At 34.8% G+C, this 67,556-nt stretch overlaps 8 protein-coding genes across 15 annotated transcripts in view; 6 read left to right on the top strand and 2 right to left on the bottom strand.

Moving 5' to 3' along the window:
• The first annotated feature begins 5,229 nt into the window (after positions 1-5,229).
• Positions 5,230-6,285, top strand: LOC112497314 (ethylene-responsive transcription factor LEP). Its single transcript, XM_025095567.2, has one exon. It carries the CDS (start codon positions 5,346-5,348, stop codon positions 6,192-6,194), a length of 849 nt encoding a protein of 282 aa, XP_024951335.2. The 5' UTR covers positions 5,230-5,345; the 3' UTR covers positions 6,195-6,285.
• Positions 6,286-13,975: 7,690 nt separating this feature from the next.
• LOC102609532 (potassium transporter 4) lies at positions 13,976-20,449 on the top strand. Of its 3 annotated transcripts, none has more exons than XR_369558.4 (10): positions 13,976-14,257; positions 15,908-16,148; positions 16,228-16,473; positions 17,298-17,348; positions 17,488-17,748; positions 17,962-18,014; positions 18,097-18,211; positions 18,304-18,558; positions 18,717-19,952; positions 20,176-20,449. XR_369558.4 is itself a non-coding variant. In XM_006468870.4 (9 exons), the coding sequence occupies exons 1-9, from the start codon at positions 14,213-14,215 to the stop codon at positions 19,799-19,801; spliced, it is 2,352 nt and encodes a 783-aa protein (XP_006468933.2). In that variant the 5' UTR covers positions 13,976-14,212; the 3' UTR covers positions 19,802-20,132. The 3 variants fall into 3 exon arrangements, 1 of the variants encoding a protein (XP_006468933.2); XR_008052236.1 differs by lacking the exon at positions 20,176-20,449 and adding an exon at positions 20,061-20,132; XM_006468870.4 differs by lacking the exon at positions 20,176-20,449 and having other exon boundaries at positions 18,717-20,132.
• Positions 20,450-20,515: 66 nt separating this feature from the next.
• LOC102611926 (retinoblastoma-related protein-like) lies at positions 20,516-24,734 on the bottom strand. The gene is made up of 10 exons (XM_015527291.3): positions 24,281-24,734; positions 22,802-23,669; positions 22,557-22,713; positions 22,370-22,442; positions 22,016-22,192; positions 21,810-21,926; positions 21,579-21,705; positions 21,360-21,475; positions 21,159-21,274; positions 20,516-20,940 (listed from the first exon to the last, which is right to left on the bottom strand). Exons 2-10 carry the CDS (start codon positions 23,652-23,654, stop codon positions 20,778-20,780), a joined length of 1,899 nt encoding a protein of 632 aa, XP_015382777.2. The 5' UTR covers positions 23,655-23,669; positions 24,281-24,734; the 3' UTR covers positions 20,516-20,777.
• Positions 24,735-26,330: 1,596 nt separating this feature from the next.
• LOC102612224 (non-specific lipid transfer protein GPI-anchored 30) lies at positions 26,331-27,430 on the top strand. Its single transcript, XM_015527232.3, has 2 exons — positions 26,331-27,030; positions 27,124-27,430. Exons 1-2 carry the CDS (start codon positions 26,706-26,708, stop codon positions 27,243-27,245), a joined length of 447 nt encoding a protein of 148 aa, XP_015382718.2. The 5' UTR covers positions 26,331-26,705; the 3' UTR covers positions 27,246-27,430.
• Positions 27,431-31,782: 4,352 nt separating this feature from the next.
• On the bottom strand, positions 31,783-33,498 carry LOC107177138 (uncharacterized). The gene has a single exon (XM_015530480.2). The coding sequence runs from the start codon at positions 33,496-33,498 to the stop codon at positions 31,783-31,785; it is 1,716 nt and encodes a 571-aa protein (XP_015385966.2).
• A 317-nt stretch (positions 33,499-33,815) lies between these two features.
• LOC102609921 (ATP-dependent DNA helicase At3g02060, chloroplastic) lies at positions 33,816-44,034 on the top strand. 6 transcript variants are annotated; one of them, XM_052435172.1, is made up of 16 exons: positions 33,816-34,633; positions 35,246-35,471; positions 35,640-35,885; positions 36,045-36,179; positions 36,359-36,483; positions 37,051-37,190; positions 37,546-37,616; positions 37,900-38,061; positions 38,687-38,773; positions 38,893-39,066; positions 39,404-39,448; positions 40,289-40,645; positions 41,063-41,446; positions 41,514-41,732; positions 42,281-42,413; positions 43,401-44,034. In XM_052435172.1, exons 1-13 carry the CDS (start codon positions 33,996-33,998, stop codon positions 41,162-41,164), a joined length of 2,508 nt encoding a protein of 835 aa, XP_052291132.1. In that variant the 5' UTR covers positions 33,816-33,995; the 3' UTR covers positions 41,165-41,446; positions 41,514-41,732; positions 42,281-42,413; positions 43,401-44,034. The 6 variants fall into 6 exon arrangements, with proteins under 6 accessions (XP_052291132.1, XP_052291134.1, XP_052291133.1 ...); XM_052435174.1 differs by having other exon boundaries at positions 43,370-44,034; XM_052435173.1 differs by having other exon boundaries at positions 42,281-42,418.
• Positions 44,035-61,928: 17,894 nt separating this feature from the next.
• Positions 61,929-64,813, top strand: LOC102610222 (syntaxin-22-like). Its single transcript, XM_006468872.4, has 7 exons — positions 61,929-62,211; positions 62,327-62,420; positions 62,528-62,673; positions 62,763-62,828; positions 63,296-63,453; positions 63,565-63,665; positions 64,431-64,813. Exons 1-7 carry the CDS (start codon positions 62,036-62,038, stop codon positions 64,494-64,496), a joined length of 807 nt encoding a protein of 268 aa, XP_006468935.2. The 5' UTR covers positions 61,929-62,035; the 3' UTR covers positions 64,497-64,813.
• A 1,773-nt stretch (positions 64,814-66,586) lies between these two features.
• The window catches only part of LOC102610526 (uncharacterized), a 1,475-nt gene continuing 505 nt past the window's right edge, over positions 66,587-67,556 (top strand). Inside the window, exon 1 of the mRNA XM_006468873.4 lies at positions 66,587-67,556. This exon is cut by the window's right edge and continues 505 nt beyond it. Within this exon, the coding sequence (XP_006468936.2) occupies positions 66,829-67,556 (728 nt within the window). The 5' untranslated portion in view covers positions 66,587-66,828.

Below are 67,556 nucleotides of genomic sequence, written 5' to 3'. Positions count from 1 at the left end.
CAGTCAATTTGGGGACACGGATCACAAATGAAGCTCTATTACATCATTAACAAAAATAACTTAAAATGGAGAATCCGAAGGAAGCATTACATGAGATTGTGTGTTTATGGAAGATTAAACAGGCTAAGAACTTAGAGAATCAAGACATGTACGGAGATAAATTTAGGTCACTTGAATTTATAAATAGGATAGGTTATTTCATCCAATAATTTAGTTTTTTAGGATGAATACCTAAAAATTCTTGGTTAAAACTCCTCTCAACAAGTAGTATTAGAACCAGATCTTAATAGTCGAATATGATGGTGTGCCGAACAAAAGAAATGTGGTAGTAGAACAATTCATGTGTGTCGGATAAAAGACTTGACTGATAAAAAAGAAAGTTACTTAGAGCCAGAATGTGGTGACAAAAGGTTTGGCTAGTAAAAGGAGTTATTAAGATTTATAAGTAGGTAGAATTTGGTGATAGAGCAATTCTGGTATGTCGGATAAAAAATTTGACTAATAAAAGGAGTTACTCGAATTTATAAATATGATAGGTCATTGCACTCAATAAGTTACTTTTTTTAACGCGAATACCTATAAATCCGAGTTATAAGAAATTACCATACATGAGATTGCTTAACTAGGGTGTTGTTAAGTTATATTATAATGTAACTTACATTAACCCAAAAAATATAATTAATGACCTAAAAGTAGTTTAGTTGATTCAACTTTTAGGCAACTTAATGGTTGATGTAAGTACATCGTAATATAACTTAACAAGGTCCACTTAACCAGTGGGACCTACACATGGGCTAGATTGGGTTGTAGCTCGGTCTAGTCCAGGCAAAATCGTTTATACCCCTTAGTTTTTCATGAAGTAGTAAAATAATAGAGAGTTTTAATTTTATTTTCATATATGTCCCTAACTCAATTACCCTTATATTTTCATCAATTTAGTATAACAATATAGTTTTTATTTTATATTCAAATATATCCCTAACCCAATTACCCTTATGTTTTCATCAATTTTATATAACAATATAGTTTTTATTTTATTTACAAATATGTCCCTTATTCAATTATATTATTTTCAATTGAAATTAGTGACTTATTTTATAAAATATTAAATCATATATTTATTGAATAGATTGAAAACATTACGGAGCTAAAATTTTATTATTGCTTTAATTTATTTTAAAAAACTTCTAATTGAAAAAAAAAATGTCAATGTAGTATAACATCGTCACTAGTATTAAAAGTATTTACAGAAACAACATATAATAACAATTATCAATATTTTTATAAATTTTTTATGTAAATTTTCAGATTTTATTTATTAGTTATATTAACTAAGAGGACAAGTTAGAAAATAAAATCTGAGTATTTTAAGAAGTTTTTATAGAAGAATCATCAACATCTAGTTCTTTAAAGAGAGATAGAGTGTCTGACAAAGAAACAACTGTACCAAAATATATTTTTGCTGAATTGAGTTTAGTTTATTATTGAAACTTTTGACTAATAATACCTTTACAATTTGAAAGGATGAATAAATTTTAATTGTTTAATTTATTAAGTTTGGTAATTTACTACTTCGTTTTAAATATAAAAGTTTTACTTGCAATTTTTAACTGATTGTAATTACATGTATTGATCTATTTTAATTTGAAATTCTTAATTGATTTTTTAATCCTTATAGAATTATATATTATTATAGGCTGTAATGTCAAATTTTATAATTGAAAAATAGTATTTTCATATTCGAGTTGCTTTTTGTTTTTTACTCTTTTTTATAATTATTTTTGTTTAAAGTCTATATTTAGAGAGATAAGGTTTTTGTTGTTCCTCCTTATTTAATGTACTTATTTTTATATGTAAATTTTTATGTTTGCTTTAAAATATAAATTTTAAAATTTAATCCGGGGTAATATTAAGTTCTGGATCTGCCCTTGCACTTAACTAATAACTATTTATGTGAAATTATAAATATTAGAAAGTGTGAACTGGAGTTATTTTAAGTGATTTGAATTAAATCTTGAAATCATCTCTAGAAAAATTGGAAATAGAAAAGGGACATTCCAATTTGGTGACTCTTGGATGACAAATGAAGCTCTATTACATCACCGTCAAAGTTAACTTAAAATGGAGAATCCGAAGGAAGCACTACATGAGATTATGTAAAAATATATATAATAAAAGTGCTGCCCACTTTGGCTGCACATGGGAGAAAAGAAGGAAGTTTCATATTTGAACAAACCCCACAAATGAACACAGCATCATGTTCTTGGGTTTTGGTATTTCAAAACTATTTGATTTATTATTATATTTAACCTCTTTCTATTTTGTCTTTAGCATTTATGCTCATAATTTTGCTTCTCTTTTGTGTCAAGTAATCTATATGATTAAATTCCCTTTGCCCTGCAAGGTTCATCCAAAATTAAATCAAAAAATTAAAAAAAATTGTGAGGATTCTTAATTATATTTTCTTCATTTTTTGTCCATATTTTGATTTTGAGGAACCAAGGTAATTTCATGTAAAAGCAATTAGTTTGCAAATTATGGTTATGATTATAATTTTTTTTAACTTAATTTGACAAAGTAGACAATATTGTGTTGCTTCTAATCTTTTTGATAATTTCATTACATTTTAGCATTTTATGCGTAATAAAGTAGCATTACCCTATAATTATTGTATTAAGTTGCTATGTGCGTGTGTGAATTCTATATTATATCTATAATGTCATATAATTAAACTAGGCTCGCATATGCTAACCCTCTTAGGAATCATTGACTAGGATGCATTTGGACACCCAAATTAATAAATATAATTAATAGTAATCGAAGAAGACAAATGTGTGAATAATCACAAATAAATGTTTAAAAAATTAAAGAAAAAAGGTACAGTATCAGGCTCCCAAATCCAAATCCCAATGAAACTTTCACAAATCCTTTTTACCAACTTGAGCCTGCATTGCATGAAAAAAAAAATTTTAATATATGTCTCCTTGCACAACCCGTAGGTTTTTTGACCTATTGTGTTTTGGCTTTGAATGAAATTTCTTACTAGATAATAGCACCACTTTTTTGAGAAATATGAAACAAATTTCTCAATTTTTGGGATTTTTGTTTCTTCTATCTAGAATAATACAAATAGAATATATGATTTCAAGATGCCGGTAAAATTTAAACAAATTTTTTGCAGATGATATATAATCAGGTTCCTAATATTGAGAAAACACTCCATCAAGCTCTAAATTTATTTAGTAATTGGAAGATAATACTATGATTTATTCATTATTATACTATAATCCAAATGTATAATGGAGCATATTGTGGGACATTTGGTCAAAGGCCATTAGAGTTTTGCATTTTGGTCTCGATAATTAAGATAATGCCTAGCAATTGTTCTCTTCAAAGAAAAGGCAGCCTACGTGTTTCTATCACATGCTCCCCAACAAAGTTCCCCTTCATTTCAATTCCTTATATTGCCAATCATAACTGCTTAAAATTCTGCAAGAAGAAAAAAAATTAAATGAAAATACCCAGAAAGCCAAGTAAATTAAACAAAAGGGAGCTTGGGGTTTTGAAAAAGATGGAAGGCTGTGGAACTTATCATTGATTTTTTGGTTCAAATTGGGTGCACATGGCTGAGGCAATGATATTCCTTCAATACCCACTTTTAAAAAACCTCATAAAAATAGGATTAAATTAGTTAATATAATATGAAAATTTATTAATTAACCAGCCCTTTTTAGAAAATGTACTCACTATCATAACTATTTGTTTTGTTTTTTATGACTATCCTTGCAAAATCACAAGGTAATGAGTCCAAAATAAGGTGCTTTTTAATTAGACAGTATACTATTTACCCACATCATCTCTACGACCCCTTTCAACTTTAGAGGATTAAATCTAATGGATAAAAAGACCACATAGATACTCTGACATGAGAAGGGGAAATGTATTTGCAGGCCTAGAATTATGAAATCATTATTGAAAAGATTATCTTAAGTTGAAATGTACTTAATTTGCATCAATTAGATATTATTGAACTGCATATGGGAAAATCTTCAGAGATTTTCTCAAATTAACAACCCCAAATGATTCTTGTTTCATTAGTGTTGATAAAAATTAATGGTAATAGATGTTTGAATAGATTTGGTATCTGGTCAAAGTATGAATAATGCATGTATATGCGTTTTTAGAGCATCCATAGATAAATTAAATTAAGTCTCTAGAGACACGATTGTTTAGGATCAAATGTTAATAATCCGAATTAGCAAAAAGAGATTGGTTAAAATCCGATGTTTAGATCAAACTAACAATAGAGTTTGCAAGCTTAAAAAGATGCATCATAGGACAATCATGGGATCATTTTTTTTTTCAACACTTCTTCCTTTGGTTGATGTGATTATAGTGATATGATGGACCTCATTATCTAAAAATTAATTGAAAGGCATGGAAGCCTCCACCCATTAGCAATGATCATTGTAATGTGCATGCAATTGATGCTTTAATCTTTTGTGATTTGATGAAACTGAGATATATTATGTAATTAATGATTTGATTTCTTATTAGATTGTGTATGTGGTATCTATGATTAGCTCCCCATTCATGTAACTCTATGATTGATTGGAAAGCTCACATGTTAGATTTTTGGACTATGCACCATATCCACAAACGAACAATATATATGGTGTGTGTGTTTCTTTTTTTTTTTTAAATCAAATTATAAAAACCAAATTTATTAAGAAAAGAAAACTTGATTGGACAATAATCATGAAGCAAAATTATCTAAAGAGAACATGCTCATCAAGTTATCATTGTTACTGACGGAGCTCTAATCATGCCAACCCACTCCTTATTTTATTGATCATATTTCTTTGAGATTTTACATATTTCTTTTCTGTTATTGATGGGACCTTGAAGAGAGATTCATAAATAGATTCTTTCAGCTTTCACTTTGTATTGCTGAAATTGATAACCAAAATAATTTCATGAACAGTGATGTGTTATAATTACAACAAAAGATAATCTGAATCCCCTTTTTTTTTTTTTTTGAATAATATCACATTCTGATAAAACATTTTTTAAGTCAAGAACATGGAAAGGCTTGAGATTTGATTGAAACCTCCACATGAAATCATTAGGGAAGAAAAAATATTTATAATTAAAGGACAAACTGGTAAAAGAACATAACAAACAGAAGATAAACTACCTCTCTACTATATAAATATGTGTATGCGTAACGACTAACATTCACCCACTCACATTCACATGCACACACCAACATAAAACTAAGCAAAAATTGGCCAAAAGTATTAAGAAAATTTCATTTTCTCTTAATATTCGTATCATTAATCAACATGAATTCATCGTCGTCGACGAAAATCAAGAAGAAGCAAACACAACAAGGACAAGACACTACAGGAGGAAGCAACGGCAACAGGTTCTTGGGAGTGAGGAGGAGGCCGTGGGGGAGATATGCAGCTGAAATAAGAGACCCTTCAACGAAAGAGAGGCATTGGCTCGGGACTTTCGACACGGCGGAGGAGGCAGCCCTGGCTTACGACAGAGCCGCCCGTTCAATGCGCGGCCCTCGTGCCCGCACCAACTTTGTTTACTCTGACATGCCCCCTGGCTCCTCCGTCACCTCCATCATCTCCCCTGACGAACCCCAACAACAACATCAATATTCCTTCCATATCCCTAGCCCTAACTCCCACCCTCGCTCAGAACCAAATCTTCAGCATCAGCCCTTTCTCAACCAAGATTTCTCTTCTGGGTTCTCATCAACATTTCCCAATGTTAACGATGATCACAACAGTCATAACAATAATGCCTTGTCTTACTCTTACACTTACGATGACAATAACTCAAATTCAACCGAGCTGCCTCCGTTGCCCAGTGACTTGTCAGCTTATGCTGGGTACTCTACTGACTCGAATGTTATGTCGCATTCGAGTTACAATGAGTTGGGTCAAGGAGCTTGGAGTACTAGTGAATCGTCAGCGAATTTGATGGGATTTTGTGAACCAAGCTCAGTGACAAGTAATAATGGGTTTGATACAATGGGGAGTGGTAGCGGAGGCTCATATTTTGGTTTTGATTCAAGTGATTATGTGCAGCACAGTCCACTATTCAGCAGCATGCCACCGGTTTCAGATACGGTGCCTGATGGGTTTCATTTGGGTTCCTCTTCTTATTTCTTTTGATTATTACCTATTGTTGATATGTTAATGTCAATGTTTGTTTTCTCATGTATGTTATGTGTCTCTGTTTTTGGTTTCCTTTTTTATTAATGGCTTCCTTTGATGAGAGTGAAGACTAAAAAAATTTCAGTTTTAAGCATATGTTTATAGTATGGAGATGAAATGAATCGACTTAATTACTAATGTTTCTTCTTGATTAAGTCTCCCCCCCAACAAAAACAAAATTATCTTCATGGTATATTATTATTATTTTATACCAAGCACGTAAGTTTTGGGCGGGCCTCCGAAATTGGATAGAGGAAATACTAGAGCTATCCAATGGGCCAATTACGAAGGCCCATTAGGCCTACTTTAAGTTGAATCCAGTGATTTTGTTCTGGGTATTTTTATCCAAAGCTAGTGGTGACTTTTTCAAAAAAAAAAAAAAAAGCTAGTGGTGATATTTGACTCCTTTTATATACCCCATTTCTAATTTACTCCATTTTTTTTTTCTAAAATTACCCTCATTAAAATTAAAAATATATTTAACCATTGAGGCTTGGCTTAGTAGTTAGAGCTACTCCCTCACAAGTGTGAGGGAAGTGATTCGAGTCCCTGCAGACGCATTGCAGGAGTTTAATTTAAATTTTATATCTCAAAACTTGAGTGAAGATAATCTTTATCTCAGTAGGGGAGTTGACGTCTCTCGAATATTTGAGAGGGTTAAAAATCTGAGCAGTACCACATTAGAATTGATGTAAATCGGTCTCAGTAATTGTTTGATTATAAATATCATAAGTAATAGCCTCCTTAAAAAATAAAATAAAATAAAAATATATTTACTTTCTTTTAACTTTTTCTTTTCTATCTTATTCGTACTCTCTCTTTCTAGAATCACTACCATACCCATTTTAGGTGCGTTTGGAATTGAGGTGTTGTACATTTTAAGCTACAGCTGCTATGAAAAAAAAATTGTAACTATGAAACAAAAATTAGTAACATGTAGTAAATATAAATTTTGTCAAAATTATTAAAGATATAATAGATTTCTATCATATAAGTAAAAAATCATATCAACATAACTTGTAAATTACAGTAGTTAGTGTTTACCAAACGCTTTAGTGTTTTAACTTTTAAGTTACAGCTGTCCAACTTCAATCTCAAACGCACCATTTATCACAAGAAAAATCCATTACTGACATTGAACAACATTTAATTTTAATTATTTTTAATTTTTCTTTGTAAAACATAGGGAACAAATGGTTTATTGAATAAAAAGCTAACAAATCCTCAAATCGACGATGGCTAACAAAAAATAAAAGAGAAACCAGTTAAATCGCAATTGAGATTTTTCAATCATGTATTGAGATTATTTTTTTTCTTAATCACAAATAAGTCACAACCCCTTTAGCAAAGCCTCCGCCATCAGACATGTACAGTTTAATTGTTTCAAACCATCGGAGGAGCACAATGACACCTTATGGTTCATTTTTCAATCTTTTTCAGAACAAAGCAAAGTTCAGTTTCACGGACACATTTAAGCTATGGCTATGCTTTATAGTAAGGACATGTAAAACTCTTGCTACTTTGATTCACATTCACAAAGCAAAATAGGGATTTTAATGGCACACAAGGTAGATTTTGGATTCAGCGCCGAATTCTTGTTTTTGGTTTCGTTGCACAAAGGTTTTTTTTTTTTTTTTTGAGACTGATTAATCATCAGATTACTGCATTACACAGATATTTACAACAACTGCTTATTGTAGCAGAGGTATTACACTGATATTTACAATCAGATATACATGATTGGGACTTACATTATTACAATGAATTCTATGAAGTACATGCCCAATACAAATAACCCCTCACAGGAGAGGATGTCCATATTCCACTTGCATTTCGCAAGAGAGAAGGATATAAAGAACATTTAGCCCCCACAATGCTTTTGTGGGGGCTAGAACCGTTGCCCTCACAATGCTTGTGAGGGCAGCAGCCCACCACTTCGGCCAAGGCCGAAGTGGCCTTTGCACAAAGGTTACATTCAAATCAATGCTCTCATAAATATTCTTCAATATCCACGGTGAGTTTTGTAGTTATGAAAATGGGTACGATGGTGAATGTTGGAAAAGAGATAGAAACAGTGCAAATGAGAGAGAGAGAGAGAGAAAAAAATTACTTCTTTAATTTTTAATGAGAGTAGCTTTGGAAGTAGATGAAATAAATTAGCTAGGAAGTGGGGCTTTATTATTTTAAGTGACGGGTATAAATTGTCTAATTGGTCCAGTTGAAGCAGGTGACGTGAGATTTTAGCATAATTTATCTATATTGACTTTATTATCTTAAGTACTTAAAATCTTAGATTACGATGATCCCATCTACATCAATCCCCCACCCCGTTTATTATATATAGTTGATATACAATGTATTGATGATGAAGTGGTAGCTTTTCAAACCTGAGAGTCTGGTAGGACTTTTTCTTGATAGTGCATGAACTATTTGTATTTTGAAATTAAAATTATAAAGTTACTCAGACTTGTTTCCGTACAAGTACCTTATTAATGCAACTTCACTTACTTTATTAACATAGATAATGAGATCATGATAGCGGACATGAAGATTAAATACTCCAGAAGATAATGAGATCATGATAATGGACGTGAGGATTAAGTACTCCCAATCGAAAATGACATGAGCAAGTGTATCAACCTTTGTTGTGATGAAAGAGTCAAGGGCAATAAACTTCTTACGTTTGAGGAAATCGTTTATCCCGTAATATAAAATCTGTGATCATCAAATGGATTTTTACTAAAAATATTTTTTTTCGTAAGATTCAAATTAATTTTTCAATCTCTACCATTTTATGATTTTAAAAATTCGAGTGATTAATTAAATTGAAACTTCAACCAAAAAAAAAAAAAAAATGACGAGAATGAAAGAAAACAAGAAACTATTCTCAAAGATAAAATTTTAATAATGTTGTTGTTGTTGTTGTTGCTATAGCTATATAATAGTTATGCAATTTCTTTCTCACAATACGATCGAAATTTGATCCTCTGGTTTTTTTGTATCATAAGAACACCTCTAAAATTTTCTAATAGACGTGAACCCAAAATTAAGCAAAATGTAAGTATATATTATAGTAATTTATATTTGAGTAATAGAGTAGTTAAGTTAAGCAAACTGTAGGAATATTATCATTTTTCTACCAAATATTTTTTACTTGTTACTTTGCCACTAAATTTTTTTGAAAATTATTCTTTCTTATTTAATATTTCAGTTTTTATTTTACCACCAAACCATTAAAGTTAACAGAAATTATAATAAAAGTCTATTTTATCCTTAAACTATACATACATTGTGGACAATGAGGACAGTTGTTTGCAGAAACAAGAAGTAGCTCTACAAAAATAAAGTTTGGGAACGATACATTCAAACAAATTTAATTAACTAAGCTCTGAAATGAGCTTGAACGAGAAAGGAAATGAACATTATTATAAAAATTAAAACTAAATTTCAAATAATTTTAAAACCAAACTTTTTTTTGCAAGTTTGGATTTTTATTTGTCTCAGGACACCAACACCGTAATTGAAATGACAAGCTACCGTTTTGACATATTGCGGAATGTCAACAGTACCCCCAACTAGCCAAATGGTAATCAAATGGAACTAGGGGTAGGCACGGTTCGGTTCGGTTCGAAATTAAGTAGAACCGATTTAAATCGGTTATTTTATAAAAAGAATCGAATAAGAACCGAACTCAATAAGAACCGAACTCAAACGGTTCTTTTCGGATCGGTTCGGTTCGGTTCGGTTTTTTCGGTTCTGGGCCTATTGGGCCTATTTTAAATTTTTAAAATTTTAGCCCATTGGGCCTCATGAATGTAATAATTTTTTTCAATAATTAATTTATCCTAATTTTATTACAAATATTAACAATAAATACAAAATATTCAAAACACATTTTATCACTAATATCTTACTAACTATTAATAAGATACTCCCAAAATATGAAATATTAAAATTTCAAAATACATAACCAAACTCCAATACTCTATCTATATAAACATAATCATAATGTTATAAAGAGAAATAACACATGTTTGATTTGAATAAAATTAAAAAATAATTCGATTTTTCGATTCAGCTAAGTGAACCGAATACCGAACCGACATTTCGATTTTTTTTACAAATAGTATATTCAGTTTTTTTAAAAAATAAAAACCGAACTGAATTAGAAAAAACTGTCGGTTCGGTTCGATTTTTTTAACACTACGGTTTTTTTGCCCACCCCTAAATGGAGCAAAAACTTAGAGGTTTGTTTACAAATAAAATAATTTTAACTATCTCCTTGCAACAGCCTCGAACCTTAGGGAAGTTAGGTAATTTTTAATAATATTCCTAAGTTGTACTACGTCATCCCGGGGGAAAAAAATGGTTGTATAACGTAAGGCATCAGCAGATCGGCTCACTCTCTCGTGAAATTGAACATCCAAGGAACGTGCCAGGAACTTGCACAACGAATCGCATTCTTTGATCGTTAGTTTGGCTTTAGACTTGTAAAATAAATAAATAAATAAAATTAAAAATTTGTTTCTATTCGCCCCCCATCACCCCAGTCAAACCTGACTGGCCACACCGCCGCACACGTCAGCAACCTCTTTGTTATGCCGGCTCCACTGTATCATGTGTTGCTGGCTGCTTGGTACTAGTAAAGTGGGTCCCAGTACGCGGGTCTCAAAACAGGGGATAAGCATCATGTTAAGACTAGGGATGATAAAAATTTCTATAGAGGCGGGTATTCTTAGAGATTTTTCCAATTCAAGGAGGGTATGCGGATAATTTCATATTTAATTTCTTATTTGGGGAGGAGATGAGAAATTTTTTTTACCCAATTTCTTATTCGGGAAGGGGACGGAGATGAGGTGGAATTCCCATCCCCTATCCATTTTCTCATTTTAATTTTTAATTTTAATTTTATTTTTTAAAATTACTAGTAAATAAATAATAAATTTTGAATTATAAAATTATAAATATTGGTAAAAATAACAAATATCAAAATATTTATATTATTAAACTTTTAGGTCTAATTAACTAATTAAAATTCTAAATTTTTATTTAGGATATTAAAAAAACCGGGTACATTCTATTAGCCCAAAATTTTGTTTTAATTTTAATATTCATTAAATGTTTTAAATTTAAATCTATTTTTTATTTATTTTTAAATATTATAATTACCCACAACGAATCACAATTTTAATATCTAATATAATTTAATATAATATTTGCTCTTGATTTACTCCGACTTTAACTATTGTGCTGTAAAGGGAATAGTCCACATTTATAAAGTGCCACGCCACCATTGAAAAAGTTAATTTTGAATCTAAATTCGATTTTATTTGTAACAATTTTGTATTAGACTATTAATTTATTCACGATAGTTTGTAAAAGAAGTTTGTATCTCTTACGTGTTGCGTTACTTACTAATTTAATGTATCTGACTTTTGTAATGGATATTAATGTAAGATATATTTCAAACTTTACTTTTATTTGAATTTTTTATTTTAATATGATTAACTCAAAATCGAAAACAAAAAATGTATTAGTTATTCGGGGATCGGGGATTCTTGGGGATCCCCTGTTATTATTCAGAGAGGGGATGAAGATTCTCTCAAATAATTCTGACGGGAATGGGGAGGGGACGGGGACATACGTAAAATATGGGAATGGGTACGGGGAGATTGGTCCCCTCCCCTCCCCTCCCCTCCCCATTGCTATCCCTAGTTGAGACTGAAGTCCACGCACTCACGTAGCCGTTGGAATTCACGCGCTGAGCGTCACTTCACTTGTCTTGTCATCTCAGCCACCAGTTTCCCGCGTCCAAAACGTGGGGCAATATAGAAGAAGGGGCATAATTAACGTCACCCGGAATAATGGAAATAACTCATCTCTGCGCATTACGTGGAGGCAAAAAAAAAAAAAAAGAGATAAGAATTTGTTTTTTGCACGTATTGAAGACGTCCGTTAACAATATTATTATTTTTTAATATTCAAACGAAATAGAATTATAAAAAAAAAGTAAATGAAAATGTTGCTGAATTATTGTAGGAAAAAAGAAAACTGCGATGGCCCATGATATAATACTCGTTACGTCTAAAATTTGCTCACACGCTCATGCAAGAACAAAAACAACACCTCATTTTGATTTTTGATTTCTGAATGTGTAATGCTTCGGTTTAAATAAACATCAATAATTACATACTTTCTGTAGGATATATTAAGAAATTTTTATTAAAAATAATTTACTATTTATTTATTAGATAATAAATCGTCATAAGACATAAAATGACTTATTTAATTATGTTATTATCCAAGATAAAACTATGTTGCAACCAGCCATTGAATTTGTAGTTGTACAATTGCATTAGTTGGATTTAATGGTTGAAAGTAATTGTAGTACTGTGCTACAGTTGTAATATAGCTGGACTCCATTATCCAATAGATAATTGATATCAGTATTATTACTCAAATTAACATGTAAATCCCTTATATAACCACCTTCTCAAAATCATGTGATAAACTTGATATTTTCATATTCCCATTCAAACATTTGATAATACAAGCCGCTCCTTGAAAACAAAAGGCTTTATCTTTTTCACGTCAAGCAAGCAAACAAATTACGTGCACGAACTTCGGATTGAAAGGCACCACCGAAAAAAGTTTAACAGTGGTGTCATAATTGATATTGTTGATAAATGGAAGAGAATATGGAATTAGTCTTTGCCGGAACATTATTACTGTCGGGCCATTATAAGTCTTGACTTATTGCCATCGTGTCCATTATCCAATTACGCATAATCTTATCGCATCTTATAGTAATTTGATACTCACTACACCAACACCGTATTTAGCACATTTTATTAAACATATACTTCGATATTATTTTTTTGGAAGAGCTCCGCGTGTGCAACAACACTCTCCTTTGAGTTTATTTGTGATTGAGTTGATGTAACTTTTAAATTATAATTGTTGTGAAAAAAAAAACTATAAGTATAAAATAAAAGTTAATAATTTGAAATAAATATAAATTTACTTCAAATCATTTCAACATTATTAAAGATATTTGCATAATAATAAATTTTTCACGATACAACAGTTAGTGTTTACCAAACACTTTAATGTTGTAATTTTTAATTTACAACTTTCCAATTTTAATCTTAAACGCACCCTTACTTGATTAAAACCCCCACGTAATACAAATGATAAAAGAGTAAAGGTCAATGTTACATGCTAAGTATGAATTATAATATTAAATATTAAAAAGGTTTAAGTATTTCAATAATTTATTATAAAAATCTTTGAAATTTTTATATGGTAGGACAACTTGTAATATCTTGTAAATTGTAATTAAGAGAATAATAAAAAAATAAAAAATTATTATTTTAAACATAAAGTGGGTTTCTAATAAAGAATCCTTAGTTATATTAGAGATTTTTATAAGGTAAGATAACTTGTAATATTTTGGAATTAAGAGAATAATCAAAAAATAAGAAATTACCATTTTAAAAATAAAATAGATTCCTAATAACGAATCCTTAATTATATTAGAGTCCGTACTTTTTTTTATTAATCGTTGATTTTAATATGATTATGGATTCTGATTGAAAATTTTCTATTTAAAAAATGTATATTATATATATATATATATATATATATATAGATATTTCCAAATCTAGTCCTTGTCTAAACTCATTTGAAAACGAGTCCCAGGCGCGTGGAGTCGCGTGAGTTTGAAAGGCGCAAAGAGCAATAATGGATTCGATTATATAAGTAAAAGAGGTCCGTTTGGAGAGAGGGAGCTGGGGAGACGACACGAGACGATACCAGATGCCCGATTGTGAGTCGAACCGGTTGCTCTTTATAAATTGAACGGACTGATTTAGATTTTGCAGTGATAATTACGGAATTAATCATCATTTAATTAAACACAGTAATCCGTTTTTAGTTTCTTGAGAGACAGAGAGTGTGAGAATATTTCTCTCCCTATGGAGCCGGAATCTGGCCTTTCCCCTCCTCGTAACCCCTCTCAGGTTAGCCCTTTTCTTTCTTTATTTATATACCTTTTATTTTATTTAATTGTTACTTAACATTTTCCCTTTTATTGTTTCCTTTTCATTTCATGTTTTTGTTGCTATGAGTTTGGTTCGTTTATTAACTTTTTTCTTTAGCTTAATTCTTTGATTTTATCTGTTTTCTTAGTGAATTGAACTGTTTTTTTTTTTTTTTTTTTTGGGGTATGTTTATTGATGAACTATGATTTGGGGGAGTGATTGATTGGAATATATATATATTTTTTTGGCTTTAATAGTTTGTATTTCAGCTACTACTGATTGAGTTAGTGAAATTTGATTCATTAAAGTAAATGTTTTACTGTTTGATATAATGAACTTGTGTTTTTAATAGTGATTCTCTTGTGTTACTCAACTTATTAATTGTTTAGTTTGAATACTTGAACTAACTCGGTTTGATTTGGAGTGTGTGTCCATGCATGTTTCAAAATCTTGGATATTTATGTTTTCGGTCAAGACCTGAGCTTTACTTTTATTTTTGATAGAATCTTTTGAGTGCATGTATATCAACAAGGGAAATGAGTTTCGATGAATTTTTTTTTTTTTTTCCTGATAATGATTAGGACACAAGGCTTTGAGTTTGAAGCCCTAATTCATACTTGAGTTATAATTCAACCAACTAATTGTATTGTGTCATGTGGGGCATGTTGTTGTTTGCCGGTTTTCATTTTTATTTGATGCTTCATGGGTTCTTGTGGGGTTATGCTCTATACCATAAAGTGGAACATATCTATTTGTTTTGGCATGTGTAGGGTGTGGAATTATTGTAGAATTCATATAGCTCAGGTGATACATGACTAAAGTGAAAAATAATATGGAAGCTGCTAGTCTCTCTTGCTAAATCTTCTCGGAAACTAATCTATTCATATGCATTAAAGACAGCTCACAACACTGGAGGTTATTATCTCCCATTAACAATGATGTTATGGGTGGCCAATCACTATGGAATAAGAAAAAATTAATGCAGATCCAATTCCTTTCCTATATCAAGTCTCAGAATTTGGGGATATCCTAGTTAATAATTATGTTTGAATTCTCAGTTTTTCTTTCTCCGGAGGTCAATGTCTCAAAATTTGAGGATGTAGGTGCTATACTGTTTTTGTAATCTGTTTTCTGCTTTACAATTCTAGTAAAATTGAAAAAACACTTGGTATGAATTTAGGACACTATTACTTAGAATCATGAAAGTCATTCTCTAAAAATTAGTATTAAACTCGGAAGGCAATTTGAATAAGTTTACGTGTATTTGAAGAAAGGCTTCCCTATTTTAGGTACTTTTCTTGCATCTAAATAAGTTTGACCATGCTTTGTATGTGCTTTTCTTTAAATATTTTACTTACATTGGGAAAAACATATTAACGTGTGCTGTTGTTTCCACTAATTTTTTAGACAATGTTGCTCTTTTTTTTATTTGTAAATTATTATATTTATTCTCTGTCAAATGTTTATAGCATTGGTGATCAGCTGCACTTTGAGATAATATGATTTGAACTTGATGCATAGCATGACTTTTTGATATTATGATCATTACAATTTTCCTGGAAATTGCATTCTATTAAGACTTAAGTTCCTGATTAGTTGAAGGTTAACTGTGATTCTGTTGCATTGCAGCTTTCATGGCCAAATCTCTCGAGGAATCTACTATTAGCATACCAAAGTCTAGGAGTAGTTTATGGAGATCTGAGCACTTCACCTCTCTATGTTTATTCCAGCGCATTTTCAGGGAGGCTGGATGAAAAGGAGAGTGAGGAAACAATACTTGGTGCATTTTCCTTGATTTTTTGGACGCTTACGTTAATACCCTTGCTCAAGTATATCTTTATTGTCCTGAGTGCAGATGATAACGGTGAAGGTGTGGTGAGACTTAGATTTTGTATTTGGATGGTTTATTCTCCATGCCTTAGAGCTTATGCATATCTAATTCATGTCAGGTGGCACATTTGCTCTTTACTCATTGCTGTGTAGGCATGCAAAGTTTAGCCTACTTCCAAATCAACAAGCAGCTGATGAGGAGCTCTCAACCTACAAGTATGGCAATGCAGTGCATGCTGTTGGCTCTTCTCCTTTTAAGAGATTCTTGGAGAAGCATAAGAAGTTACGGACAGTCCTACTAGTTGTGGTTCTTTTTGGTGCTTGTATGGTCATAGGTGATGGTGTGCTCACTCCCGCAATATCAGGTAAGTTCCTAGTATGGGGTTTTTAGTTTAGGGTTGTTAAAAGATAGTGAGTTCAAGTTTTTATATATGGCTATCTGATGCCATTGCAATTATTGACTGTTGAACTGGAACATATTTTGTCAATCTGTTACCTTTTTTTTTATTTTTTTTTATTTTAAATTGGAGTTGAGTAAGCAACTTAAACAATATAATACCCACTTCACTTTCTTTATCAATAATCTCTCATACAAGTTAAACAGTATAATCCCTCTACTTGTTAAAATTACAGGGTAATTCCACTAGCTTAGACTGTTATGGGTAGATTATAGATAACTGAATCACCCTGTCAGACTACAGTTTACCATTTCTAATGATTTTCCAATAATCCTATATTTGCAAAGTTGGGATAACTTTGCATCCCACCTAATGGGGTACAACCAATGTGTTTATATGAGTGCCTTGTTATATACTTTATTCAGTTGGGGTAGAAACTGTATATCCCCACTTTGTATTGTATTTCATTATACATGGTTTTATTACAGGAACAAATTTTCAGTTGTTTGCCAGCGTTGATGGTGGTGGAATCATGGGCTTTCAATTTGTTCATATGTTCTAACTTGCACATAATTTTTTTTTGTGGACAGATTTCAATTTATTCATTTATCATTCTAGAATCCAAGTCGTATAAGCTCGTATGTAATGTCAGTGACATTTTCTTAATATTAGTTGTTACTCGGAGTTGTATAAACTTAGTCTGCTGTAATCTCATAATTTATTCTTAACTAGGCTCTTTTTTTTTTTAAAAAAAAAAATACATATATTTACGTTTTACATTTCACTTGCAGTTCTATCATCAGTGTCTGGGCTACAAGTTACAGAAAACAAACTGACTGATGGTAATCCAGTTTTCTTTTACCCACAATCACTTAATATAACTTTTTGTTTCAGGACAGAGATACATATTGATACTTTTATGTTTCTCTAGGGCATCAGGCTTGGTTTGCTTGTGACAAAGTATGCTACCTATTTTTGTAGGTGAACTGTTGATACTTGCTTGTGTTATATTGGTGGGCCTGTTTGCTCTGCAGCACTTTGGCACTCACAAAGTGGCTGTCATGTTTGCACCAATTATAATCGTCTGGCTGATTTCAATTTTTGCTGTTGGTTTGTACAATGTCATACATTGGAATCCAAAGGTCATTTCTGCCATTTCTCCACTTTACATCATCAAGTATTTTAGAGAGACTGGTAAAACTGGTTGGATTTCTCTTGGAGGGCTCCTTCTCTGCATAACTGGTAGGTTGGATCTGGTTATACACAATCTTTACTAAGCTCTGCATCATGATGTTACCAAATTGCTGGATAAATAGTGCAACTCATCATATGAACTGTGTGTTGAAGGTTTTTTCTTGGTTGGTTATAATTATCCAAGTCCTTAAATATCAGATACTGATTCAATATTCTATGTTCCCAATTCTATCACAACTGAGCGTTTTTGGGTGTCATCAGGTACTGAAGCTATGTTTGCAGACCTTGGTCATTTCACTGCCTTGTCAATCAGGGTGAGTTGGACTCATGTTTCTGGCAGCTACGTTAGAAGTTTTTGCATGTGGTGGAAAACTGACTGACAGTTTGCCTTTGCAGCTCGCATTCACATTTTTCGTATATCCTTGTTTGGTAGTGCAATACATGGGTCAGGCTGCTTACTTGTCAAAAAACCTTGATAAAATTCCAAACAGTTTTTATGACTCTATACCTGGTTAGTCATATTAAGAAGATGTAAAATTAATCCTATATTCTGCTCTCAAGTTTTGAGTTGATTTAATTTTGCTTTCTATACTTTTTCTGCAGAACCTGTATTTTGGCCTGTCTTTGTTGTTGCCACGCTTTCAGCCATTGTTGGGAGTCAGGCTATTATTACTGCTACTTTCTCTATCGTCAAACAGTGCCATTCCCTTGGTTGCTTTCCACGAGTCAAGGTTGTTCATACCTCAAGACATATATATGGGCAGATATATATCCCAGAAATAAACTGGATCCTGATGATCCTTACTCTTGCTATAACTATTGGGTTTCAGGACACAACTTTAATTGGAAATGCTTATGGTTAGTCTTTCTTCACTGTCAGAGTCTCCATCTTTTGTTACTAGTCTATTGTCTAATATCATTATTTTAAACTTCACATTACCTGTGACTTCATCGGACATAACATCAGTTTTTTATGGATGTTCTGCTTAGCATTATTTTTATTTTTGGGTACCCAGGACTTGCTTGCATGACAGTTATGTTCATCACAACATTTCTCATGGCACTTATCATAATCTTTGTCTGGTATAAAAGTATCTTTCTGGCTGGGGCATTCCTTTTATTCTTCTTGGCCATTGAAGGTGTTTACCTATCAGCAGCATTTATTAAAGTGCCTCAAGGAGGATGGGTCCCTCTTGTGCTCTCCTCTGTCTTTATGGTTGTTATGTACATTTGGCATTATGGAACTCGCAAGAAGTACAATTTTGACCTGCATAACAAAGTTTCCTTAAGATGGTTACTTGGTCTGGGCCCCAGCCTTGGTATCGTCCGTGTGCCTGGTATTGGCCTTATATACTCAGAATTGGCAACGGGGGTCCCTGCAATCTTCTCTCACTTTGTAACAAACCTGCCAGCATTTCATAAGGTGCTGGTATTTGTTTGTGTAAAATCAGTTCCAGTGCCATATGTTTCTCCTGAGGAACGCTTCCTTATTGGCCGTGTTTGCCCTCGGCCGTACCGTATGTATAGGTGCATAGTGAGGTATGGTTACAAAGATGTTCAGCGTGATGATGGCAATTTTGAGAACCAGCTCATTCAAAGTATAGCAGAGTTCATCCAGATGGAGGCAGAAGAGCCACAGTTTTCTAGTAGCGAGTCTTCATTGGATGGAAGGATGGCTGTTATAAGCACCAGAAATGTTGAATCAAGCACGAACCTGATAATATCTGTACAAGAAGAGGATATTGGTTCGAGCAGCTCCATCCAGAGCAGCAAATCTTTAACTCTTCAGAGTTTGCAATCTGTTTTTGATGAGGATAATCCAGTCAGGAGGCGGCAGGTGAGGTTTCAGTTACCATCAGATCCTGGAATGGATCCTGCAGTGAGGGAAGAGCTGATGGATTTGATCCAGGCCAAGGAAGCTGGAATTGCTTACATAATGGGTCACTCCTATGTGAAGGCTAGGAGATCATCCTCATTTGTGAAAAGGTTTATGATTGATATCTTGTATTCATTTCTTCGGAAGAACTGCAGGGGCCCTTCTGTTGCACTAAACATCCCCCACATCAGCCTCATTGAAGTTGGCATGATATACTATGTTTAGTTAGATAAATTATGAAAAATGAAAAAGGGTCTATCATCCTTGGTCGATGCCAGTCATAATTTTGAGAGGGTGCATAAGGAGGCATCTTGTCTTTCCTGTTGGGGTGGAATGTAAGCTGAACGCATGTATGTTAAATAGACTCTTGTTGCAGGTAATTCATAAAGAAGCTTCCTTTCTCCCATTTTCAATTGTTCTTTTGATGTATCGATAATATTGTCATTTCATTTAACGACTTGTTAGGTTTTTCTATGAATGATAGATAGAATTCAATGTTGAACATATGGCTGGCTTTCAACATAGTAATAATCTCGAAGAACCAGTTGATTTTTCAGCTTTGCTTGCCGAATGTTATCTAACGTATGCACCGTGCTTAGGGATATCACTGGTTGGTTTGCTATTACTTGCCACCGGCACTTGGATTGGATGATGTGAGAGACGATGCTACAAATACATTAGCTCCTAATAGGGAGTTTCTCCATTCATCGAGTTTTACTTCTGCAGTAGTTTTGAAGAAAATTGAAAATGAGAATTTTTGTGATTACAAGTTCTGAAAATCGTGCTTGCCTTTTTGTCCGACGTTTTGCTTGTGCTGCTACAACATTCTTGGGATACTTTTGATATGTATTGAGTTGAAGATCTTTTAGGTAATGTGTAACTAGTATCACGAGAAGGAAGAAGAGTGGAGAGGGCTTGAAAGAGGAAACAAACACTGAATTACGGGTCCTATAAATTCCTGATTTATTGACATAAGAGAAGAATATAAACAATTGCTTGCATAAGAGTTGATGAAAAATGAATGAGAAAAAATTTTATCATTTACACGAATACAAACAGTTTTGGGAGTGTTTTTGAAGAAAATGTCCTCATTTATTACTCTTTATCTTTATTATGTATGATGTATCCAAAGCACTCGCAAGTCCCATACTTATCTATCATAGCCCCAGCCTTTGAGCTGGCCTATCTTTGGTAACTTTTGCTACAGAAGATCGTTAGTTAAAATAGTAAGAGAAGTGAAAAAAGGGTTCCCATCATTGAGCACGTTTATCATTTTCAAATAAGAGACTTTGGCCACCACAGCGTCACTGATCAAAGCCGGATTAACATCATCAAAGTTCAACGTACGTCTTCGCTTGTTGGTGCTGGAAAATGAAACAAGAATGAAGATCATCAGCTTGTGTGCCAGAGTTTCGGGTCTTTTAAAGACACCCTATGAAGACGATGAAATCATGTGAAAGGTGTCTTGCATGGCAAAGGGTATCACATCCTCGAACAATTAAAGTAAGACGATGCGTAGAGATTGACCATATAAACTAATGTGACATTAACACTGTCGATTCCCAATTCAAGATTAACATACCTGTTTATGCGCTTGTTGATAGCATCAAGATCCTTTGAAGGGCTTTGGTAAGCACTAGTACTCTCCCCAAAGTAAGCATAGTAGCTTTTGCCCAGATGAGAGTTCAAAGCATCCTTCTGGTGAACATTACAAACAAGTTAGAGCAAATTATGGATGAAAAGGGAAGTTTAACTAAGCATTTACAGGGCAGAACTTGCTTGCCTTTGATGGTTTCAGCGGAGAGAGATAGACATTCTGTGATGGAGACACCTTCTTTGGAGAGATATCGGGTATTCTTGGAAATGGGGATGGCTGCGGCGGTGTCTTGGGACAAATATCTACCAGCGGAACAGAAAATTTATTTCGATGAATAGTTTTGTCAAAGAAAGAAAATTTGAAAAAATTAACAAGAGCAAAGCAGAGAAAATAGAGGAAGCATACCGTTGTCAGCCTCAGGAACTTGTTTCGGTGCTTCAGTAGAGCCAATATCCTTTACTAAAGAAACTACGTTTAGAATGAATACTTTGTTGTAAAATGCATCAATGCTTTTGTAATTCTCTCTATTTTTCTGTTTCAACAGACACACAGGTTGTATAAGCTTCGCTGAAAAACTGATATGTAGAGAAAAAGCAAAAAAAAGGGGAAAGAAAAACATTGAGATGATTAACATACTCCTTTGTGCTTAGATAACCAGCCGGCAAAAACAAAGCCAAAATCTTGAGATCTGCATTGCGGTTCCTTAACATAATTGTCAGTGATTTCTTCAAATTTCAGCTTTAACTTATTAATCTGCAAGCCACGAAATAAACTCAGAATGAATGGAAGAAGGATGAACAACAGAGCATTTATCATTGCTTGCCAAAATAACCCATTCAAACCTTAGCGACTCCACAGAAACAGCAGAGTATGATGAGGTCAATATGTCGGTTGAAGAAAAGGTAAGTTTTTTCAACCAGTATCTGTCTGAAAAGCAAATAAGTTTTCTCCCTGATTTGCTGTGACAGTTTCAGCCTCTCAGCCATACTATTTATTCGAACAGCACCTAACTTAGTCATCTGCAAAGAAAGACTATTCCTTTTAGCTTATTTACCTTCAATATAAAAGCACTGTGAAGTTTGATTAGCCGGTGGGAAGTCTTTGGAATGTACATGAAAGAATCTGTATCTTTTATTTTTTATATTTTTTATTGTATTGTAACACTGATTGCAATAGTTGGCCAATGCCTACTATACCTTGTTAAAAAGAAAAGTGACTGCAGCATCCATTTTGATACCCCCATCTTTCGGTGTCTTTGATTGCACAGGGCTGTAAATAGAAATGAACAATTCTGAGATTTTCAACAGATAAAAGAACGTAGTAACATCTAAACTGGACTATGATCCCTCATTCAATAAAAATCAATTCACAAAAAGATCGTGCCTCATAAATGCCGTTTGCGAAGATGGGGTTACTGGTTGCAGCTTTACTTGGTGACTGTCCACAACTGGTGAATCAACCTTCATTGCTGTTGCATAGGAATTGTGTTTTGTGAGCTTACTGCCATTCTCATCACACAGTCTCTTCATTCCGTTGTTACCTGAGATAGGGAGCAAGCGATAAACTTCATTTTATTAAGAAGTTTCTTGGGATACAAGTTATTGTTAGCTGACTGAGAAAGTCATTACCTGTTGATGGCTTGTGCTTATGCAAATTATGTTGATATGCCAAGACTCCAGAAGCAAGATGATTATTCATGGAAATTTCATGTAGTGATGGCATAGGCTCAGCTAGCAACTTTAATCGCTTTATTTCCTCTTGAAGATCTGGTCTTGAAGCAATCAATGAATTGTACAACGACGAACCTTTCTCCCACACCATGCTCTCTAACATTGTTTCTTCCAAAGAATTCAAGTGTCGCATCAATTCTCTAGGAAGGGAATCTTCATGTCTAATGAAGCTCTCTGTCACCTTGCACATATCAAATGCTGTTATGCCAGCTCTCTCCAAGATCAATGGAAACAATATACTGACTCTAGTACGTGCCATCGAAACCAGCTCAGCTGAACAAGCAAGCATGCATCTATGGAACTTCTCATTTGTTAGCAGACCACTCAAATCTCTCGAACTCGACTTTCCAGCTTCTGATGCACAAATTGATTCCAACACCTTGTAGTACAATTTCAGAGCTTCAGTTCGCTCCTGTCCTGACCACAAGCTATCCATCAAATTAACATTTAAAAGACTCCAATTAAAAAGCCTTTCTCCCAATTTAATACTCGGAAATATGGCCTCCAGCACTATATTTGCTCCGCTTTCTACCTCATTAGCTATGCTAACACTACCCAATGAAAGGAATTTCTCCAATTCAGCGGATGGCTTCGAAGGAAGAGGAGCAATAACAGTTTTGAGCCAGTTTGAAGCTGTATTTTGCGCTGTTCTTACTGGTGTAGGTGTCATCTTTGCCATGCTACCATTTGATTGTGACGCAGGAGAGCATGGAGGAGAAGTTGAATTGGTGGCTTCCACTGGAGAGCCCATCGCGCAATTTTTCCTCTGCACAATTCAGTAAAACAATGTTATATTAACACTAAAACGTAGAACGTACATTAGCGAAAGTTTAGTGCAAGAGAAATCTTGTTTCCTTCTTGCTAATGCAAACCTTCAAGACACCACCATCTAAATTCATCATTTAAGCACATGCAGTCCTTACTGTAAAGAAAATTTACATCAAGTAAAAGAATTTCAAACAAGAAATCACCGGAAACCAAATCCTCTCCACACTCATGTAAGCGAGCTTCGAACCCCATAGCCACCCCTAGTGCTAACGTACGCCATCTGATGTTTACTAGGACCCCCCATCATAGAATAATTTAATAACATAAAAGTTGCCACTGTTTACATAAGATCAAGTAAAATAGCAAAACTGTGATTCTTTTTGAAGAAAAGAAAACAAATATTTACGGGAGTAAAGGTTTGCTTGATTTCCAACAAAGAACACGAATTCTTTTTTTTTTCTCTCTCTCTGAAATTATTTTCGAATTATATCAGAAAAAAATTCAAATAACATGCAGGATCATCAGTATGAGATAGCAGCAAACACAAGAACTGAATAAATATCAAAACAGTAAATCCAATTGGGTGAACAGATAGATGATGTATCAAACCTGGTAAACGATGTTCGTCAAAAAGCAAACGGGGGCCGGCTTTGAAGCCAGATTCCTGTTGGTGGTGGGGATCGATCAAGCAGTTTATTTGTTTGTTTCTTTTTTTATTTATTTATTGTTTTGGGTACGTGGGTATTGAATTTTCTCTCACTTTTTCTCTCGTTTTCTTGCGCTTTCTGTCAAAACTTTGGTTCTACTTTGGCGGAGGGGGTGACAAAAAAGATGATCGATCTTTTCGCGCGGGAAAGTGTAACGAACAATGAAGTCCATCCGCCTTTATTTATTTATTTATTGTTTCTATTTCTGTTTCCTTAACTGTAGAGTATTCCGTTTCGTTTCACGATTCCGTCAATTACTTTTAGAAATACGTTTCGTTTAGGGATTTTTTTCTTTTTCTTTTTTAAATTCTTTTCAAATGCTTTTATTATTGGATTTAATTTGAGTAAAGTTGTCTTTTAAAAGTGTTCCTCTATTAAAAAATTAACTTGCTAATGTCATATTTCCTTTTTTCTTCTTTAAAGGTGATTAATTTTTTTTCTTTACTAAGATTCTATTTTTTTTTAATTTTTATTATTTTATTATTTTAAGTGATGTTTTATCGGGTCAAATTTCTTACTGACCCTCCTAATCCAATTTTGATGACATTGTTAACCTTATCCTTCATGAGAAGTGAAGGAAGATAAAGAATTTCACATTCTATATGTTAGCTCCGTTGGCTACAAATTTTAGCTTGGCACATGCACTAGTACCACTCAAATGCAAATTAATTATAGTGTAAGGTAGTATTCTAAAATAAAAGTTTTAGTCAAATTATGCAAAATTCACGTTTCAATTCGTTTAATTGGTAACATTTAGGGGTGACAATTGTACCCGCAAACCCACAAATCTGTCCAAACCTGCCCGCCAAAACCTGTCCGCTGCGGGTAATTTTACCCGTTGCGGACGGGTTTATTATTATAAACTAAAACCCGCACATGGATGCAGGTGAGTTTGATATTAATCTTATATCTGGCGGATATCCGCCGGACCCGCAATATTTTTTCTAAATATTTTTAATTTAATTTTAATCTTTAAATGTATAAAGAAAATAATGTAATTATTCGAATTACCAAATAGCAAAAGGCCCAAAGTTGTGTATATTATATACCTATTATAATTTTGTATGTATTATTTTCTTTATCTTAATACATGAATTATTTCATTATTATAATTTTTTTCTCCGAATTAGTATTTGAAAATATTAATCTTAATTATTATTTTAGGAATCATGCTGGATGAGTGCTTATTGTGGTGAATGAAATGAAGATCTTCTCTTGGAGCTTGTTTTAAATGATAATATGAAATGTAATTGTTATTTTTAGGTACTAGTTTGTATTTTTTAAATAGATTTGTGTGATTTATACTTATATTTGAGAATTTGTGTTGGATTCATGTTGAAATTTTAATTTTTCGTTTATATTGGTTAAATATAAAATTGAGTATGTTATATGAAATTTGAAGTTATTATCATAAATTTATATATTAAATATTTATGATTTTAAATGCGGAAACCCGCAAAAAATGTACTATTGCGGGTTTGGTAATTGTTAAAACCCGTTGCGGGTGGGTTTAATAATTTAAATTTTGTGCGGGTTTAGATTTGGTAATGACAAACCCTCGGCGGGCGGTGCCCATTGTCATCACTAAGCATTATCGAGTGTTCCATAATTAACAATAATCACTAGAGTCTTATCATTTTACAAATTTGCGTAATCACACAATCATTTGTATAGTAATACAATGTGTTATCACCTATTTTATTTATTTTTTTAAACTCATACTGCAACATAGGCAAACACCCAAAACCTAAAAGATTGTAGATTTTAAAAAGTTTCATTATAATGAGTAATGATTTATTGGGCGACAATCATCTTATGATAAGTGATATTGTAACATGACATTATCTATTTTATCCACGTCTTCAACAATATTCACAAGCTGTTATAAAAATTCTAACTCATGCATGTCCAAATACTCAGACATTGGTACTTAAAGTGTAAAAAAAAAAAAAAAACTCATAAATGTCATAATAGACAGCCGTAGCTTTTGATTTTAATTTTTGGGCATACGTAGCCTACATCAAGTTTGGTCTTTGCATGGCATTTTTAAATATTTCTTGGTGGCGAGTAGTAGCTTCACCTATCCAACGACCTTTACCTTCCTCTTTCAGCTGTTACTATTTTGGTCCCTAAACATAATCACTTTCTAGAGATAATATTGAAAAATCAACCAATAAGCACTTGTTGGCTTACCAACTCAAAGCCCTTTTGCTCAAAAATCATCCCGACTCTACAGATATATGTAACTAGCTCGTGTGACGCACAGATGAAGCCTATACATCAAAGGAAACAAGGAAGGGAGGGGGGAGCAAAGGAAGAGGAAAGAAATGGAGATGAAGTTGATTTCAAGCTGTGGGATTGCATTGATGGTGTTGTTGGCAATGTTGAGCGTAGAGGGAACATGGGCTCAAAGCACTTATTGCCTGAACCGGCTCGCTCCTTGCCTGAGGTACCTTAACGGAAGCCGAGACGTGCCGGATAGTTGCTGTGATCCTCTTAAATCGGTGATCAAGGACAATCCTGAATGTTTGTGCAGCATGATTAGCAACAGAGGCAGCAGAAGAGCTGAGGAGGCTGGCATCAATGTTTCTGCAGCACAGGAATTGCCCGGAAAATGTGGACAACGTGTCAATCCACTTGGCTGCCTCAGAGGTTCAGACGTCTGCATGTTATAAAATTTTATTTTGATTTTTATATATCATTTATTAGTCATGCATGCTAACAAATAAATGAATTTTTCCATAGGTTCTCCAGGTTCAGCTCAGGATTCCTCGGCCAGTGCCTTGTTGTTCAAGTCACAGAGCTTTATGGTGGCCTTGGTTTTGTCCATGACTGCTCAGATTTTGTGCGTATCGAATGTGATATAATCTTATTGGCAACAAAAGAATATATACTTGCTTCCAAGACATTAATTGCTGTTGTATTTTGAGAGTTTTGTTTTTGTCATAAAGCTCTCTCTTTTTCTCCTTTGAATTCTTTAATTTGATGTTGTTCTGCTGAATGAAAATTGAGTATCTCTTTCATTTGATGCTAATTAAAGGTAAATAAAAGTTTAGCCTCATGGAAATTGTGTATCTCTTTTTATTTGATGCTAAGTAAAGGTATTATTATCTTATTTGTCCAATTAAGTTTGTCTAAGAGTGAAAAATCCATAAAGTATGCTGTTCCAATATTTTAGAGGTAAATCACAAATAGATTCAGGCTATTAATTCAAAATAATTTTTTTTTTTTGATTAGATGGGGCTCAAACTAGCGAGCTAAACAGGAATAAGATGGGGTTGAGTAACCCCAAACAAGTCCTGAACAATAATAGAATAAATACCCACAGGCGGGCTAGAAAATAAGTGCACTCCATGGGGGTATGAATGAGCCATGTTTGCCATAAAATCCGCCGCCGAATTTGCTTCCCGATAAATATGGGTGATGGAAACTTGCCAGTTTCTACTAATAAGTTCCCGGATAGCTACGACCAAAGCATAGAACTCGTTAGGCACAACCACTTGCTTCGAGACCAATTGAGTAACACAAAGGCTATCCACTTCAACCAAAAGACGTTTTATTCCAGCCTCCCAAGCTAGACGTAATCCTTGGTATAGACCCCAAAGTTCAGCCATTAGCACCGAACTCTCTCCAATATTCATACAAAATCCAGTTATCCAGTGACCGACCGAGTCTCGAATAATACCACCAGCACCTGCACTCTCATCTTTTCTACAAGATCCATCCGTATTCAATTTGCACCAAGGCCATGGGGGTGGTAGCCATCCAATAAAAATCTCCTTCCTCCGCGGCTGTTGACTTATGTGAGAATTATTTAGTCTATGGATTTCGTTGGCTCTGGCCAGGATATCTACATAGACTGTTGAGCTATCCGCCAGCTTCCCCTCCACCATAAAATGATTCCTCCAATACCATAGTCTCCACACCGCTACGCCGAATATACACTCCCAAGCTAATGGAGAGGGAATGTTCCACTGGTTTTGTAAATTCGCAATTATCCAATCCCGTAAAGATGACTGAAAGAAAGAGGATTGATGCCGAGTTGGAACAAGCCGAAACCAAACCTGCTTGATGCAATGACAATCTCTCAAGACGTGAATAATATCCTCAAGAGGAGCCCCACAACGATCACAACCTGGAGAAACCGGAATATGCCGCCTAGCTAGTTCACTCTTGGTTTTTAATTTCGCATGTAAAACCTGCCAAAGGAAAATGCGAGTTGCTTGCGGCCCCTTCCAGGACCATGCATGATTCCATGCATTATCAGTAGCAGTGAGTTCCAGCTGACCGAGGGTCTCATATGCCGAACGAACCGTAAAGTTACCACTTGGCTCATAACGCCAATAAATTTTGTCAACACCAAGAAGAGAGCTAGGAGGCATTTTCGAAGCAATTTGCATCAGGATAGAATTGGGTAGCAAATGTTCAAAAGCTGACCAGTTCCAGCCCCCATGCACGTTTAGAAAATCACTCACCGTAGCGTTAACCAATTCTTGAGGCACTGGATGAACAGCGAGATTGATCAAAGGGCCTTGTTTTGTTGCCCAGCAGTCCAGCCAAAAGCGAGTTCGAGAACCATCACAAACGGCCCAGCAAGCTCCCTGCATGGTGGCTGACCACGTGCTCTTTATGGCTTTCCAGATTCCAGAACCTTGTTTCTCAGGTAGGGACAACGGCAAGTGTCTAGGATCCAACCCGTACTTTGAGCAGATAACCTTAACCCACAGCTTGTCTGAGTTCGAAACTATTTGCCAGCTCAGCTTCATCAATAACGCCTGATTCATCACATCCAACTTCTTAAACCCCAGGCCACCTTTGGGTTTCGGCATACAAATTTTATTCCAGCCCACCATACTCATCTTATGGCTCTTGGACTTCCCATCCCAAATAAAACGACGGCAAGACTTCTCAAGCTTCCCACGCACCGGAGCTGGTAATAAAGTTGTCTGCATTGCGTAAATTGGCATTGCTTGGAGCACCGAATGAGCTAGAGTAATTCGGCCAGCAAAGGATAAGTGAGCTGCATTCCAACCCGTGAGCCGCTTTTCCACCTTATCAAGGATCGATTGGTAGGTAGCTCTATTTATTCTCGAATGGATGAGAGGCATTCCAAGATAGCACCCTAAGTCATTTGTAGCCGAATACCCCAAAACATTACTGAGGAGCTGAACGTCTCTTGAACCGACATTCTTAGAGAAGTAAATTTTAGTTTTCGACTTGTTGACCTTCGCTTCAGAGCTCAGGCAGTAGTTGTCTAAAACTGCATCTATAGTGTACGCTTGATCAATTGACGCCTCTGCAAAAAGGAGCAAGTCATCTGCAAAAAATAAATGCGTTAGAGGAGTTCCATGCTTGGCCAACCGAATAGGCTTCCAGCTGCCATCCCTCACGGCTTGTGTAATTCCATGGCTCAACCGTTCAATGCACAAGACAAAAATATAAGGAGACAACGGATCCCCCTGACGGATACCTCTCCCCGGGACAAATTCTGTTGTGGCCTCACCATTCCATAAAATACTCATCCGAGCCGAAGTTACACATTCCATGATTAATCGAGATAACTGAATCGGGATACCAGTTTGCTGTAGAGTATCGAAAATAAATGACCAATTAATTCGATCGTACGCTTTTTCTAAATCCACCTTGATGGCCATAAACCCTTTTTTCCCTGTTTTCTTTCGCATGGAGTGGACCACTTCTTGAGCAACAACAATATTATCAATAATATGGCGTCCGGGCACAAAGCTAGTCTGGTGGGGGCCTATGAGGTCCGGCAACAAGGCTTGCAATCGGTTAGCAATTATTTTAGTCACTGTTTTATAAGCGACCGTGCACAAACTAATAGGCCTAAACATACTTAGGCTAGTAGGGTGCTCCACTTTGGGAATCAAAACCAATAGGGTAGTATTGATTTCTTTGGGGATTTTGCCCGAACTAAAAATGTCACCCATAAACTTGCAGAAGGAGGGCCCCACAACTGGCCATTGAGACTGGTAAAAGATTGCATGCAGTCCATCAGTACCTGGAGCTTTGAGGGGTTTCATACTAAAAATCACCCTTTTAATGTCATCGTCCAAAACTGGGACGACAGTACTCTCCAAATCATAAGCATTTAAGACTGGGAATAAATTCGGTACCTGATAACTTTGAGGGGTTGCAACTTCACTTTTGTATAAGGACGAAAAATAATCAATAGCATAATTTCGAATCTCTCCCTCATTATAAAGCCAGTTCCCCAAAGTATCTTGAATAGCTTCAATTCTATTTCTCCGTCGTCTTGCAATGGTCTTTTGATGAAAAAAATTCGTGTTCCTATCCCCGTGCAGAAGCTCGTCTTTCCTTGACTTCTGCCACCACATGATCTCCTCTTGACCCATCACCGTCTCCAACTCATTCCGGAGCCTAGCCTCTAACCGCACAAGCCCTCGGGAGCTATACCTTTCTAAGGCTGTTTGAATCCCATTTATACGAGCCATTAACCGTCTTTTCCGCTGAAAAATATTTCCAAACACCTCCTTATTCCACTTTTGGACCACCTGGACAAAATGGGACGCCGCATCTCTATAATGGGCTTGAGGATCCCAAACTTTCTTAACAAAAGAATTGAAATGCTCATGAGTCAGCCAGGGTGCCAAAAATCGGAAAGGCCTATTCCCCTGGTGTCTGTACTCAGCTCCCGCAAAACGAACCAGAACCGGCCTGTGATCTGAAGCAACCTTCGGAAGGTGAAGAACAGAATTGTCCGCAAATTTTATTAGCCAATCACTATTACATAGAGCTTTGTCAAGTCGTTTAAACAGAAGTCCACGAGACCAAGTAAACCGAGGGCCTTTAAATTTTAGATCAAAAATTCGGTGCCCATCAAACCACTGCCGGAAATTACCGCAAACTCCTGAGTTCCGTGTAGCACCCCCCTGCTTCTCAGAAGCATACAATATAGAATTAAAGTCCCCACCAATTAGCCAAGGCCCTTGAACTGACATAGCAATGCTATCCATATGCTTCCACAGCTGTCTCCGCAACATCGGGTTTGGGCTAGCATATACCGCCGTTACCCAAGACATAAAAGTATTATTCCTACATATTTTAAAGTGGATAAACTGCCTATGGTTCAGCATCACCTCCACCTCTATGTAACTCTGCCAAAGAAGCCAAATTCCACCAGCAAAGCCCACTGCTTCCACTCGATGGGACTGGTCGAAACCACTCTTCTTTATGAAATCATCTGCTTTGACCCCACTAATGCGAGGTTCCATCAAAACCACCAAGGATGGGCTGTAGTTTTTAACCATTGTCCTGAATGAGCGCCGAAAATCAGCCGAGGCTGCCCCTTGGACATTCCAATACATAATGCTAATCGTCATGAGATAAATAAAAGCAAAATGAGGAAGCGTAGACACCTTATTAATGTTGTCCATTCCCGTCATGCATCAACGCCAAAGGCGTTTCCTCAATCATCGAATCTTCCTCATCGGACATCTCCTCCCCGTCATTCTCCCCCATAGACACAGCCGGGTGCGCTTGAGCATTTGCGTTGTTTACACAAACAGCATGTTGATCGTCTGGAGGGTCAGACAAGTGCTCATACTCCCGTCTCAGCCGACCTCCCTGATCACTGCCCACCTCCCTTACATCTCCAAGAGATAAGTTTTGGTTTTCACAGAATATCACCGTATGCTTTTTTGGGTCCAAGGTTGTAACTAGAGGGGAAATTTGTTGGTGGTTGGGGTTGGGCTGAGGGTTAAAACATGATTCGGTCCTAGGGTTTGCATGGGGCAAATCTCTTAAGGTGAAAGTGCTCTGCTGAAAAGGGTTTCGGATTGGGTTCAAAGAGGACGTTGGTGTCTTCTTTTGGGGTTTGGCAGTAAAGGCTGTGATGTGCTGCTTACGTCTAGCCGGAGTTTTTGTTCTATCCTCGTGATTGGCAGTAAATATCTGGTAAGGGTTGGCCGTGTTTAGTTGGTGCGAAGTGGATGGAATGTCTGTCACAGCGGCATGTGTGGGGTGCTCACGGTCGTCCGTGACCTGCTCAAGAAGTTGGAATCTGGAACCACCAGCCCCTGTATTCTCTCGGTTCTTAGTCAAGCCATTGTTAATGTCCTTGCCACTATTGAATTTTCTGCCCTTTCTCGTGGCTATCATCCAAGGTCCAAAGGACTCGGCATTACTATCAATATTACCGTGAGCATCTGGTTGGACAATGTTCCCCTGGGGCTGCGTATTAGGTTGAGGTTGGACCCCTTCTCCAGAATTGGTTGCTGAATTCGAGCCCTTGCAACTGCTACTACTATGGCCGTATCTTCCACATGTGAAGCAAATCACTGGTAAGCCCTCATACTCTACCTTTTGAACCTTCCCGTCCAACACAAACTGAGAAACCAGAGGCTTGGCCAGGGAGAGACGAACTGCAATTCGTGCAAATCTTCCACGCGCTGAGGAAGCTGTGTTCGAATCAATTCTCATTACTGTACCCACCAATTCTCCAAGTTTCTGGAGAACTTTCCGGTTATATAGATGGACAGCGAGTCCAGGTAGACGGATCCATACATTAACTTGCTCAATATCCGTTGTATTGGCATCAAAAGACGGCGTCCATGGCTGCACCGTGAGATAATGCCCCATAATAATCCACGGACCTTTTGTTAGGGCATCGACAGCATCAGTAGCCGAACGAAAACGAACCAGGAAATAATTGTTTTCTAGGTCAATCACCGAGTAAGTCATTGTTGTTTTCCACATGGCATTCAATCTCGTACAGAGTGTTCTGTAACCGATCGTGCGACCCAGCAACTTCACTATCACTGAGTTCTGCCATGGTTCACATAACTTCTCATGAACCCTATCCGAGAAGGTTATGGAGGGCATAGGTCCATCTTTATATTCTGTCACGTCCCCTTCCTCAAACTCCCAGTCCCCTGCGCCGCCATCATAACCCGTCTCCATTGCACGCGACGAGTTTACTAGGGTTTCCTTATACGAAACATGGACAGGGGTATCATCAGCAACCTCCTCATCACGAAACCTTGCCTTCTTAGTTGTTCGACTTTCCCTGAACGGTGGAGGGAAAATTCCTCCAGCGCTAGGGTTTTTTCCACGTCTGGATTTTTCGGAGCTCTCCATAATCCTATAAAAGGTGATAATATTTTAATATAATTCAAAATAATTTCGGATGGTTATTCCGTTCTCTGAAATTAAATAATTCAAAATAATTTCAGAGAACGGAATAACCATCCGATTCCGAACCTTACCATAATTATCATTAATCATTACTCATTACTCATTACTCATTAGGCTACTCACTCTCAAGTACAGAGGGACCTATTTTAAAGAAATAGACAAACTGCATCCCTATATAAGAAAATGTAAAAATACAGGGAGCTAAATGATAATCTCTTTAAAAGAAAATATCTACAATTCTACATCATTGTCAGTCAAAACCATAAGTTCCGCTGGCTCCGTGTCTAAAACCCCTCCAAAACCTTCCATTGATTTATCCATTACTGCCCTTCACTCTGAGTCTCAGCTCCACCACACCAACAATCAACGCCACGAATGCTACAGCTTCCTGAATCTCTCGATACCCTATTGAGTTTTTGAACTCATTCATTGTAACACCAATGGCTTCTTTCTCACCAAACACTCCGCACTTAAAGCTCACTTCAACTTCTGCAGCTCCACCTAGGCTTTGGGGTTGGACTTCACTCTTCACTGCCCACAAACAGGCCAAAAAGAAACAATCTTTCCAATTCAAAGCAGTTTACACGCCTGGCCTCTCACTTTCCTCACCCACCAGCAAGAAGCCAACCCAAAGAAGGGAAAAAAATGAGAATGAGACCGATGACATTTCCATTCTCAATGAGAGAATTCGAAGGGATTTTGGGAAAAGAGAGGCAACGAGGCCCGTGATGGATTCGGAAGAGGCTGATAAGTACATTCAGTTGGTTAAAGAGCAGCAGCAGAAGGGATTGCAGAAGTTGAAAGGGAAGAAATCTGGGGGTGGTGGTGCCGGTGCTGGTGCTGGTGATAGTGGTTATAATGGGGCTGGTGGGTTTAGTTATAAAGTTGATCCTTACAGTCTGAGGTCGGGTGATTATGTTGTGCATAAGAAAGTTGGTATTGGGAAATTTGTTGGGATTAAGTTTGATGTGCAGAAAGATTCTACTGTGCCTATTGAGTATGTATTTATTGAGTATGCTGATGGGATGGCTAAACTTCCTGTTAAGCAGGCATCTCGTATGCTCTATCGATATAACTTGTAAGGTTTCTCTTTTCTTTGGAAACGTTGTACATTTTCTTTTTGGATTCTATTGCATAAAGCAAAATGCTTGCTTTTGCTGTTTAAGATTAATTTGTAAAGGTTGGTTTATATTATTGTCTACAAGCTGATTGTTTTACATCTCAGACAGCAAATTTTGTAGTTGTTTATCACGCCTACACTTCTGCTGATGATTATCCTTTGTTTTTGTTTCATTGGAACCTCAGTTCTGCTTTTTATTGTAATTGTGCTAATTGTATTCTTAAATTTGTTATTCTTTACAATCTTTGCTTCTCTTATGTAAATGATTTATGGAAAAAGAGGCGTAATCTAGTTTATATTAGATTTATTCAAGAACCACTAGAGTTTTGCTTAGTTACTTCCGAAGTAACTGGGAAGATGCATGGATGAACTTAAGCTTTTTGAAACTGTGAAATTTGATACAAGAAAGACTGAGAAAGCATTCTATGATGAAAATGGGTGGATTATTTGAATAAACTATATTGAGAACTTTCAAAGATGATTGAGCATCTGTTCAACGCTCTACTTCATGCGTATGTATTTATGTAATTCCTGTACTTGCGGTTCAATTATGTTCTGTTATGATTTCAGGCCAAATGAGACTAAAAGGCCTCGTACATTGAGCAAACTGAGTGACACTACTGCGTGGGAGAGAAGAAAGACAAAAGGAAAGGTTGCCATCCAGAAAATGGTTGTGGACTTAATGGAGTTGTACTTACACAGGCTCAAACAAAAAAGGCCACCTTATCCTAAGAATCCTGCAATTGCTGAATTTGCAGCCCAATTTCCTTATGAACCCACACCGGATCAAAAAAAGGTATGATTCCAAGTGCACCATTCATTTCTGTTGACTTTTTAAAGTTTTTTAGATGTCATGCGAACTCCGGGATATTCATTTTGCCGTAACAGAGTGACAACCGTGCTTATATGATTTTAATAGAATGGGTGGAAGTTTTTCTTCTCATATATTTGACCCTCATTACAGGCTTTTCTTGATGTTGAGAGGGATTTGACTGAGAGGGAAACTCCAATGGACCGATTAATTTGTGGAGATGTTGGATTTGGTAAAACTGAAGTTGCATTACGTGCCATCTTCTGTGTAGTCTCAGCAGGAAAGCAAGCAATGGTTCTAGCACCAACTATTGTCTTAGCCAAGCAACATTTTGATGTTGTTTCAGAGCGGTTTTCCAAGTATCCCGATATCAAGGTTGGACTTCTCAGTCGGTTTCAGGTATGCAAATATGTCTGTTGGATTAGCCTCTTCTTTCTTGAAGTCAATCATATTCTTACTCCCTTATTCTACAGTCCAAACTGGACACCTTTGCCTATCCAGTTTATGTCAGGGTTCCTCTGTTCATTCTGTAATTTAACTATCTTCCATAAATTGCAGAGTAAAGCAGAGAAAGAGGAGCATTTGGATATGATAAAACATGGTCACCTGAACATCATTGTGGGAACTCATTCACTTCTTGGAAGTCGTGTTGTGTATAACAATCTAGGCCTTCTTGTCGTCGATGAGGAACAGGTTTGTCTCCAACCAAGTTCTTTTGCTGTTATCATGGATCATGGAAATTTAGTAAATGATAGGGGAAAATTGCATCTTAATACTGCAGTTGTGTGGTCTTTCCTTGATATTCTTAGCTGTACTGAAGTGGCTTTTTAGCTGTCATTCCTGCTCATGTGCAATGTTTCCTTGGTTTGCAGAGGTTTGGTGTCAAACAGAAGGAGAAGATTGCTTCATTTAAAATTTCAGTTGATGTTCTTACTCTCTCTGCAACACCTATACCACGAACGCTTTATTTAGCGTTGACTGGATTTCGTGATGCTAGGTAATTTTTGTGTTGACAGTGAGTTTTTTGCATTGCATAATTTTCAATTAGAGCAGAAACCACAATATGTCATTCATCTATGCTGCTTTGAAAATAAAAACCATTTGTTTAAAGGGAAAATAAATTTCTTTTTTAGTTAAAAAATTTACCGTACGCTGCATCATTACAGTTACTTTCATCTATTATTTGAAGTAAACAATTTCAGTCTTTGATATTTAATCATTGCTCTTCGGTTCAATTAAGTTTCTTGGATTAGGTATGAAATTTGGTAAAATAGAACTCCAGAGTTCTTGTCAAGTTGTAGGCATTATTAAGTGAGCAATCAATTGACTGTAAGCACAAGAAAAGGCAGATTGGCATATTTAATTTATTCTTTTGACTAAATACTCTTTTGAGATGCTCATAAAGATAAGCTGCATGATGCGGCTTGAGTAATCGACCACTATCAAAGAAATGAGCTCTTTATGTGTATTTAAGGACTCAGTATACAAAAAATCCATTCAGACTAGCAACTGTCTCGACCTTCATTCTTATAGGGTTATGATATGTATCCCTTTCTCTTTTCAGTTTAATTTCAACTCCTCCTCCAGAAAGGCTTCCTATAAAAACACATCTTTCTGCCTTCAGTAAAGAGAAGGTAATATCAGCTATCAAGTATGAGCTGGATCGAGGTGGGCAGGTTTTTTATGTCTTGCCTCGCATAAAAGGTGAACCTGATTCTTAGTATATCCTATATATCATTTTTCATGTATGAAATAGTTTGGCTCAAATTTTTCCATATCATACCAGTAATTGGTTTGCAGAATAAATTTTTGATCTTGTTGTTCCTAATTTTCTACCACTGATCATGCTCATTGCCTTGTGAACACTGTAGCATCAGATTTGGATTTTCTAATGTGAATGAGATGTAGTAATGTGGGGAAAGAAAGGTCACATACTACTAAATATTAAACCCCTTTAATTTATCTGCATTTAGGTTTGTCGGTGTTTTTCCAAAATATTGCTCTGCACTTCATGTTTGGCTGTTTTGATATTAACATCACCACCATTCTTGTTTAACAGGACTCGAAGAACCAATGGATTTTCTTCAACAAGCGTTTCCGGGTGTTGATATAGCTATTGCACATGGGCAGGTAATTCCACCTTGGGATAATGTGCCATATACTCTAGTATACTGGAGTAAGGCCCAAGGATAGAAAAATTGTTTCTCAATATTATGAGTGTGCCACTGAAAATTGGATGGAATATTACCCTCAATGCAAATAGAAAATGCCATGAGTTTTATATTGTATTCTCCTATAGTTGTACGTGCTACTTATTCCTTATTAGGCAATTGAGATATTTTAACTTTTGGCCGCATGAAGTTTGCAATGTATCACGTGACACCCATCTTATATGCTATGCTTCTGCTTGCAGCAATATTCCAGGCAGCTTGAGGAAACAATGGAGAAATTTGCACAAGGTGCTATCAAAATTCTTATATGCACAAACATAGTAGAAAGTGGGCTTGACATTCAAAATGCAAATACCATCATAGTTCAGGACGTTCAACAATTTGGGCTAGCACAGTTGTATCAGGTCCTCCACTTTGCACTTTTCTCCTATCTTTAGTTTATTCCTAAACTTCCTATGTTCCCATTCGGAGTAGCAAAACTAGAAATCTCTGTCTTGGACAGGCACTTGGAAGAGAGGATTAGCTCTCTGTTTTCTAAAAAGCTTATTCAAAAATCATAATGTTCTTAGTTATTGAAGTTTAAGTGTCTGCAATTATTGAGGCAACCCTTGTGTTTAACCAAATGATATTTTAGTGCTTTTTATTTGCAATTGTGTCAACTTATTTTAATGAATGTTAATATTATTTCATATACATTTGAGTGAACAATGGCTATTTGCAAACAGCGCTTCTACTTTGCCCTCAATGCCCCCACTTCTTTCCTGCCCCTTTTCCTCTCCATCTCCCTCATACTTGATTTATGCATACATTTTTACATATATACATCAAAATTTGTGCACGAACTGAAGATGATTCTTTTTCTTTTGTCATTGAATTTTCTAGATAGCTTGTGTTTGGATTCTTTTTTTGTTTGGGTTACGTATGCCTTTAAAATGCTGCAGTGATAGGAGTCTTGGATGCTCATCTTCTTCTTTTGTATGTCTTCACCTCATGATTTTTCTTCCTTTTTTTTTAAAAAAAATTCGATAGTTGCGTGGAAGGGTGGGCCGGGCTGATAAGGAAGCTCATGCCTACTTATTTTATCCTGATAAGTCACTGCTTTCCGACCAAGCGCTAGTAAGTATTTTGATGTCAGCATTAACCTATATTTCTTAATATATATTTAGTTCACTCTTAAAATTCTGCTAAAACGTGACATATAAAAATAACTTTCACTGTCATGATCATTCTCCTAGGAAAGGCTTGCAGCTCTTGAAGAATGCCGTGAACTTGGCCAAGGTTTCCAACTTGCGGAGAAAGACATGGGCATAAGAGGCTTTGGCACCATATTCGGTGAGCAGCAGACTGGTGATGTTGGAAATGTTGGTGTTGATCTGTTCTTTGAAATGCTTTTTGAGAGTTTATCCAAGGTACTTCTAGCTCATAATGCATTTCTTTTATCATTTTTTTGAGAAAGAAGCATCTCAGTCAAATTTGTTGTCTGGATCCAGATTTTGTCGGTCCACTTGGATGCTTTTTAAGTTATTGTCTCCATTGCACTTTGTTCTTCTAAGTGATTGAAAAACATGATGCATACACTTTCCTTAATTTCTTCCATGCCTTAACAGTAAAATGGTGAACAAATAGCTACTTTCACAAAAACTGAGATATACCTGTGCCAGTTGCACCTTTGGTGCAATTTCTTGCACTTTTCATGCCTCTTCTTTTTTTTTTAACTAGTTTGTATCATTTCCTTTCTGTCTCCAGGTTGATGAACACTGTGTAATTTCAGTTCCTTACAAGTCCGTGCAGGTAATATTCTACTCCCTGGACTTTCAGTCATCTGATGCTGTATATGCTTAGTTAAATCTTTTATACATCATATTTAAAGAATGAAATTTGAGAAATTTTACTTGGTTATTTCATTGAGTACCGAAAAATGAATTTTGATAAGATTTTTCATCATTAAAATATCACCTCTTTCTTTATTCTTGAAAATTAAGAGCTTCAATCTTTGAAATAGAAATAATTTGAGAATTCATGAAATACTGCAAAGGACTGTGTGTGTTAGTGGCACTTATAAGGGTCAGGCAATTTGTGCCTACACAAGTAAATGGACATGATGCACTTTTGTTGATACTGTAAGAAGTCACTTTGTCATGATAGCTATGATTAGAAGAATCTCCATTACACTGAGTTCGAGTTTCTAATGTTATATCAAATGTTTTTAAAAGGGATTAGTTCTGGAAAGCATTGCAGGCAATTGAAGATCAGTTATATGAATACTACAATCTTTTGGGGCATTATCAATGATAGATGTCAATCATATCATATACTGAGCTTCCTATAAAAAAAGAGAAAAAAATATGATATACTGACTACTGAGCTGCTGTATCAGTGAATTTGCTTTCCTTAGGTTTTTGTGCTTAATCTATGTGGTAGTGCAGTTGATAAAACTCATGTGCTATTTTCAAAATAGATCGTCTTGTGCATATGGTTAGAAACATATTCAGACTTCACGAAGAATCTCAGCTTAATGGTGCATTTGAATAAAAATCCAGCCTAAATGTGGTCTGGTTTAGCATTATGTGTATGACTGTAAATAGTTTCTTAAAGTTCTCTTTGATTCTCTTTGATTCCTTCTAATCCCAGATCGATATAAATATAAACCCTCGTCTTCCTTCTGAGTACATTAACCATTTGGAGAACCCGATGGAAATGGTGAATGAAGCTGAGAAAGCTGCTGAACAAGATATCTGGTGCTTAATGCAATTTACAGAGAGTCTGCGCCGCCAATATGGAAAAGAGCCATACTCCATGGAAATTCTACTGAAGAAGCTTTATGTGAGGAGAATGGCTGCCGATATTGGAATTACCAAAATCTACGCTTCAGGAAAGATGGTTGGTATGAAAACAAATATGAATAAGAAGGTTTTCAAGATGATGATAGATTCTATGACATCTGAAGTTCATCGAAACTCTCTGACCTTTGAGGGAGATCAAATAAAGGTAACTTTATAACTTTTCTTACGTATATGTATGGTTCCCTTTGTGTTTCTTTTTCCTGTTTCTTCACGCACTTATGCCACAGCAAGAAGATAGTAATCCTAATCAATACCCCTTGCTTCATTCTATTGTCAACTGAGATTCTGGAAAGAGTAAATCGGATAGGCGGTGTTGTTAAGTGTGGATCTGTGAGAACTATGTAGTCCATTTGGCTACATATCGTAAAACCATGAGCTTCATAGACTTATGAATTCAAGGGTGATAGAACTGCTGATTCACCCTTCCATGGGCTTATTTTTCGTTTAATTTGATGGGATATTTAAAAGTCATAGCTGGAAGTTAGATTTATTTATTTTTTTTTTTTTGTGGCCATTCTAATCTGAAATTTGTGTTTCTTTTTTCATTTTCTTTTTCTACCAGGCGGAACTTCTTCTGGAACTTCCAAGAGAACAATTACTCAATTGGATCTTTCAATGTTTGGTTGAGCTTTATGCTTCACTCCCAGCTCTTATAAAATATTAGTTTCTATTACAGAATAAGTACATAATTTCTGACTAATTTTGGACATTTCCTAATTACATACATCAAGATTGCCGGCTTGCACTGGGTGGGTTCAACTGAAGGGAAACCAAGAATTCGTCTTTGGCTCCAATGCTAATGGGTTTTTACCCCTCTAATATTCAAAAGCCAAGACATCATTGTTTAAATTACCAAAAAGTTCAAAATCAAAGCAACTCAAACATTACAAATATATTTCTTACACAGTGGCTGGATCTGATAGACTATACAGGCTTATGTCTCAAGGTAAACCACATAGCATTCCTTCCGTCCAGGCAATGCTCAGTTCTGACTGGATCTTTCGTTGTTGCAGGATATGTGTAGATAGAATGGGGCCTGCCACATTTTGTTTTCATTTCTGCTTCAAACTTCAAAGAGAGAGTGCTTCACTATGAGAAGCATTAGCTCACCACATGATTAGCATCTCTGCAGGATACTCCTCTGATTTTTGAAAGTGGCATTACGGTGCTCGTCTTTCTTTAATTGATGCTCTGCTGTTGTTATTTGCATAACCTTGTTGCCAAGAGTTCTGGTATGCAAATCCCTGCTAATATGACCTTCTTAACATTTAGTTTGGATACAAACAAGGTAACTGATGCAGTCGGCTGTGTGTGTGTATGCATGCATACATACGTACATACATACTTGGATAATTTATGTCATCGAGTGTATATTGCATTGATTAAAATGTTGTAAAAAATTTGGCTGAAGGCTATAAAAGAGAGAAAAAGGGTTAGTGAAATAAAATATAGATTATGTCCACTGCAGTGTTTCTTTATTTATTACACTAATGATTCTGGCAATCGACAATGCTATTTATCATTGATCAGACCCGTATACTCTCCTCCAAGTGAGATTTCCTCAATCCATTTGAGGAGTCCTATTTTTCGTTTTGTTTCATAAGTTCTTTTCAGCCTTTGGGAAACTTTTTTTGACACTTTCAATCTCATATTGATAATTTTTTCTTCCAGAGCTTGCTCTTGTAGTTTGTTAAGAGAAAAAAATTTCATTCAAGAATTATTTAATTTTTCAAGTGTAGCATAACTAGTATCTAAATCTTCTTTCTATTTATGTGAACAGAGTTCAAAAGCCTGGACCTCTAGTGTCAGGCATATACTTTACCATTAACCAAGTCTTTGGCGGAGTGATAACCAGTGTTCTCACTTTTAGTTTGGAGTCCTCAGTTGGCTACTGAATTTAATTTTCTCTCCCGGTAAGGTATATCTCCCTACATATTAGGTAGATATGTTGCCTTTTAGCAGGCATAGATTTCCGGACAATGTTAGGTAAACATTTGAGATGAATTTTAAAGTGCATAAAATTAGACTCCCAATGAATATTATGTAGATTGTATCACTTAGCTTCTTCGACGAGAATCGAAAACATTAATGGAATAATGCATATCCCCAATAATTTGTTACAGTGCTTTGGATAATCCAGTTGATTACAACTTAATTTTGGTGGCAACTTGTAATCAACTGATTATACTATGCAAAAAGGAGTATAGTAGTAATTAATTAAGTCATAAGTACCTGATACGGTTTGTGCTTTGCACCAGTACTGAACACATCTGAATCTTTGCAACTTACATTTAATGATGAAAAGTTTTCAATCCTCCAGACATGCTTAAAAGTTTGCTAAGTGTCATGTGCTTTAACAAATACATCAACTTCGAACACACATGTATCATCCACAGGTTATCCGTTCATAGCACCCTTAAAAGCTTTAAGTGGGATAAATTAATCAAAACCCCATTCAAGCTTCAATCTACGGAACTGTCTTTCTTTTCCCATGGCCTCTAAAGTATGAAAATTGATCAACTAATTAAAATATATTTCAAATAAAAAGAAGCTTGTAGTCTCAAATAAGAAAAAAAAATAAAAATAGTTATGAAAAATGCTAAAAGACTGACAGAACGCTGACAAAAATAAATTATGTGTAATAATCTTAAGAACTTGTCTTTCTTCTGATCTAAGCAAAAATTGGAGGAAAATTGCATAGACCTCCCAACCAAGACTAAGCGCACCACTGTTTAATGCAACTGACAAGTAGAGAGAGATGTGATCTTTGCCATTCTCTCGTTTGTTTCCATTTCCAGCATGCAATTAATAATATTATATGAACTCATATTATTCAGAATATTAATTTTGAGCCTTCGACTAAGTAAAGGTACATGCACATATGTCTATACCACATGCAGCCTCCGGCTTCAAAATCCTCGGATGAATATTTCTCCACGCTGGTCGCGAACACTGGCCAGGCCATGCAATGCACGTGTAAATTTTTGGGCAGTGAGCGCGGATTTGGGACAATATGGGTTCTTCCACAGGTCTTCAAATGTGTTCAATATGAGACCGTGCAGTGTGCGAGAAGATGTACGGCAGTACGGGTCTCGCTCATGAGGAGTTGCAGGTTCAAGTCAATTGGGTCCTTAACTCGACAGAAGCTTCGGAAGATCCTGGCACTGAATAAAGAAAGTTTTCCACGCCAGGCGCATTTTGTGTTGGGCGATCGATCCAAACAAGAATTTGATTTCGGGTGCCTTTTTGGATACCATATTCAGATCTTTAAAGGGTATAACTTCTGTATTTCCGCATATGAGTCTACTGTTAAGACCTTGAGTCTTACTAGGACTGGCATCTTATGGTAATCATGGAAAAATCTTCACTAATTGCATTTCCTATATAAATTAAATTAGTATTATGATTAAATTATTAGGATATGAATTAGGATTTCATGTGGAGAATCCATAAGACATGTATTTGACTTGACCTCGAGCAATTGGAGGTAACACAACAACGTATTTACTTTTAATGCACTTATAATTTTCTTCATTGCTATATCATCTTGCAACTTACTACAGTTGCTCACTTGACTTCCTCTATATATGTACACACACATATATATATATATATATATATATGTGCTGATAAGCATGAGGGTTTTTGCCTTGTTGAAATTCAAGGAAAGCCTTATCACCCATGATCAGATTGCTTCTTATAATCCATATGCTTAATTATCCAAAGGTTGCATCGTGGGATGGCCTAAAATGCGACGAGAACACAACACTGGTCATGCGATCAGGCTTGCTTAACCTCACTAGCAGTTGCCACTATGGTTTTATCAACTCTAGTAGCAACATCTTCCAGACTTGTCCATCTTGAATAGAATAACTGTTAGAACAATAAAGCTTTTGGTGAAAATCATTATTTAAATTTCAAGAACATTTATTTTGTATTACTAATAATTAATAAATGAATATGGAAAAGCGTACCTAAATCCATAAAACTTAATAGCTAACATTTATTTTGTATTACTAATAATTAATGAATGAATATAGAGAAATGTACTTAAATCCATAAAATTTAATAGCTCTCTAGAGTTGTATGATTTGTCTTCCATATCAACACGTTCTTCTATATAATTCTTAAATTTTTTTTTTTGTACTCTATCTGATGATGTGATGTCATTAGAGAATAGAACGATGACATGAGATCATAACTACCTATATAGATAATTTTTTTATTTGTTGTATTTATATATTTTTGTTTCAATTCATTATAGAAATAAAAATTATCCTTTAAGTCTCTATACATTGAAGACACACACTTTATTAGATACATTAAAGTCTAAATTACTAAAACCCTTAATAGATTACTTTTAATTTGGGCTTGAGCTCAACTTTATATGACAATTCTCAACATATAATTATTCACATATAAGTTTAACGTTGGATTAAAATCCGACAATAATCACTTTTCTCTAAAATCATGGACCTTTCAAGGCTAAAATGTCTAAATCTCATCATTTAGTAACCAATGGTCATGAGAAGCTCCATAACTCCAGTGTAGCAAATCTATCTGAGAAGTTAATCAACCTGAAAGTGCTTGAAATTATCGAAGTCAATATTTCTTCTGCATGCAGTTCCTCATACATTGGCATATTAATTTATCTTCTTTGTTGAATCCACTTATATATCTCTCTATGCAAGGTCAATTCCATGTAGAGATTTTTGAGTCACCCAAACTTCAACTATAATTCGTCACTAACCGATCTCAAAATAACTAATTTTCATGAACAATTATCAAGCACATACTTCACCATCAAGGGCAGTTCAACCAATTTTGGAGCCTTAAGTGAATTGTTTCAATTAGGTCTTTCAAAAAAATTTATTACTAAAAATTCATTTATTTAAAATAAAATTTTCTATTTTTATGAGATGCAAAATTTTTATATTCTAATTTTGCTAAAATATTTTTCTCAATAGATAACATAACTAATCCATTTAATTCTTCTTGCAACATGGTTGATCTTAAATAAGTTTTATCAATTTTTGAAAATTTTCTTTCTGTAGAAGCAACTATTACTGGTATTGTTAATAATATTCTATAAGCAACATATGCATTTGGAAAAAAATCAAATTTTTTCAAATAATTAAGTACATCAAGTGAGGTATTTTTTTCACTTTGAAAAACTTCTTTTAAAATTCTTAGCTCCGAAAACAAATCTAAACCATCTATATTAGAAGGTGTATCACATTTTAAAGCATTTTCAAGACTAACGCAATAAGTTTTTAAAACATCACTTAACAATTGTAATTTTTTTAAAAAATTAAACAAAAGTCCAAACATATTCTCATACATTTGAATTTGTTCAAATCTACTCATTATTAAAGAAACAGCTGGATTTTTTTTTTTTTTTTAGAAGAAAGTAAACATTTCATTCCATCACAACACATTAAGTACAATTTGGACCTCTGCTGGTAAAGGATGTAACCAGACAGCAGATGAATTGCTCCCTAACGCATGCTTTGCTAAGGAATGGCCAATAGCATTACTGTCTCTATACACATGCTAGACTACAACTTTATGAAAATTTTTCATCTGATTTCGAATTTCTGAAATAGTCCAATAGATTTATGTTCTGCTACCCTTTATGTTGTTAATAAGCTCAGTCACCTCCAAGGAGTCTGTCTCTACAATCACCAAGCTTAAGGCTGCTTCTCTAGCCACTTTAAGGCTCCACTGCACAGCTTCAGCTTCTGCCCAGCTGACACTTCCCTTTAGGTGAGCCTAGTTAATGCCTGCAGCTACAGTATTGCCTCTAGCATTTCTTATCACAGCTCCATACACAACCATTTGGTTTTTACTGCTAATAGCTGCATCCACATTGACTTTGAAGAGATTTTCAGGAGGGGGCATCCACTTTTGCTTCTTCCCTGTTCTGGAGGTATCAGGGGGAGCTGGCACTGGTTTCCTCACTCTTTGATAGGCTGCCAGAATTGATTCTGCTTTTGCTGCTACTAAATTAGGCTCCAGCTTCTGGCCTTCAAAAATGAATTTGTTTCTTGAGTACCACACAACCCAGTAATAAGCCACCATAAGCTCTAACCCGGATATCTTGCATTTGAGTGTTGGGTAGTGGGACTATAAAGGGGCCTTGCAACCAAACCTTTTTTGCTGCTTTACAGTCTAACAGTGCGTGGTATATGGTTTCTACACTCCTATTGCATCTTTGACAAATTGGCTCCAGCAGGACCTTCATTTTCCAAAGGTTTTCAGCTGATGGCAGCAAGTTTTTACTAGCCCTCCACATGAAGATTTTAATTTTTTCAGGGATCTCAAGAGACCATAATGTGTTCCAGTGCCTTGGATTGTTCCCTGACCTGCTGGAAGCCTCTGGATACCTGAGCTTGAGTGCTAGCTGATAACCGCTCTTTATAGAGTATTCACCCCCCTTGTCGTAATGCCACATCACTTGATCCTTTGCTTTCTCTCTTGGAAGGGGAATATTGAGGATCACATCTAAGTCCTCCTGAATAAAGTTTTGTTTCAGCTTGTCTTCATCCCACTGGTTTCCCGATTTGATCAAATCTGCCACAACAGTATGCATAGACATCTTAGGTGGAGACATTGGCTTGAAGGTGACTGGCCTTGGGAGCCAGATATCCTTGTACACTGAAACACTATGGCAATTTCCAATACGCCATCTGATGCCAACCTTGATCACTTGCCTACCCAATAAGATGATTCTCTAAACAAAGGAGGGATTGGAGCCAATATTAGCATGCAAGAAGTCAGAATTTCTATAATAACTTGCCCATAGCACTTTAGATACTAGGGAGTTGAGAAATTGGAGGAGTCTCCACGCTTGTTTTGCTACCAGAGCATGATTGAAGCTAGTGAAATCCTGGAATCCTAGGCCCCCTCTGCATTTTGCTTGGCTAAGCTTCTCCCACCTCATCTAGTGAATGCCATTTTTATCCTCTTTTGAGCTCCACCAGAATTTTGCTATGGCCCTCTGAATATAAAATAATTAATTCTAAAAGACTCTTCAAGAGACAAAATTTTATCTTCTCTAATATTTTAATTAAATTTGTTTTTTCTACGAATTACACATTTTTCATGAAATTTAGGTTCTATTTCCATTTCACTTGCAATTTCTTAAGCTAAAATCATAGTAGTCATGAATAAGGGTGGATAAAATACCCAATCCGATCCGACCAGAATAATTTTGGGTTTAGATCGGATCAGGTTGTGAATAGAACCCAATTGGATAAAATCTTATAAACCCGATCGAGTTGTGATTGGGTCAGGTAAAACCTGATCTAATCAGAAAACCCGATCGAGTTGCTTTAGAAAAAAATAATAAACAGTTACGAACACCATGGCTCACACCAACACTCTCTGTATTCCAAGCAAACACCAGAGCTCCACTTTAGAAAAAAGAAGACAAAAGCAAATTACAAAACCAAAGTTTAGGAGTCACTTCACTGTTCACTCTCTTCCTTCTCTTCTTTCTCACAACTCACACAAATAACTACAAGCAACAATAGCAAGTCAGCACAGCAGTGGGCCAGCGGCAGCACACCACTTCGACCGGATCTACTGCACTGAAGATAGGATCTGCTTGCTGTTGCATTGACGATTCCATCCACGGTTGTTCCAACTAGACCAAGACCGAGATTCACTAAGTCCTCTAAGCTCGCAAAATTTTCAATTCTATTTCAGTTTATATTTTTTTATGGCAATCACTGAAAACAGACTAAAATGAAGTAATTACGTAAAAATGATTTTGTAGTAATTAAATAATTATTAAACAACCCCAAAATTAACAAAAATGACTCAAAATTGTCCTTAACCCGAATTGACCCAAACTCGACCCGAATTTTAGATCTGATCCGATTTAAATTCGGGTTGAGTTCGAATGAGTTTCTCTCCAACTCGATCAACCCAAAATTTGATTGGGTTGATCCGAACCCCATTTTCCCTACCCCTAGTCATGAATCCATTTTCTCTATACCTTTCAAAAAATAAAATAAGACCTTTAAGTTGATTGTTGAGTGTTAAAAAATGTATATTTATAAAGAAGAAAATTGTCATTTTACATTTCAAGTCTTACTAACACCCTTACTTTTATGTATTTAAACTTCTTATGATTTAATTACATGTGTTTTATTTTAATTAATTATTTTATATATTTTAGGGGCATTATGGTCATTTCACAATGAACAAGAGATCAGACGGCAAAACGGACATTACTTTTGAACTCAGGACGATCGAAAACCTTAGGAGGAGCATAAAAGGAAAAATGATATTGTTTACACGTACAGTACTGTCTACGTTACTATTCACAACAATGTTCACATAGACGGATCAATGATGTGGCATTGACCGATGATGTGGCATTGACTTATGAGGTGTCACGATCCTGTTGGACTAAAATTCTTATACACTGTTGATTGGAGACGTGGTAGCATGTTAGTGGACCAAAAATTGCGCGTACGGTACATGCATATACACAGAATTATTTTCAACTAAACCGCGTTACTGTTCAACCCTGGTCAAACCGTGTGGTCAAACAGCGTACTGTTGACTGATGACGTGGCGCAATCCTGAGCGTCCAAACTGTTTTTAATCCGATGGCCATGATTTACTGAATGTATCTATAAAAAAAGGGGGCTTCCCTCCTCTAATTGGGCATTTCTGAATCCATTTTTGGACTCTATTTTCTGGAATTCCTTCTCCATATTGTATTTTCTATGTATTTTAATAAATTTTCATTCTGTCCCTAATTCAATTATGAGTAGTTAATTTTCTTTTAAGCTTGGGTTGAAGGTGAAGTCTCAACATGTGTCATGGGCTTTATTTAGTAAATTTATTTTCTTTTCCCCTCTAATTTTTGTAGATGATTTGACTTTTCGTCGACAAATAATAATAATATTGTCTAGATACTGCCCTGGTTTCACCGGCTCCCTAGTACAAGGTTATTATTATTTGGTACGATAAGCCCTTAGCACCATATTGATTAGAGTGTGATTCATGAGGTGTGGATTCCCCCCTCATGATTTAATTGGTATTAATAAGGAATATTTAGCCCATGGTGCATGTTGATACAGATCCAGATACCTAAGTACGTCATTTCAATAGATTTCTATTCAATTTATTCTCGCTATTTAAATTCCAATTTTAGGATAATCTAAGTTACTTTCACCACAAATCCAACCACCCTCATACAAAATTAACTCTACATATAATTAAAATCAACCTCCTCGTGGGATCGACATTCGTCACCATTAATCCCTTCTACAATAGATTCGTGCACTTGCGAGTTCAAAAAAATTTGCACAACATTGATCTATGACAATATCAATATGCATATCTTCTTTTTGCAAGATCTTACTAACAAAGTTAATAGCAAATAATATATCATACCAAATAATCGTACCTAATATGAATTCAAAATTTTCCAATTCATATGTTGCTAAACACTTAGCTTCACTCTTTATTTTAGAATCTTCACTAATTTCTTCTAATTCAAGTAAAGCATCTCTTATTTGTGGAGCTTGAAATCTTATTGCTTTCACACTTTCAATATGATTTTCCCAACGCGTGTTGTGACAATGATTTGACAGTTAATTAGGTATATTATTTTGTAAAAATTTTCATTGCTTCGTTGAAGAAGAAAATAATGAATAAATATGTTGTACAACTCCAAAAAATGAAATAGCTCTAGGACAAGAATTAACCATATCACAAAGCACTAAATTAAGATTATGGCAACCACAAGATGTATAAAATGTTCTAAGATTGATTTCTAATAGTCTTTTTTTTTGTACACCTTGGTGTTTTCCTTTCATGTTAGAACCATTATCATATCCTTGTCCTCGTACATCATTAATGTAAAGTTCAAGAATTTTTATTATATCTATGAGTTCATTAAAAAGGTCTTTCCCAATAGAGTCATCAACGTTGAAAAATCCAAAAAAACATTCTTCTATTTTATTGGGTTTGTCGAAATATTCACACATCTTAATACAATAAACGTTTGTTCTTGATGGCTTGTATCTGGAGCACAATCAAGTATAATTGAGAAATATTTTGCTTCTTTAATCCTATTAATTATTGCATTTTTTTTATTTCAAGTGCCAACATTTGCATAAACTCATTTTGTATGTTACGCCCAAGGTAATGATTATGAATTTCACCATTTTTAATATGTCTAACATGTTCTTTCATTGTTGGATCAAATTTTACAATCATTTCAATTAAACCTAAAAAATTTTCATTGTTATCTTGGTACATCTTCTCATTCTTTCCACGATATACTAAATTATTTTTATAAAGACTCTTTACAACGACAATAATTCTTATTAGTATTTTTTCCCAATGATCTCTTTCCTTATTAATCTTTTCTTAAATATCTTTGTTAATTGTTCCTTTCTTCAACGATCTTACTTCTAATTCAACCCATAAGTTCATATTAGTAAAATGTTCATTGCTTGTTTCATGACTTTTAAGTTTAATACTAAGGTTTTTCCAATCGTTAGTTCCTTCATTACTGTAGATTTTACAAAGGAAGAAGGAAGAAAAATTCTCTTATTTAATTCCTTCAAAAATAGAGAAAACAAACAACTTAAATAGGGAAAAACAAAGGATTAATCATATGCTTAGAAACTAACTTATCTCATCCATAAACCTTAGGATTTTATCCAAAATCTCTAACAAACAGATCATAATCAATTACTTCTAATTTATCAACGAGTTACTCCCCTCAAGTTGGTGCAAATATATTTGTCATGCCCAACTTGCTAACTTGAACTTCAAAAGACTGTATCAGCAAGCCTTTAGATACAAATGGAGTACAAATTATTCCTTCTTCAAGCTTTTTTATTATAAAGTGTTTGTCAATCCCAACATGTTTTGTCATGTCATATGGAACATGATTATGAGCAATGCTGATAGTTACCTTGTTATCACAATACAACTTCATAGGCAAACGCACAGGCCTCTTAAGCTCTTCAATAACCCTTTTTAGCTAAAGAATCTCACATACTCTTAGCGCCATTGATTTGAATTCAGCCTCAGCACTACTTCTAGCAACAACATTCTGCTTTTTGCTTCTCCAAGAGACTAAATTGCCCCTATAAAAATGTACAGTACCCCGAAGTTAACATTCTATTAGTGACTGAACCTGCCCAATCAACATCAATATACACCTCAATTCCCCTCTTCTCATTTTTCTTGAAGAATAATCCTTTTTCCTAGTGTACTTTTCAGATACCGAAGGATTCAATATACAGTTTCAAGATGTTCTTTATATAGAGAATGCATAAATTGGCTTACCCTGCTTACAACGAAAGCAATGTCTGGACAAGTATGTGACAAGTAAATTAGTCTCCCAACTAGTCTTTGATATCTCCCCTTATCTACTGGAACACCATTTTATCCTTCCTCAAGCTTAGAGTTAGCTTCTATTGGAGTGTCAGAAGGTTTGCAACCACTCATCTCAGTTTCTTTCAAGAGATCAAGAATATACTTCTGTTGTGAGACAATAATGCCGTTATTTGATCTTGTCATTTCCATTCTAAGAAAGTATTTTAGTTGGCCTAAATCTTTAATCTCAAACTCCCTAGCTAAATTTTGTTTCAATATGCTCATTTCTACTATATCGTCTCCAGTTAAAATTATATCATCTACATAGACAATAAGAACATAAATTTTATCTTCAATAGATCTCTTTGTGAAAAGAATATGATCATATTATCCTTGATCATAACCTTAGCTTTTAACAAAATTTGTGAACCTCTCAAATCAAGCTCTGGGAAACTGTTTAAGGCCTTATAAAGACCTTTTTAGCTTACATACATTGGTTCTAAATTTCTCATTAAAACCAGGTAGAGGCTCCATATAGACTTCCTCTTCTAATTCCCAATTCAAAAAATCATTCTTCACATCTAGCTGATTCAAAGGCCAATCAAGATTAATTGCAATAGACAAGAGTACTCGAACTGTATTTAGCTTTGCCACTAGAGAGAAAGTTTCAGAGTAGTCTACTCTATGTGTCTGAGTGAACTCTTTGGCTACGAGTTTAGCCTTGTACCTTTCCAAGGATCCATCTGAATTGTACTTCACAGAAAACACCTATTAAAACCAAGTAGAGGCTCCATATAGACTTCCTCTTTTAAGCCCCCATTCAAAAAAACATTCTTCACATCCAACTGATTTAGAGGCCAATCAAGATTAACTGCAATAGACAAGAGTACTCGAACTGTATTTAGCTTTGCCACTAGAGAGAAAGTCTAAGAGTAGTCTACTCTATATATCTGAGTGAACCCTTTGGCTATGAGTCTAGCCTTGTACATTTCCAAGGATCCATCTGAATTGTACTTCACAATAAACACCCATTTACAACCGACAATTGTCTTCCCATCCGGCAGATTTACTTTCTCCCAAATGGCATTTTTCTCACGGGCGCTCATCTTCTCAAGCATAGCTTCTTTCGACTCATGAACATTTAGAGCCTTATGGACACTTTTAAGAATAACCACACTGGACACTTGTGAAATAAAAGTGAAATATGATGAAGAAATATTTTTGTAAGATATAAAATTTAACAAAGGATGTTTTGTACAAGACCTAATACATTTTCTAAGAGCAATGGGAAGATCAAGCTTACTAGAAGAATATGAGTCATAATTACATGGAGGATTGTTTTCAGGGATTTCTGAAGAATCGTCACGAACTTCGTGATCCAACCTTTGGTCAAATTCTTAATGGTACTGTGGGATAATGGCTCTTTTTTGTGCTAGATGTTCCTTTGAATATAAAAGACCTTTAAACCGTTTTGCACGCATATTAGTTGTCTCAGTATTTTGATTTTAGGATGGAATTACCAAAGGTTATTCGGTTATAGATTCAATATTTTCAACATTTACTTCATTTGTTTCTACAGATTTTGTGTTTCCCATCCCATTTTTTTCGGTGACTGTTTGTGAGAAACATCATCATCCTGAACAAACTTAAAAGTTAAATCAAAATTATCTAAAAAATCATCTTCACTAGTACTCTCCCCCTAGAGATGGAAATTGTTGTAGTATGATTGTCCTTAAAAAAAGTGACATTCATAGACACAAACATTTTTTTCAAAATCGTATCAAAACATTTATAACCTCTTTGATTGGTAGGATAGCCTACAAAAATACATTTATGTGCCTTTAGATCAAGTTTTGAACGTCTAATATCATGATTATGAACAAAAGCCACACTTCCAAAAATTTTAAAGGGAATGTCGGTTGTTAGCTGAGTTGTGGGAAACCATTCACTTAAAACTTTACTTAGTGTTTTAAAGTCCAAACTTCTTGTAGGCAATCTATTAATCAAATAAGTGATTGTTAACACTGCTTCTCCCCAAAGGTATTTAGGAACCTTAATCGTAAAACTAATAGCTCTAACAACTTCAAGGAGATGTATGTTTTTTCTTTTAACCACCCCATTTTGTTGAGGTGTATTATTACAAGAATTTTGTTGAACAATCCCTTTTTCAGCAAAAAAAAAAATCCTTAACACTTTGTTAAAATATTTTTTTCCTTTATCACTTCGAAAAATTTTAATATGAGTTTGAAATTGTGTCTGAACCATATTATAAAAATTTATAAACACAATTTTAGCATCTGATTTTTCTTTTAAAAGAAAGACTCAAGTGACTTTAGTATGATCATCAATAAAAAGAATAAACTAGCACTTTTAGAAAAAGTTGGCACTCTAGAAGGACCCCAAAAATCACTATGAATTATAATAAATAGTTTTGATTTTTTATATGGTTGAGATTGGAAAATAGCCCGATGATGTTTAGCTAATTCACAAGATTCACATGGAAACCAGAAGCATTTTTATTCATGAATAACTTGGGTAATAAATGCTTTAAATATTGAAAATTTGGATGTCTTAATCAATAATGCCATAACATAATCTTACTGTCATTAACAATAGAGATAGAATTGAAACAAGTCTGCAGATCTTGCTTTCCATAGGTTGATCCGTTATTAAAGAAGTAGAGTCCACCACCCATTTTAGCACCCCCAATCATCTTCCCTGAGGTTAAATCCTAAAATTTACAACAGGAAGATTGATAAATAACTGGACAGTTATGATCAAAAGTTAATTTACTGATAGATAAAAGATTATAAGACAAATGTGGGATGTGCAAAAATTTCTTAAGAACTAGAGAAGAAATAGCAACTGTTCCTTTTCCAGCAATAGTAACTAAGGAACCATTTACAATTTTAACCTTTTGATTTCCTGCACAAGGTATATAAGAGGCAAAGAGCAAATTACCAATCATATGATCAGTAGCACCTGAATCTAATATCTAGGAGCCATGAGACTTGGTATAAGCTAAGGCTGCAATAAAAGAATTACCTAACTGTGCTAGAGAAATAGATGGGTTAGACTTTTCTAAAGATTGGGACTGAAATATTTTATATAGATGTTCTATCTGTTCCTTGGTAAAAGAAAAGACTCTAAGGATGATTGTTGCCTTGGATATGTGCTGCTAGCTTGAAATGCGCGGACATCTCTCCTCGACTTGGTGTCGCTGCCTGTTTTTTTCTTTGGTTACCCGTGCAACTTCTAGGAACTTTCTCGAGTATGCCACGACTTTCGACAATGGTCACACTAGGGCTTCTGCTTTCACCCCGAGTCTGCACCTCGGACCACAAGAGCAGACCTTTCACTATCTATTTTTGGTTCATCGTTATTCTTCAACATCACTTGCTGTTGTGCTTTTTCTCTGCACACTTCGGAGAAAACTTCTCTTATAGTTGGCAAAAGTTTTTTCCCTAGTGTACGTCTTCGAACCTCATCAAGTTCTTTGTTCAAACCAACCAAGAAAACAAATACTCGACCTTTTTCAACTTTCTTTTTGTACCGAGCACTGTCATTAGAATTTTCTCATTGTTCATCTTCTAACAAGTCCAATTCCTGCCAAACAGCCATCATATCAGTATAATAAGTTGTTACCTCACGATTACCTTAATGCATATTCCAATACGGGTGTTTAATTCATGCAATTCTGACTGATTTTCCAAATCTGAGTAGGTTTCATGAACTGTTTCCCAGACATCACGAGAATTGAATTCATTGAGTTGATCAACCAGGCAGTAACCATTGAATTCTCTGAACACCACAACCTGTATCTTGGATCATTAGTGGCTGGTATTGTTACCTCGCCGTTCAAGTACCCTAGTTTCTATTTTCTATCAATCACCAAACGCATAGACTGAGACCATTCAAAATAATTCTTCCATTTAATTTGTGAATGGTAATTTGAAGCGAATTTTAGAAAGAGAAACAGTTGGAAGTGGCTGAGAAACTTCCTCCGATGAAGTCCCACTACTGCTGCCATCCAAAGAGGTTGAACCAAAGCCAACCATGGCAGCCTTAAAATTCTTAATCAAGCCCTAGGCTCTAATACCATGTAGATTTTATAGAGGAAGAATGAGGAAAAATTCTCTTATTCAATTCCTTTAAAAATAGAGAAAACAAACAACTTAAATAGGGGAAAACAAAGGATTAATCCTATACGTAGGAACTAACTTATCTCATCCCTAAATTTTAGGATCTTATCCAAATCTCTAACAAACATATCCTAATCGATTACTTCTAATTTATCAACAATTACTTATTTGACTTTTATTGGAGTTTGTATGGAATAGTTTACAACAAAAACAATATGCTTTATCAAAATATTTTGAATAAACCAGCCACTTTCTATTTTTTTTCTCCATTGGGTAGTTTTTTAATGTAATATGTAGTAGAGAAATGCTTAGAAAATTCATCCTTTGGAAAAATTAAATCGTTATCTCTAATTGGACTTTTCTCTGCTAGGAAATCTCTTAATTTATTATTTATATTTTCCCATATACCATAATCATAAATATTATTCGAAAAACAATGCTCTTCAAAATCTTTGATTTCATCTCTCATCTTTATTCATATTTTTATTACAATCTCCTGTAAGGGTATTATCACAATTTTGATTATTATTATCTTCAATGTCATTGTTTTCATTAATTGGTTCATCATCTTTTAATTCAATTTGAGCTTGTTGATCAATTATTGATACTTCACTCAAATTCATATCTTTTTTACTACTTTTGACAAATTTATTAAGATCTTCTTTTTGAGATTGTACTAACTTTTCTATTCCTCTCTTTTTTTGAAGTTTTTCGTATCCCGAGTCACATTTTCTAGTAGATATTTTTAGGGAAAGAAGAGTAAACAAGCAAAAAATTATGCTAGATTATTAAAAGAAAACAACCTATGAACACAATAATATTTAAAAAAGAAACAATAACAATAAAATAATATAACTAATTAAGAAGAGAATAGAAAGAAAAAACTTGGATATTTAAAAAAAACAATGACATTTTATAAATGTTGTGGGGCCCTAGGCAACTGTCTAAGTTGCCAAAGTTGCCTAAGGGAATAGCCGCTACTATTCACCATTAATTAAATCAGCAAACAATGAATAAACAAATGCTCAAGCAAACTTCACCATGAATTTCACTAGAGATAATTAGCTTCTTCGATAAGAAAACATTAATAAAATGAAGTAGACCAAATACTTGTTAAAGCCCTTTAGAATTTCCAACTGTTGGTAAAAAATAGTTTTTCAGGAAAATATTTGAATCGCATTTCTCATACAATATATAAAATTATCATAATCGAGAAATCATACCTTTGCTTTTTCGTAGAAGATATTTAGGCTTCCAAATCATAATTTGTCACCATCAATCCTATTAGATTACGATATGCAACTAACAATCTTTCATATTATAACTCAAGTTCGATTTGTACTAGACATGTGGGCACCTTTATTATTGCTAAAAGCAACTAGCAAGAGAAAAGTTTTCCTTTCAAAGTTAGGGAGAAAAATTATTTTTCCTCTGATCCGTATATTATAGCTTTTGTGTCTCTTTTATCGAGAAAACAAATCCTTTTTATATCTCTATTTAATGAAAACCATAGGCTTTTTATTTATCTCTTTTTTTAATTTTATTAAATCAAATTTGATTTAAATTATAAAAAAAAAGATAAAACCAAAAGTAGTGTTTCACTCGTGCTTCCTATTAGGGCCCACCTTATAAAATAACATAAGACCCCTCATATACAAACATATTAAATAGAGTCTCCCACTAAATAATATATTTAGGATTTTAACTCAAATATCTAGTTATTTTAACCCAAATATCTAATTATCTCGCTTATTAATCCAATAGTGGTGTAGTCAATTAAATGAACTAACCTAGGAATCATATGGGTATATACAATAGTGGCTACAATAATTAAGTATGTAATTAAACTAGCCCGATTATTTAATTCCAAATATACTATACTAAAATATTGGAACTGACCTCCATAATTGTATGCTATCTGAGATAGTGTTCTTGAATAATAATTCGACACATGACACATTGATTTCTTTACTGACCAATCTTTTGTAACACATTACTAATTAAATTGATATCTCAATTGTCCAATCAATTTAACTGCATCTTGTTCCTTGACTCTTACTAGTTTTCTCTAATGATCATTTTCAACATACTAATTATGTTGACATACTCTGGTCAGAGAATTTTGTGATCAAGTATCGAAAACCTATCAAGAGATATGTTGTAAAAATTCTGAATAGTTAATTTATAATCTCATTGCTCATAATTGCTTCCACCAAGGTACCGGGTAAACTTGACTATAAATATATGTCGTGCCCATTGGTAACTCAAATGAAATTAACAATCACAAACATGAAACTATAATTAACTCAAGATTGAGATTGCAATAAAATCAATGCCTATGAGATTTAATAAGTCCGACATCATTTTAAGGTTAATTAAATCTCATATATGATCCAGTTTAATGTAGTCAAACTACATCAGTAAATTCATACATGATTAAGACAAATCATTTAATAAATTTACTACAGTTTAAAGATAAATAGAGCGTCCAACTCTAGTTATCAACTGCGAACTCAATTTATTTAATTATAAGATAACTTTTATTTTATTTCTTCTGTGAATCCATGATTAAACAGATCTTATTCAAAATATTTATGCAATTAAGATATCTGAAAAAATATCTCAAATATTTTGTTTATCACAAAATAAATAATTAATATGTTTTAAAGAGCACATAATCCCAACACCAACCATATCCACTTTAGCTTCCATCACACACATTCTTTGGCTCCTTATAGTAACTGAGTTCATTAAATCTTCCCAACCACAACTATTGACTGCTTGATCACATAAAGTGAACCGGGATTTACCTACAAAGAGAAAAAGAATCCTTGTATTATTTGGATTTTGAGCATGATAATAATAGTTGACATTAATTAATTTATAGTCATTATTAGATGTTGAAGCTTTGTGTTTCTCCTTTACTTGATCCAAGATGGTACTCTGCGTATATTTTAACATTCGGATCCATCAAAGTCAAGTGCAAAGAAAAATGAGTGCCAATATTTGAGCTTTGTCCTTTAGGATAGATTTGTATCTTCCTTAAACAACCAACATGTAGAGTTACTTAATGGTAAGAACATTTATTATCTCAAGAATTTGTAATAGTGAAATTATCATTGCACCACCTCTATTTTGATTTATGTTTATCATTACACCAACTACAAAATTCTAACATGTTCTCTGTATTACATTTCTTTTTAAATTTGTATCAATTAGCCACTTTTCCACTAACACCATTAAATAATTTAAATAAAATAATAATTTTACCCCTAAACAATTTAAAAGACCATTTTATCTTATAAAAACTTTAAAAAATAAAAGATTTATAATTATAAAAATACTCCTAAAATTATTAAAAAATAGATCCCAAATAGAACAGTTGATTTTTATTAAATTTAGATTTTACAAAATTTTATTGATTATTTTTATTAAAAAATTATAATTTTGTGAAATTTTAATAAAAAATAACTGAATTTATTTATTAAAAATTATAATTTTGCAAAATTGTATTAAAATAACTAAGTTTATTTATTAAAAATAAATGCCAAAATTTTAATAATGTAGGGGATTTTTATTAAATCCCAAATTTTTGGAATTATTTTTATGATTATAATTTTTTATTAAAATAATTTTTATTAAAAAATAAAATTCTAATTTTAGGATTTATTTTTATTAAATTTAGGGGTTTTTTATTTTTTAAAGTTTTTATAAAATAAAATGGTCTTTTAATTTATTTAGGGGTAAAATTATCATTTTATTTAAATTATTTAACGGTGTTAGTACAAAAGTGGTTAATTGATACAAATTAAAAAAAAAATGTGATGCAGAAAATATGTTATAATTTTATGGTGGTTGGATGAACATAATGCAAAAGAGAGATGGTGCAATGATAATTTCCCTTTATAATATAAAAAGATCCTTCAGTGGAGACTTGTAATCAGTTGATTATAGGAAACAAAAAGGAGGAAAAAGTAATTAGGTCACAGAAACTTGGTACCATTTGTGATTTGTAGCACTGAACATGCACATCTGAATCCTTGAAACATGCATTCAACTTTGAGACAAACATACTTAAAGCTAGTGGTATCTTTCATCACCGAAAAGCACTCTCCTTTGCCCATTAACAAATACTTCGACTTTGAACACACATGTATCATCGACAAGTATCCATTTGAAGCATCCTTAAAAGCTTTAAGCAGGAGAAATTCATAAAAATCTCATTCAAGCTTCAATCTACGGAACCGTCTTTCTTTTCTTATGGCATCTACCTAGCCTATGAAAACTAAAATTAATACCCAACTAATTGTTAAAATATATATCTCAAATAAAAGAAGCTTATTACAATTGTTCTTAAATAAGAAAATAATAGTAATTATCGACATTGAAGTATTAGGAACTTGTCTCTCTTCTGATCAAGTAAAAACAAGGAAAAAATTACATACCTCCCAACCAAAACTAAGTGAACTTGTGTTTGCAACTGGTAAGTAGAGAGAGATGTGACCTTTCACATTCTTTCTATTGTTTCCATTTGGAATAGTGTAAGTTTCTTGCATATGCAATAATATCTCTCTCTTTTTTTTTTTTATTTAACCTAACAACAATTCAATCTCTTTTTCTATTTAGCCTAACAGCAACTCAACGATCCCCTCCCTAACTATATCTATGGGATTCAATCCCTAAATCTTTAATTTTTAACCCAAAAAAATTACCTACTCAACTAATTAACAGCCGCCACTTCTAACCTCAAGTTTCAAACTTTGATCTATATATCTTCCAACAATCTCTACAAGTGATGAAAATGGTTGTCTTTTGAGTACGTAATGAGCTAGTGGTACTTTTGAAATGCTATTTGATATAATATTTGATCTTAGAAATAAATAAATATATATATATATATATATTTATTATAACAAAAATATTTTTTTGCAAAAAATAGGTCGTTCTTTGTAAAGAATGGACCTAGGTCGTTCTTTGTAAAGAATGGACCTAGGTCGTTCTTTGTAAAGAATGGACCTAGGTCGTTCTTTGTAAAGAATGGACCTAGGCCGTTCTTTGATGAATCATACTTTTGGCATTTTATCGTATCTTACATTTAGATATTTTACTTAGAATTGTAAGTACCTTGACCCTTTTTATAGAGAATATGCTTGGGTTATTTTATGTAAATTATTTTTATTGGGCCTATATTTTAGGTGGATTTTGAACCTTTCATAATTTGATCTAACATTTATTATGAAGATTATGCTTATTTTTTATTTAATTCCAATAAATTTGAGTAGTACAGTGTCTTTTAGGATATCTAGACTGTCAATTCATCAAAATATTAACTATGGATAAAAACTGGAACTCAATCTAATAATGTAATGAAAGTCTTGCTGTGTTATGGTTCTTTCCCTCTCTAGGCTGAATTGTACGGTCGTGACAAATGGTAATATTGTAAATACAAGGATTTTGTTACCGTAGATAACAAATATTAGAGAATTGACAACCATATTTTCCAGTTCCCACAACTTCTCTATTATACTGCCCATTATACTTTTAACCATCCTTCTCAATTCCCTCAATTTTCTTGTGTTACTGTTCATTATTTTTCCAAACGCAGAAGTTGGTTAGTTAATTGGGTTACGCGGGGCCTGCCGGCCGGTCAATGAGTAATTACGTATACATTCGCAAGCCGAGGCCACGCTGTAACAAAACAACTGGAGCAAAGCTCCAGCAGCTTACCTCCCTTTGCCTTTGGCCAATTGGCCCTCTCCCGGCTTTACACCTGTAACAATAATAAATTACGTCACTTTCCCAATTTAATTTAATTTAATTTATCCACTTTATTTTTAGTTTCTATTCTCGCCCTTTTTTATTTGTACACTTTCCCAAACTGCCTGCTTCTTAGTTGTCGTTGTCGTTGTCGTTCGGTTTGGTGATGGCATAAGTGGACTTTGATCCTTTCATTTTGCTTCTTTTTTTTTTTTTGCCCTTTTCCTTTTTAACTTTTGAAACCCAAAAAAGCAAAACAGAAAACAGAGGAAAAAAAAAAAATGAGCTTTCAAGATCTACAGAATGGCTCGCGATCATCACCATCATCATCGTCCAAGAGCCCATCACAAGCTGTGGCAGCCGGGATTTTCCAGATCAACACTGCCGTTGCCGCTTTTCGTCGACTTGTTGACGCCATCGGAACTTCCAAGGACACTCTTGATCACCGCCAGAAGCTGTCTCTGTTTCTTCCATTCATTTCTTTCATTTTAAAAATATATATATGTATTTTTTTTTAATGCAATTCTTGTATTAACTGATTCTCAATTATGGGGGTTGCATGGCATGGGCAGGCACAACACAAGGCAAAGAATTTTGCAGTTAGTGAAAGATACTTCTGCTAAGCTCAAATCTGTCAGCGAGTCCGATCGCGACGCTGATGTTAATGTAATGTATCATCTTTCTCTCTCGCTTTTGCCAACTGAACTTCTCTTTTGTTGAAATTTTTTTGTTGCTTTAATATGTAATTTTTGGTGGGTTCTTTAAATTTTCAGCAAAATAAGAAGGTTGAAGATGCTAAGCTTGCCAGAGATTTTCAAACGGTGTTGCAAGAATTTCAGAAAATCCAACAACTTGCCTCTGAACGGGAGTCTACTTACTCCCCTTCTGTTCCTCCGTCTTCAGCTCCACCAGCAACAACGTATAATTTATAATTTTGCTTACTTGTAGATCAAGTTGTTTTGTTTTGTCATTTTTCTTCTTCTAATGCTGGTGTTTTTGTGATTTCAGAGACACCTCTGGCTCGGGTGACCATGTGGGGTCTGAGAACCAGCCGTTTCTTATGGAGCAGAAGAGGTAAGTGCTTAATTCTCACACCCTTTTGCTCTGAATTTTTTGCTACATCAGTTGGGTTTTAGTCGTCAGTGTTAATATTGGTCCATATGCTATTTGTCTTTTCACATGATGTACATGCTACAAAATTTTGCTTTATTTAGTTCATGACTTTGGTGTTTTAACTTGATTGGTCTGTGTTGTTGGACTTTTTATACTTTTATAGTTGAGTTTTTCATAATAATTTTAGTGGATAGTGAAGCCATATTTTCTCTTTACTGCAGTAGAATGTTCCAAAAAACATGTGTATTTAGTAGCTTATGGCAGAAACATACTTGGTTTCCATTTAATTTCAATTGAAGCTGACTGAGATACACTTATATTAGAGATCACTCCCTTAAAGACTCTTCCATTGCTTTTGCTGGAAAGCTAGGCATTTCTTTCCCTTTGCTTTTTCTCTTTAATCAAATTTGTTGAACATTTACATACAGGCAGGAGTTATTTCTGCTGGATAATGAAATTGCCTTCAATGAGGCCATTATTGAAGAGAGGGAGCATGGTCTTAGAGAAATTGAAGAGCAAATTGGGCAAGCAAATGAAATATTCAAGGACCTTGCTGTTCTAGTTCATGAACAGGGTGTGGTTATCGGTAAGATGACAAATACCAAGTAGATAAGTTATTTTCCTTTCTATTGCCCCCTTTTTCTTGCTATTCGTAGCCTTTTATTAGTATAATTGGTCATTTGTTCTGCTATAACAGATGACATTTCATCAAATATTGAGTCTTCTGCTGCTACAACAACTCATGCGAGAGTTCAGCTAGCTAAGGCCTCAAAGAATGTGAAATCCAGATCATCGTGGGTAAGTAATAATCGCCTTCACATCCTATTAAGCTGAAGTGCTTGTCACACTGTTGGCAAGTTGGTTTTCAATATTTGAGATGTCTACATATATGTTTAGATTGTTGATTCAAGAAGAAACATGTTCCTGCATGTATGAAAAAGTACATCAATTTCCCCCGACTTATATGTATGAATGAACAAGGAAATGAAGAAAAGAAAAATAATATTCCAACCCTCCCAGTTTTTGTGTTCATATTTTCTTCCTGCGTATACTGCGTATGCTCTTTTTGATGGAGCTGCCATACTTGTTGTAAAGTTCGGACATAAAATTATAACGAAGAGATAAAAAAGAAGATTGCTTCTGGTACAGCAAGAAATGGATGTTCCAAAGATACTGAGATACAAATATTTCAGTTTTTTGGTACAGATGGTTTTGACATATATGCTGCTTGATTAATTTCACAATGTTGAGGTCAATGTAGAGTAATAATCATCTAAAATTTTGGATTTTATGAACTTGAATGTTAACTTTGAAGTGGTAACAATTTAGAGAGATGGAGCAGATCAATCAAAGAATAGATAGTGGAGGCTAGCTAGCAAGGAGCCGGTTGTGGTCATCATATATAGGAGAGAAAGAACTTGTCTGAAATTATTATCTAGGCAGTCTTTTAGTAGTTCAATCCCCATTTTCCCCTCAGTTTTATATGTTTCCCTTTTTATAATTTTTTTCTGCAGTGGTTTGCCCAAGGAACTGAATCTACTGTTTCTCTGGATTGTTTTGCAGTGTTGGTGGGTGCTGGCAATTATCGTAGTGGCACTGGTCATCCTCCTCCTCGTGTTCATTCTATAATGTGCAAGATATTGGTGTGCCTTTCCTCGATTAAACTTTTATTGATATTCTTTTATTTGTCTCTGTAAGTTTCTGGGTTTCTGCAGATCTCCACATTTTTTTTTCTCTTCTGGTTTTATCACATGTATGAATTAGGGTGCCGAGCTAGTTCTTTCCTTTGCTTCCTCATCGTTTTTTTGGTTTGGTTTTGTGTGCAACTCTATCTTGCACCTAACAAAAATATTTGTAATCGAGCAAGATATTTAGCGGATTGTCTGGATTTTGTTTTCTCCCTACTCTGCACATAGAGGAAATAGAAGAAATCTATTTTTGTGCAATTTACTTGTTTGACAGAATGATTTAATTAAGGACTGATACCACCACTTTGATTACGGGGCGGGGTTATACAATTTTGATCACATAGACATGAACCTTTAAACAGATTTAAATGTGACTTGAGTGGTGGTTGTATTTAACTTTGTTAATACTAAGGAAAGATGAGTTATGAAATGGTGATATGTGATTAATCTTGAATTAATTCACCTAAATTGAATATTCTATGGAATGTTCAGATAGAACATCAAAATCCCAGATGCACCCCTCACATGTCAGTGTTCCGGAAAAAAGAAAAAAGAAAAAAGTGAAAGTAATGTATTACTATTGAAATGTTTAACGTCTGTAATTTACTGATATTTATAATTACAAATCAACCATCGACAAATATTTATTTTAATTAGATTTAGGTAAATTAAATTGTTACCATTTGGAGGGAGTAACGAAGATAAATGCAATCATGGACCAGCCTAATTTTGTATTTCTATCGGCCTTATTAACCTCTTAAGGGGATATACTGACTAATCACACTCAATTATGGGAGAAGAGTAGGGTTGGCAATGGGACGGGATGGGATATGATTTATTAATTTCAGTCTCGTCCCGTATATGCAAGTGGGATGAAAAAACGTCATATTCTCGTCTCTATATTTTTTTTGGGACAAAAATATGTCCCAATCCTGTCTCAAAATTGAAAAATTTCTCATTCTTAGTCGGTAATGAGACGAGATATGACGAAATTTGTCAATCTCACTCCTGTCTTGTACATGCAAGTGGGATGAAAAAACGCCTCACTCTCGTCTCTAAATTTTTTTAGGACAAAAATATGTTCCGATCCCGTCCCAAATAGAAGGAGATTTCGTAAGATCCCATCCCATCGAAAAAAATTGTCATCCCTAGAGAAGAGTAAGAGCAGAGTTCTTGTGGCTACACATCAATTTTTTATTTTTTAAATATTTACATCAGTTATAATGAACGGAAAAAAAAAAACAAAAAAGCGATAAATATTTCGAGACGCAATAAATGGCTTCATACTGGGCAAATGCGTGGTGCCTTTCTGTCCAAATTTTTTAATTTATCCGAGTAAATTTTTCTTTTTTAGTACTTTGGATTTTAACTACTGGTTAGGCAAATCAAATTTAAAAAGTTGTGATATTTTGGTCTCCTCATTATATCTCACTATCCCCACTAATCACTTTTATTTTAATATCTATTTTATTTTTATATAAAATGATTTAAATAGTTTTTAAATATACCTACATTATAATTTTTATTAATATCTAATTTAGTTAATCTAATTTCTTAAACTGTAATTTCTTTTAATTTTTTAAATTATTTTTTTTTCTTAAATTTTATACTCTCTACTTTTGTATTCATAGAAGAAATTTATTTACAATAAACTATAGAGGATGACGAAAAAGTATCGAGTCTCTCTTTTCTTTTCTTTTTTAATGGCTATGGTGACTACATATAAAACCTTTAAAAAAAGGGAGAGATTATAGTGATTTTGAGAATTTTTTTTTAAAAAATAGATTTTATAAGTTTTATATGGTGGATACTTAGAAAAAAGATAAAAATTATAATAAGGGTAAATTTGAAATTAAATAAGGTATATTGAGAGATAAAAATTAGTTTAAAATTTTTAAGATATGAAAAAGGGTCGAATATTAACACTCCAATTTAAATCTGAACTAAACCCGAAATGATCAAAGATGGGCCCAGCGAATAAAAGGCGGGCCGGCCTTCAAACCCAATTTGAAATGAACTGGAAAGTAGAAACACAGACAAATGCAAATGTCGTAAATTCTCATATCTGTGTCGTTTTGGTCTTCTTCGCCTCGATTCAGACTGAAGAGAGAAAAAGAAAGAGAGAGAAGAAAGAGTCTCATCAACATCAATCATCACCATCAGCTTCCTCAATCAACGTCAGCATCAGCATCACTACCATCAGCACCTGCGCCTGGATGTAAGTTAAGTTGGATGATCATCGTCGTCATAACGTCAACAACAAATCAGTAGTAATGGCAGGACTAATATACGAAATATTCACATCGTCATCGCTACTATCACTGGGCCTCTACCACACGATCTGCACGACGCGCAACTACCTGAAATCACCGCAATCGTACGGCGCCAAACCCTACCACCCACTCCCACTCCATCACAGCCACCACCGCCTCAAGCACCTCCAGCTGTACCTGATAATCGTCTGCCTCCTCATCTCCTTCGTCCACCAAATCCTAACCGCATCCGACTCCGACCCGCTCGTTAAGGGCCGGACCCCCGTCCACCTCTTCGCCTCCCTCCAGTCCGCGCTCGTCCTCTTCCTCTTCCTCTTCCTCTCCCTCTCCCTCCTCCTCTCCGAATCCACCTCCTTACTCCCTTTCCCCTCCGATCTCTTCTTCGCCCTCGCCGCCTCCCTCTTCTACCTCCACTACTCCGTCTCCTCATCCGCCGCCTCCGTCCAGACCTCCGATCTCCAAGCCAAATGCGACACCCTCTCCGGCCGCATCTCCGCCCTCGCCTCCTTCCTCTGCGTCGCCCTCGCTTGCAACTCCAGGCTCTTCGTCGCCGACGTTGCCCTCGGCGGGGCCCTCTGCCTCCAGGGACTCTGGGAGCTCCAGACTGGCCTCTCCCTTTACGTCGAGGCGTTCATCCCCGAGGGGTGTCATAAGCTGCTTGATGTGGTCAAGGGCGTCGAGGGGTCCACCAAGTGTGATTTGGAGGAGTCTAAGTTGAGGGCCATGGC

The sequence above is a fragment of the Citrus sinensis genome, chromosome 2 (genome assembly GCF_022201045.2).
Source record: "Citrus sinensis cultivar Valencia sweet orange chromosome 2, DVS_A1.0, whole genome shotgun sequence".
Classification (NCBI taxonomy): domain Eukaryota; kingdom Viridiplantae; phylum Streptophyta; class Magnoliopsida; order Sapindales; family Rutaceae; genus Citrus; species Citrus sinensis.
This window is presented reverse-complemented; position numbering and strand designations above follow the sequence as displayed.

Excerpts from the sequence above, each read along its gene's own strand:
- LOC107177138 (XM_015530480.2), bottom strand. The coding sequence starts at position 33,498 with ATGGAGAGCTCCGAAAAATCCAGACGTGGAAAAAACCCTAGCGCTGGA.
- LOC102609532 (XM_006468870.4), top strand. The coding sequence starts at position 14,213 with ATGGAGCCGGAATCTGGCCTTTCCCCTCCTCGTAACCCCTCTCAG. Across the intron at positions 14,258-15,907 it reads CTCCTCGTAACCCCTCTCAG|CTTTCATGGCCAAATCTCTC; the intron begins GTTAGCCCTTTT and ends GTTGCATTGCAG. Across the intron at positions 18,212-18,303 it reads TTTTTATGACTCTATACCTG|AACCTGTATTTTGGCCTGTC; the intron begins GTTAGTCATATT and ends CTTTTTCTGCAG.
- LOC102612224 (XM_015527232.3), top strand. The coding sequence starts at position 26,706 with ATGGAGATGAAGTTGATTTCAAGCTGTGGGATTGCATTGATGGTGTTG. Across the intron at positions 27,031-27,123 it reads TCCACTTGGCTGCCTCAGAG|GTTCTCCAGGTTCAGCTCAG; the intron begins GTTCAGACGTCT and ends ATTTTTCCATAG.
- LOC112497314 (XM_025095567.2), top strand. The coding sequence starts at position 5,346 with ATGAATTCATCGTCGTCGACGAAAATCAAGAAGAAGCAAACACAACAA.
- LOC102609921 (XM_052435172.1), top strand. The coding sequence starts at position 33,996 with ATGGCTTCTTTCTCACCAAACACTCCGCACTTAAAGCTCACTTCAACT. Across the intron at positions 37,617-37,899 it reads TAGCTATTGCACATGGGCAG|CAATATTCCAGGCAGCTTGA; the intron begins GTAATTCCACCT and ends TTCTGCTTGCAG. Across the intron at positions 38,062-38,686 it reads GGCTAGCACAGTTGTATCAG|TTGCGTGGAAGGGTGGGCCG; the intron begins GTCCTCCACTTT and ends AAAATTCGATAG.
- LOC102610222 (XM_006468872.4), top strand. The coding sequence starts at position 62,036 with ATGAGCTTTCAAGATCTACAGAATGGCTCGCGATCATCACCATCATCA. Across the intron at positions 62,421-62,527 it reads ATCGCGACGCTGATGTTAAT|CAAAATAAGAAGGTTGAAGA; the intron begins GTAATGTATCAT and ends TTAAATTTTCAG. Across the intron at positions 63,454-63,564 it reads TGAACAGGGTGTGGTTATCG|ATGACATTTCATCAAATATT; the intron begins GTAAGATGACAA and ends CTGCTATAACAG.
- LOC102611926 (XM_015527291.3), bottom strand. The coding sequence starts at position 23,654 with ATGGGCTCTCCAGTGGAAGCCACCAATTCAACTTCTCCTCCATGCTCT. Across the intron at positions 21,927-22,015 it reads GTTTCTGTGGAGTCGCTAAG|ATTAATAAGTTAAAGCTGAA; the intron begins GTTTGAATGGGT and ends CGTGGCTTGCAG. Across the intron at positions 20,941-21,158 it reads ATCAACAAGCGCATAAACAG|CACCAACAAGCGAAGACGTA; the intron begins GTATGTTAATCT and ends TTCATTTTCCAG.